Source organism: Phragmites australis, chromosome 6 (assembly GCF_958298935.1).
Source record: "Phragmites australis chromosome 6, lpPhrAust1.1, whole genome shotgun sequence".
Classification (NCBI taxonomy): Eukaryota; Viridiplantae; Streptophyta; class Magnoliopsida; order Poales; family Poaceae; genus Phragmites; species Phragmites australis.
The window spans coordinates 41008337-41080246 of NC_084926.1; the positions used below are offsets into that span (position 1 = coordinate 41008337).

The following is a 71910-nucleotide window of genomic DNA, read 5'->3' on the forward strand; positions in this document are numbered from 1 at the left end:
TTCGCAAGTGTGTATCCAACTATGTCTAGACTCAACTAGATCAAGCTACAACACTTAGTCCTTCTTTATAGAACGGTAAAAAGACAAAAAGGAGACCTATAACTACTCTAAGTGTCCTTCATCACCTTATGACACTTAGAACTAGAAAATCCTTAATCTTGATGCAAAAGTCCTTTGATCTACCAATAGAATTCCATGAGGGACCAAGAAAAACCATTCAATCATTGTGAATTAAAGAATTTGATTTCCTTCAAAACATATGCATTAGTCACAATGATATGGTTGTCATTAATCACCGAAATACTTACCACTTATCTAGGAGCCTAGATACTACATCTATCTAATCCGACTTCTAACTTTATCTCAATCTTTCCTAAACCGAATCCAACTTGCCTATTCAACTTTCCTTTTCTAATATCACACATAACATCTCTCCCCTCCTTTAGAGGCATATCGTCCTCGAGCTGTAGGGTGCGGCCATGGTTGCAGCCCTTGATATCCTCATGTTGACGAATGGTTGTAGCGTAAGCACGACACACTGGAAGGTGTAGGGCAGCACATACATGATATCCGTTTCCTGAACAGACGAGGACATTCACATGGCAGCTGTTGATAGACACTGAAATCTAAGCCTCCTTGACATGCCTGATGCATGCATTTGCCATCCCATGGAAGACAGCATTTGACTGGTGAATTTTTGTGGCGGGCGGTAATGGAGCCGGGCATGGTGTTGTAACATCCCAAGTTTTAGCAATAGAATATAGCAAAATTCACTCCATTTTTAAAAAAATCTAACCAATATAAAATCAAGTAATTATATATTTGAATAAATATATACTTGTATATATATATACATTCAAATATATTAACTGGCTAAAGTATTTCAAAGAGCATCAAATTAAATTTCTAATATTAATCCTTGCATTAAATTGAATCATAGCATTTTTGGTTTATTTTTTAGGGTTCATTGAGTGGATATTTGAATTTGAATGTCTCTCAAATTCAAATATTGTCTTAGATTCCTCTCAGCTCAAATCCAAAATTGAATTCAAAATCTTTTGAATTCAATTCCTCTCCCAAAGTTAGAACTTCAAATCCAAATCATAATTCAAATATTCCTATTTGAATTAATGCCTAGCCCAAAGTCAAATCCAAAATTTAAATACTCCATTGAATTTATCCCAAAACTTTTCCACTTTTTCCTTTTCTTTTTCTCCTCGGGCCTAACCTCTTTCTCTTCTCAGGTTGCCACTCCTCGTTCTCCCCTCTGTGTAGCCCATCAGCCGGCCTAGCACACCCCGGCCCCGCTCTCCCCGCACACACCTAGGCCGTGATGTCTTCCTGGCCCAACATCGCACATGCCAGCCCAACCCACGTGCGCAGCTCATCAGCCCACTAGAGCGTTCACGCCCACGTCCGCTCGCCCTCGCTGACATGTGGCTCCACCATCGCTGCTCTTCTCCCTCCTCCAGCACGATGTTGTCGTGTTGTCCAGCGCAAAGCACCCCTCTCTTGCCTGGGCACCCCTCTCTCACTCTCTCTACTCTCTCACACATTGCCCGAGCCACCCTGACACCGTGTGATTTCCGCGACCGTCGCACACGTTGGTCGGCGTAGAGCCAGCGCTGCCGCGTAGAACCCGGTAGACGCTGCCATCAAGAAGTCGCGCCACACCTTCTCGCTGCCACCACCTCCCATTTTCCCATTTTCCCCATCTCGCCACCGCTACCACCAAAATCCGACAAGCCTGAGCACGAATCGACCAAACCCAAGCTACGTGGAGTGAGGAGAGGAGTCGCAAATGGCTTCCCCAACTGAAGGAGCGCATTTTCCCCACCGGTTTGGAACTCACGCCACCTTCTTCCTCGTCTCCGGCCACCACCCGAACCGGTCGCACGTTGAGCTGCCGTTGCAGCACTCCTTCTAGCCAGACAAACACACGGTGAGCTTCCCCTCGCCCTCCCCTTACTTTCACGTGCACTATTTTTCCTTCGGCCCGACACTGGCGCACCTCTTCGCGGTGATCGAGCAAGACCGGCCAGGCCCTCGGCCCTTGAACCCCCTAGCTGAACTCCCTATGTCACACCACACCTGTAGCATCCCTTAGCCGACCGAATCCCCCTCTATTTCCACTCCTCTGCCAAAGACCAAGCTGCCGCCACCATGAACATTGCCGACCATTGACTGGACCCACCCCGGTGGCCGCTTGCTGTCATCTACCCCCAAAACGGGTTCGTGAGCCTACGTAGATCCATGGCCACGGTTTCCCTTGCTAGCCTATAGCCTCTAAGCTAGTTCCGACGAGCTCTCTGGCGAGGTGCCACCACGAGCCACTCTACCCCATCCCGGCAAGCCCACGCACGCGCTGCACAGGCTTCCCCGGCTGCGTCCGCGCAGCCAGTAGCACATGCCAAGCTTGGCCTGACCATTGGCAGGATGGCCCGCTAGCGTATCCTGCTGGCTAGCCCAGCTACAGAGACCGTGCCCCTATAGACCGACCTAGTTGCCACAGCCGCGACGCCAGTCAGCTCAACCCCAGTAGGGCAGCCACTATGCAAAACCAAGCTCCACACTGTGCAGCTCAATCCAGCCCAGCATTGTGCAGTCCAATCTAGCCTAGAACTTATACTGTGCAGCGGGTCCCATCAGGGTACTATATAGTGGGCCTCACATCACTGTTCTGTGGATCCCACCTATGGGTCCCACCCATGAATAGTACCATTTCACATTTTCTTGATTTAGTTCTAGGTCAAAACTTCCGGGAGTCATAATTTCTTCGTTTTGACTCCGATTCTGACGATTGTTTCGTCTAAATTCATCTAAATTCGATATCTACCTTTCTATCATAGTGTGATATTCATTGAAGCTCATTTGGTTTTCTATTTGATGTTAATTGATTCTTCTCTAGTATAGGCCGTTGTTGATCGTAATCACGCCTTGCAGAACCCGATGATTTTGTGGAGAACTCGGAGGATCCTGATTTCGACCAAGGTTTAGAAGAAGGCTTCAAGTCCTATTTCCTTGATAATTCTATGTCTATGGTTTGCAATAATCTAATTGATTAACTTAAAATTTGACTTATTATCGCATGTGCTATGAGTTGTGGAAATTGAATCTGGAATTGTAGACTAACTACCTAATGGAGATCGCATTTCCTGAACATGACACATCTATATGACAACATTAGTTCAGGGGACTAAGGGTGGAAATTTGCCCCAGAGGAGGGACTAATGTTGTTTAATTTATTCCCATGAAAGTGAGCCACCACAATGCCGAACTGAACTTCACAACAAAAAGAAAGCAAGACTGTTTTGCGAACAGGCTTGTAGTCTGGTGGCAAAGCCTTAGAGAGAAATCGAGCCGATCACGAGTTCATCCTCGCTATCACACGTTCCTGATCTACAATGAAAACCGTACAGATAGGATCGCACTGTTAAAAAAATAAGATTGTTTTCTTTTGTTTTAAATAGAAGTTTTTAAATAGAAGGGAGGAGATAAAAGATAATTCAGCCACCTTTCTGTCCAAGTAACAGTAGGAAACATGAGGCCCCAATCTTTCGCTTTTGCCACCGGCATAAAAAAATCTCCCAGTGGGGGAAATCTTCAGATTACATGCACTTGTTTTGTCTGTATTAGGTGGGATCTATTCTTCTTCACCTTTCTATCGCCTCTTTGCATATCAACGCTCTGTGTGTCTCTCTTTTTGGCGAGGTGCATAATTAACTCCAACACTTAACACCTGATCCTTCACAGTTTCCTAATAACCGTAGGGTGCACTAAAAATGTCTCCAATAGCCTCCTTCCAAGTTTTGTTGGTGTAGTTAGTCTTGTAGTGCTTGATCCTTGCTAGTGTTTACTCATGATTCTTGTCGATGACTTACGTATCGAACAATTTAATTCACCATCAACCTATACCTTTCTGGTCTGAATTATTTGTCATTTTGGTCTCACCCATGCAAAAAGTTTGCTTTGATTTGATATAGATTGTCCACCACTATGAGTGAGCAATGTCTTTTCAAAAATAAAACTATGGATGGACAATCAATAGGGACATTTGATATGAAATTTTTCCCTAGCAGCTCTAGTCCGCATCTATTTGCAAACCAAAATCAACCTCATAAAAGACTAAACACCATCTAGTTTGGACTACATTCTCTGGGTGATCCCATCGTGTCAGTTTATTTTTACTGTTTATTCCAACCATATATACACTTCGAGAAACGATGTGATGATAGATCAACATGTCATATATCTCAAGACAAACAAGTCGGTTAGGTTCTGATAGAACCCGACGGCACCATCCCATTCCTCGAACCCTAAATGGACCTGTCCGTGCATTCCCAAACTAGCGGACATCTGGAGATCATCGCCGTACCAATCCGTACGTAGGCGCCAAAGATCTCCTTCGCATATTGTCGCACGAGCACAGAGCAGCGCCCGTGTTAGTCCTGAAAAAGAAAACTCCCGTGTTAGCTAGCCATGCATACAAAAATCGACTCGAGGTGAAGACTTTGAATGCATACAAAACCTTCAGCATGCTTATCACCTTAACCTGTCTCTGATTAAACCAATCCGGATGGGTAGATGCAATGGTCCTGCAGTTTGTGACTTCAGCAGCTAGCTCAGCTAGTGATGAGCTCCTGTGTGCATGCAGCGTGTGGCTCATCGTCGACCTCCAGATCTGAGGCGATGACTTCAGCTCGATCGGCGGGCATGGATGCATTGACCATCTTGTTTTCACGCCCCAAGGAGAGGATCGAGAGCTGTAGCACAGCGAAGCACAGTCGTCACTAGTGACGTCTTTGACTCTTGCTGGCCTGGCCTAGCACATTCCAAAGTCAACCTTCTCCTCCTACTTGATTTGGAGAAGTAAATAAGTAATCCTCTTTTACGCTTGCCAAATTAGTTTTTTCTTTCTTTCTCTAGTTCAGTCCTGGCTGAATAATTCCTGATAGCGAAATTTGTGAGGAAAATGTATACAGCACATGTCAATTTAGGTTATATATCGTTATTATTTGGCTGTAGCTGAAAGTCATGGCTGACAATACTCTTGCATAACGTAGAATTCTAGTGGCAATTTACAGTTGTTGACAAGTTGCGTTTCTTGGATGGTTTATTTACACTTGATTGCTTAACCAGTGTACGGGCCAAAGTGATCACAATTTGTGTTGAACATGCACTTCTCACCTATATATTTTGTTGCTAGGAGACTCGATCAATGGTATCACCCTTTTATTGCTGGTTCAGTAATAATCAATAGTGATAAGGTATCACTATCGATTCATAAGCTGAAACGACGCATCTAACATTAAGTAGTTAAGAACTAGCAGTGATAGCTACTATCACTGTCGGTTCTAACTACAAACCGCACTGTCGGTTCATTAGCTCAATTGTCAGATCAATGATTGAGCCGTTATGAACCGGTAATGATAATCCTTATTGCCGATTTGTATTCTGAATCGATAGTGATAATCCTTCAATAAATATCTCGGCCCTCCAGAATATCGATCCCAACGGGTAGTAGTGGTCAAAGTGGTATGATGATCATTGTCATCACTTTGACCATCACTACCCCTCTGGCATGTCTTCTCCCATCGTCGACTGCAGTTGCATAGCCCCACTCCACATCTCACTCCCCTCGGGCCCATCGTCGACCTCTTTGCTATCCCCGTCGCCTACCGCGTCCGTGCTGCCTCGCTCCCCATCTCCCCATATCACTCCCCTCGGGCATGTCGCCGACTTCGTTGTTGTCCCCGTCGTCTACCGCAGCCGTGGCACCCCGCTCCCCATCTCACCATCTCACTCCCCTTGGGCTCGTTGCCGACCTCGCCGTCGTCCCTATCTCAAGATTATGGCAATAAGATGATCTAAATGAGTTGCATCAATATGATTGTGTTTTCGCCATTAATTTAGATTTACTATTGTCACTGCGGTTTCAAATTGTGTTTTTGCCATTTATTTAGATTAAAAATATTCTACTACAAATATTTTGACATGAGGTCTCTGTCTCAAGTTTATCTGAATGATTATTTGCCATGAAGATATGAACCGAAAGTGATAATTGAGTTATCACTACCAGTCCATACCTTTACACAAATTGTGATACTTACTGATATGAACCGACAGTGATACTTACTGTTACTTAATATCAGTTTAAAATTGATAGTAATAACCTGTTATGTAGTAGTGACATTTAATTCGAGCACCGTGTGATTTAGCCACTTGTGGTCTTCGAGTTGTGCGTACTTACTCCAACTCCAAATCTAAGTCGTTTTAACTTTTTCAACCCTTTTGCGAATGTGGTGGCAAAACTACACGTGGCGCTAAGACTCTAAGATGATCGACGGTTTAGATGACTTGGTATTCCATACTGGGGCCCGCGGGTCAGCTGCACTAGGATGAATCGATGCAATATGCTCATGTTGGGATCATGTAATCCACACAATTCCACACTTCCACACTTCCATCTTGGTTTGCACAAACCACGTATGGACTCGCGTAAAAACCACAGCAAGTGTTGTGCTCGTTGGAGCAGGTCCTGTGTCCCCTGCCGTGCTCCCTTTTCCTACAACTACAAGACAACACATTTGAACATGTGGTCATGTAATTCAAGCATTAGGGCCCGTTTAAAAATCGAAAATTTGTCTGATAACACTGAGAATCGAACCATTTCTTATGAAATTATTGCAAAATTTCTGAGAAATATACACGTTCCAAACAATCCGTTTGTTTTCCCGTTTGGTTACGCTTATGGCGGATATGGGCATCAAAAAACAAACTAATATGACCCAATTTCCCTGCCAATCCAAATAGAATGAATTTAAAACCTCCTTATTCAAACGTGCCCTCGAGGGGAAGGAAAAATCTTATGCGCAAACAAGTAAATAAGTGCAAAAATGCAAAAAATGAATTCCGTCTGTCTGATTATCATCTGAAGGCTACGATTGATCCCACATGTGGAGAGATTATTTTCACGATATTTTATGGACGCATGAGTTTTTTGCAAATCAACCCTTCCACTAGTGAGATGATATGATCAATTGTAGCATTCAGATTAAGATGGGACAAACGACATTCGTTATCTGCTCGTTTGCATCTATTTAAATCTTGCTAACTAATGACTAGCCATTGCTTGCTTGATCGCGCATGCACCAGCTTCCATCCTATATAAAACCCCGCACTCGCTTCTCCTCCAGAGAGTCAGAGGCCACCACCACCAAAACGGCCTGGAAAGGAGGCCAAGCCAGGCAGCTAGCCGAATAGTAGTGAGCCAAGTTAATTCCTCTAATATAATTGCAGTCACAGCTCAGAAGCAAGGCGAGATCGTTGGGAGCAGGCCACGGCGCGCCGAGTGCGGCGTGCCAGCTACCACGCCGGACATGGGTAACGATGGGCCGGAGCCGGAGCCGGGTACGGCGAAGGCGAAGAAAACGGCGCCGATGCTGGCGTCGATCGCGTCTGTGTTCATGCACGCGGACGCGGCGGACGTGGTGCTGATGGTGCTGGGCCTGGTGGGCGCCATGGGCGACGGCCTGTCCACGCCGGTGATGCTGCTCATCACCAGCCGCATCTTCAACGACCTCGGCAGCGGCCCCAGCTTCATGGAGCAGTTCAGCTCCAAGATCAATGAGGTATATGGACCTGTCCATCTCTCTCACCTCCAATTCTACTTAGTGTTGAAGCCATTACTGACGAGGAACTATACATGCCAGAACACGCGGAACCTCCTCTTCTTGGCCGTCGGCAACTGGGTCATGGCGTTCCTAGGTGAGCGCGCACCGCACACGCATGCATGCCAATGCCGAGGGGTTGCAGGCGCACCGTGCTGATCAATATGTCTTTGACGCGCAGAGGGGTACTGCTGGGCGCGGACGGCGGAGCGGCAGGCATCGCGGATGCGGGAGCGGTACCTGCGGGCGGTGCTCCGGCAGGACGTGGAGTACTTCGACCTCAAGGTGGGCTCGACGTCGGAGGTGGTGACCAGCGTCTCCAACGACAGCCTCGTCGTGCAGGACGTGCTGAGCGAGAAGGTGCCCAACTTTGTGATGAACTGCTCCATGTTCCTCGGCAGCTACGCCGTCGGGTTCGCGCTGCTGTGGCGGCTCACGCTGGTGGCGCTGCCGTCGGTGCTGCTGCTCATCATCCCAGGGTTCATGTACGGCCGCATCCTCATCGGCCTCGCGCGCCGGATCAGGGAGCAGTACACGCGCCCCGGCGCCATCGCCGAGCAGGCCGTCTCCTCCGTGCGCACCGTCTACTCGTTCGTGGCGGAGCGGAGCACCATGGCGCAATTCTCCGCGGCGCTCGAGGAGTCAGCGCGGCTCGGGCTCAAGCAGGGGCTCGCCAAGGGCATCGCCGTCGGCAGCAACGGCATCACCTTCACCATCTGGGCATTCAATGTCTGGTATGGCAGCGGCCTCGTCATGTACCACGGCGCTCTGGGCGGCACCGTTTTCGCCGTCTCTGCTGCCATTGTCGTCGGTGGCCTGTAAGTAACAACACTAGAAGCAACTTCGACCGCGCTTCACCTTAATTGTATTAAGATGCTGTTAGATGACGACGCCATTAACGAACCATGCAGAGCGCTAGGGTCAGCGTTGTCGAACGTCAAGTACTTCTCGGAGGCGAGCTCGGCAGGGGAGAGGATCCTGGAGGTGATCCAGCGGGTGCCCAAGATCGACTCGGAGAGCAACGCCGGCGAGGAGCTGGCCAACGTCGTCGGCGAGGTGGAGTTCAAGAACGTGGAGTTCTGCTACCCTTCACGACCGGAGAGCCCCATCTTTGTCAGCTTCAACCTGCGCATTCCGGCGGGGCGCACGGTGGCGCTGGTCGGCAGCAGCGGGTCGGGAAAGTCTACGGTGATCGCGCTGCTGGAGCGGTTCTACGACCCTTCGGCCGGCGAGGTGACCCTGGACGGCATGGACATCCGGCGGCTGCGGCTCAAGTGGCTGCGAGCGCAGATGGGGCTCGTCAGCCAGGAGCCGGCGCTGTTCGCGACGTCGATCAGGGAGAACATCCTATTCGGCAAGGAGGACGCCACGGCGGAGGAGGTCGTCGCCGCGGCCAAGGCTGCCAACGCCCACAACTTCATCTCCCAGCTGCCGCAGGGCTACGACACGCAGGTAATATCTTCTCCTTCCCTAGCTGGCTTGCTCTACTATTACCACCACTAAACAATTGGCATATGCAATTGCGATGCATGTAGTCGTTCAATTCAGTACGCTTTTGCCCCCTTTTAAGTCACTGTCAAGTTTCATTTTCTTTTAAAAAAAATATTCTTGCACATTAGTAGTAATAATGATATGTGATGCATCGAATTGATGCTCTTGTTTTCATACTTTTTCCGGGCTTCATGGAGTACATATGTGCAAGTCCATTACCTAGTACGGAGACTAACAAAATTTGGCAAAAGGAGTGCTCATGATGTTCTCCCCTTTTCTTGATTTTCTGAATCAATGCGAAGTGTTGGCTAAAGCTACCAAGGGCAACAACTCAAAAGTTAGAAAACAAAATCAAACAAATCAACTACTCCTAGTACTTTTGAAAATTTATAAATTCGAACGAAGGCAACGCTGCTGCATTGCAGCAAGAGGCCAAGAACTGAACCCAAATCAACATGCCCCAAAAAAGATTGAGCCCTAGCTAATTCGACATGGTTAGGTGGCCGCTGCATGTAGCTTCGGGATTCCAACTCACTTGGTCCTCCATTATTTTATTATTTTTTGGTGAATTTTGCCTCTTTTAATTTCCTGCTGATTCGAATGCACTTTAAATTATTGAAAGGAAGAACAGAAAAGAAAAGAAAACAGAAAGACAGGCCACGAGGAAAGTTTTTTTTTGGATGCAACACCTTTTGTTTCTAGTGTAGTGCTCCACTCCTCCCCCTTTATCTGGAAGCAACACTAGTCCTTGCTCCATCTTCTGTTTATTCTAGTGCTGGTTTGCTATCACTGGCTGAGGACATGGGTCCTTGCTCCAATCTGAGATTCAGAGAGCTGTCTGCACTGTGTTCCCAAGAAATCTCTGCCTGCTTAAATTATTCTCTAAGTTAAAGAGTATAACAAAATAATAATGTTTGTCATCACAACAAACAAACACCAATTGAACAAATGTAACTGCTTGACAGTGCTGGAAATGGTTAGGATAGTACTTAGTACATGGTTGTATCAACAGGTATTCAAGGACCCACATCAAAATTGAAGTTCTTCTACAGATGTCTGGCCTTACTGGATGAATAGAAAGGACTTGAAATAGGAGTGCTCACATATAGTAAGTTGAAGTAGATTTGGAGCACTCCAAGTATCCCCAGCGTAGCCCCTTCTAGTAGGAGTATAATACTAGTACTAGCACTCCTGAAATAGAAAAGTTCATTACGAAGAAGTGGATAATCAGCACTCTGTAGGGTGGAGAAACAAATACACTCAATCAGGCACCTGCAGCTATGGGCAAGCTTGACAAGTGACATAAACCAAAACGAACGAACATACATCCACATATTGACTAGAAACATCATAGGATGTTCAAATATTTTAAACTGAAATATTGTTCTGTTATACACCTTCCCATTCCATGGTAAAAAAAGAAGAGCGCATATAAGCATAGATCATGGAACAACAGTTTCTGACCACTAAATGGTACTAGTATCAGCTTACAATTCACGATATGAAACTAGTGTAGGGTTGGAAATAAATCTCTAGGCTTCCGAACCAGCTCGAGCTCGACTCAGCTCGGAGGCTAAACGAATCAAGCCCGAGCCGCCTCCCTAGCTCGGTGGCCTAACGAGCTGAGCCCGAGCTCGCTCGTGAGCTGCTTGTTAGCTCAGCCACCGACCTAGCCCAGGCGACCAAGCTATAGACCAGCAACCCACAGAGCAAGCCACAGCCGAGCCCACAGAGCATCCCAGCCCCCATGCCGCCACCGACTCTCCACCCTCTCGCTGTCGTCGTTGTGCTGTTGCCTCCTCTCCGCTCGCCCGTTGCCACCGCTGACTCGCCGTGCCGCTGCATCTCCCGCTGAGGTGCCAACCGATTGTGCCGCTGCCTCCTCTCCGCCCACTATCGTCGCCTCTCCGCCTGCCCGCTGCCACCGCTTCTACCTGACCCGCTTTCATCGACAGGCAAGTCCAAGCATCCTCCAGCTCAAATAGCGATTTGGCTCGCGAGCCAAACCGAGTTGGCTCGAGCCCGCTATGAACCCGAGATGAGCCTGTTTTTTAGCTCAGTTAAATAGTCGAGCCGGGGCTGGCTCGACTCGCCTAAATACGAGCTTGTTTCCAGCCCTAAACTAGTGGTCGAACCCTTTGGTATATAGTAAATCTACATGTCCAATTTCACTTATGATGTTGTACTTACAGCAGCGGTACTAGTATTTTTAAGGCTGATATACATACCACTTCCGCTCTGATTCTTTTCAAATATGGCGGACCAAAGCACACACTTTTCAAAATTGCTTATGGGACCAAGAAATCATTGAAGAGTGGTGAGCTTAAATGGGAAAGGCAGAACCGTTGGCCCACCACTCAGGGTGTGTGCTTCATGGTAGGTGGACATAAGAGCATCTCCAAAGATTCCCTACGCGGACGAGAATTTTTTCATGAAAGGATTTTTATTCCCTTCAGCGCTCTAACGACTTCACTTCACGATTCCTGTCACGAAAGGTTTTATAAGGTTATTCCTTCTATAACGAGATTCTCTCATTTCTCTTTATGAATTACTTTAAAGAGAAACTGTTGAAGATAAGAAAAAATAAAGAAAATTAGAACGGAGAGAGGAATCAAGAAAGAAACGGAATAAAAGGAATATGGTTGGGATGCTCTATGAGGGCAAGCGCATAGAGTCTTTTTTTGCAAATCTAGTAACCAGAAAAAGGCTTGGCAACCACAGTTTTGGGTGTTACAATTTTCCCAGCAAACAGGATTCCAACCAGGTGTTACAACTTTCACGCACTAATAATTTTGACCGTAATATGTTAGGCAGAGATTGACAAGGGTGCCTGTCCGAGCATGATGCGTGGGTAATGCACAAGTGCTTCTGAAACGAAGCTTTAATCTGTAAAAATTAAAATGATTCAGGAAAACAGCTTTAATCTAGTCCATTGCCGCCATTGCAAACTGCTATCTGACAGATACTGATCGCAAAAAGATAAAAAGATGAACCTTTTTTTGGCCGCCTTGCTGTTCCAACATAGGACTTTATGAAGATGCTGCCCCCAGCTAATAATGGAAGATCCTCTAATGATAAGGACTCAGTGGCAAGCATGTAAACCTGAAAGGTTCATTCATGTCCAGACCCCCACCACTAGCAACTTCTACTGTGGGGCACTCAAAATTAGGCTCACTAGACTTTGATGTGGGCAAACCTGCTAACAAGATGACCTGATAGGCACTCAAAATATGCTCCCCGTTGAAGATATACCACTTCATATCTGTATTATTGTGAGTTTGACAAGGGCCATTTCGTAGCTTAACTTTCATTTCCATTGTCCATGCACTCATAAAAAGATCACCGATAAGTGTCCCAGATAACGAGACAGATCAATTTTGGCACTTACCAAAAATCAGCACTGATAAACTACGGACAATTATTAACTGCACGTGCTTTTCTAGAATATGTATAACTAATGCACAAGTAGTATGTGTAAATCTTGAAATAGAGAAGGGGCAACTAGACTTTTACTGTAACATTTTTGGGGTAATTATAACAACATTTCATATTTCATCCTTAGGAATAGGACAACTAATTTTGTTAATGGCTGCTTTTAGTCCTCAGCTTGACCCTTGGTTCGATTGAGGGGAATAAATGCATGCATGAAAAGATACCATGGTCAACTCAAATAATACAACGGTTAACTACGTAATGCTTGACAGACAAGCAAGATTTTAAATCTGAAAAGACATAGCTATATGGTTGGAAGTGTGATGCTAAAGTAGTTTGCCAGATAACTAAACAACCATTTTTGATTGTCGATATGGGATAAACATCAAAAGAAAACCCAAGAAGAGTAGCGGCCTTCAAATATCTTACCTTATCACGTCAGTTTGCTTCAGAAATGACCATTCTCTGCACTCATCTACAACTATTGACAACCTTGATTATAAGTCCTCATGCATCTAGTTCATTTTATTCTGTTGGTAAGAAAATATAGCCTTGATTATGTTTCGCCACCAGAAAATACAGTTAGTAAGAAGTGTTAACTCCTCATGCATCTAGTTCATTTTAATCTGTCGAAACTGTCCAAATCAACGACCTTGGAAATAGAATTCTTCCTTCTTGCGTGAAATATAAGTTGTAGTTTGCTGATACTAACCATGTTCAAAATAAAAACAGGTTGGTGAGCGTGGTATCCAAATGTCTGGAGGACAGAAGCAAAGGATCGCTATTGCCAGAGCAATCCTTAAGTCACCCAAGATCCTCCTCCTTGATGAAGCCACCAGCGCATTGGACACTGAGTCAGAGCGTGTCGTGCAAGAGGCGCTTGACCTGGCCTCCGTTGGCCGGACTACAATTGTAATTGCACATCGTCTCTCCACTATCCGAAATGCTGACACGATTGCTGTCATGCAGTATGGCGAGGTCAAGGAGCTGGGCTCCCATGATGAGCTCATTGCCAATGAGAATGGCCTCTACTCATCTCTTGTCCGCCTTCAGCAAACCAGAGACTCAAGAGAGGCTGACGAGTTTGGTGGAACTGGAAGTACATCTGCTGTGGGTCAATCCAGCAGCCACAGCATGAGCAGGAGGTTCTCTGTAATTAGCAGGTCAAGCTCAGCACGATCAATCGGTGATGCAAGAGATGATGACAACACCAAAAAGAAGCTTCTTGTGCCCTCCTTCAGAAGGCTGCTTATGCTTAATGCACCAGAGTGGAAGCAGGCGCTGATGGGGAGCTTTAGTGCAATTGTGTTTGGAGGCATCCAGCCTGCTTATGCATATGCCATGGGGAGCATGATCTCAGTCTACTTCTTGACAGATCATGAACAAATCAAGGACAAGACAAGGACCTACGCGCTCATCTTTGTAGCTCTCGCAGTGCTCTCGTTCTTGATCAATATTGGACAGCATTACAACTTTGGTGCCATGGGGGAATACCTCACCAAGAGGATCAGGGAACAAATGCTTGCAAAAATCCTCACTTTCGAGATTGGGTGGTTCGACCGTGACGAGAACTCCAGTGGTGCCATTTGCTCACAGCTTGCCAAGGATGCTAACGTCGTAAGTACACAGACAAATTAAATCTCATGAATATTTAGAAAAGAATCATACCTGACCAGAGATTATATTTTGTGTTGCAGGTGAGGTCACTTGTGGGTGACCGAATGGCTCTGGTAATCCAAACAGTTTCTGCGGTTCTCATCGCCTGCACCATGGGTCTGGTGATTGCTTGGCGTCTGGCCCTTGTCATGATAGCAGTGCAGCCTCTTATCATTATCTGCTTTTATGCTCGTCGAGTCTTACTGAAGAGCATGTCCAAGAAATCAATACAGGCACAATCTGAAAGTAGCAAGCTAGCTGCTGAGGCTGTCTCCAATCTCCGGACCATCACCGCTTTCTCATCGCAGGACCGCATCCTACGCCTCTTTGACCAAGCACAAGACGGGCCACGCAAGGAAAGCATCCGGCAGTCATGGTTTGCAGGCCTTGGCCTTGGCACCTCCATGAGCCTTATGACGTGCACATGGGCCCTCGACTTCTGGTATGGTGGCAGACTCATGGCTGAGCATCACATTACTGCAAAGGCACTGTTCCAAACCTTCATGATTCTAGTAAGCACAGGACGTGTGATTGCAGATGCAGGTAGCATGACAACAGACCTTGCTAAGGGTGCTGATGCGGTCGCTTCAATGTTTGCTGTCCTTGATCGGGAAACAGAAATTGACCCTGACAACCCTGAGGGATACAAGCCAGAGAAGCTCAAAGGAGAGGTGGACATAAAAGGAGTTGACTTTGCATACCCATCAAGGCCGGATGTGATCATCTTCAAAGGATTCTCCTTGAGCATCCATCCAGGCAAGTCAACAGCAATTGTTGGTCAAAGTGGTTCTGGCAAGTCGACCATCATCGGGCTAATAGAGAGGTTCTACGATCCACTCAGGGGGGTGGTGAAAATAGATGGTCGAGACGTCAAAACATACAATCTTCGAGCCTTGCGACGGCACATTGGGCTAGTTAGCCAGGAGCCAACACTATTTGCAGGTACAATCAGAGAGAACATTGTGTATGGGACAGAAACAGCAAGTGAGGCAGAAATTGAGAATGCAGCATGGGATTCAAATGCACATGACTTCATTAGCAACCTCAAGGATGGATATGATACATGGTGTGGTGAGCGGGGTGTTCAGCTGTCAGGAGGGCAGAAACAGCGCATTGCTATCGCCCGTGCAATCCTGAAGAACCCTGCTATCTTGCTACTGGATGAAGCTACAAGTGCACTGGACAGCCAGTCTGAAAAGGTTGTGCAAGAAGCACTGGACCGAGTGATGGTTGGCAGGACAAGTATAGTGGTAGCACACAGGCTCAGCACTATCCAGAACTGTGACCTGATCAGTGTGCTTGAGAAAGGAATTGTCGTGGAGAAGGGCACACATGCATCTCTCATGGCCAAGGGTCCTTCTGGAACATACTTTGGATTGGTTACTTTGCAACAAGGAGGCAACCAGCAATGAGATTTTGCATGACAACGAAGCACTACTTTCAAAATCTGCAGCCCCATTCAAATGATTTGCCATTTTAGATCAACCTGCAAGAAGATTCAGCAGACCATTGAAATTTCTACGACAATGGGTATTTTCCCTCCCCATTGTTTAATCAGTACACGGAAGTGTAGCAAGCTTATAGTTTCTTGATATAGTTGCTGGATATGTGCTGTAGTGTTGCAAAGTTCAGGAAGTCTGAGAGAAGATGTACATTAGGTTGTATTCATCTTCTTCTTTTGTGGTTTATGAATTTATAATTATTGTATCCATTGTCCAAGCAGATTAGTAAATTCCTATTTCTATAACCTTAATATGATAGGCAGCAGAATCTCTATTTTTTTACTACTTAAAAAACACGTAAACGTAGTGGTTCTTGTTCCGTTCGTATGTGTTCCGCTTCTGGTATTTCTGGCGCCTGCGTTCCGCTCCGCTCCCGCGCGTGGGCCCACGTCCTGCGCCGGCACTCCCGCGCGCTGCCGCGCCCGCTCTGACGCCCACTCCCGTGTGGACCCGCCTGTCGCGTGCACTCCCACTCACTGACGCGCTCGCTCCCGCACGGGCCTACTTCCCACGTGCGACCAGCGAAGTATGTGCACGTAACTAGTTACTTTAAAAAATGTAGTGCATGTATCTTCACGTTGTGTTTCACTCCCCCCACCTCACGGGGCAATAGCTTTTTTGGCATCCTACCGGATGGCGCTCGCCCAAATACCACCCTACCAAATTTTCTCGTCCATTTGCCACACAAACACGGTTGAAACCCGGTTTCCGTCGCGCACAATAACTTTTCTGTTGTCAACAGTAACCATGAGCTAAAAAAAGGCGCAAAAAAATGTGTCGACTTTTGTATATGCTCTATAATTCATAAGCAACCAATTTTAACTAGATTCACCTAAAAATATTGTGTATAATTCAAACTAAAACTCTTCAAAAGGTGCTACTTTTACAACTTGTAGCAATTTTTAAATCCTCACAAAAATTCCAAAAAATCTGATAAAATTCACTAATATTCCTCTAATGAGATGTAATAATTTATAAAATTATCGCCTATCCTATGCTATAAAGTGAAAAGGTGACTTACTTTGAAAAGATGATGCGTCCGAGAGCGAATAGCTCATATCAGACGTGAGCATCTCCGTTTCTCGAATCATCAAACTTACGATATTTCTCTCAAGATAAATGTGATGACATTGTTTATTTTCAAAAAGAGTGACGACATTACTCTGGTATGGCCCATTTTTATGTTCTTACATATATGGGGATAAAATTTTGGAAATTTTGGCAGCATAGATCCCGTAACGGACTGTTGGTAGTAATGGAAGCCAGCAGCGGATCCAGGGAACATGGGGGCGGAGGAGGAGAAGAGAAAAAAGAAGAACAAAAAGAGGGAGAGGAGCAGAGGAAGAACAAGGAGCCCTTAGGGTTTGGCTCTGCATCCGCCACTAAAAGAAGCTGTATATTTTCTTAGAAGAAAATTGTGACTAACATGTATCCTATACCCTGCACTGTACAGCTGCAACACATCCATGTCCCTTGAAGATGTCACAACTGTCTTTTAAGCAGCATAAATAAGTTTATCTCTGTGACTTGTCTAATGAAATTACTATACCTATTGGCCAAACAGATTAGTAAATTTATAACACCAATAACTCATTATCACAGGTAGCAGAATGGAAACTAACAAGAAAAAACACATCAAAACAATAAGAGTTGAGAAGAAGTTATTTCCAAGTATCTGTTTATAGTTTTAGTTTGCAGGTGTGAATCTTAACATGCAATGATCCACACGTGTACGATACGAACGGTAATTAAGCAGGTCTCAAATATACTTTCACTTTCACTCATACAATTTCTAAGCTCCACTATTAGTGCTTCTTTGCTGAGAAGCCTGAAGAAATTATTTCCAAAGCAGACCACCAGTCATATAGCATTCCCAAATTCTCATCCACAACTCTACCGTTGAGCAGGTAAGATCAAATTTCTTGGGGATGACCAACAATAAAATCCAAGCCTGGTAACAGCAATTCACAATTGCAAGTTTGCAGAGCAAGAAATCCTTGCGTCTATTCTAGTCTCAAGGAAGTTTCGACCGGTGGCGTTTCTCGTAAGTCGGAACCCTGACCCTGCGACGAACGTTTGATACAGCGGTTTCACCAACTAGAACGGAGCCGAAGTGTGATACTGCGGGTGCTACATGCAAGCGTAGTGGAGTTGTTGGCCGTACCTGCTTATCACCTGGTCGGAGCTGGAGGAGCCGGCGTCCGGGCCGTCAGGCGCGCGGCGGCGCGGCGGCAGAGGCAGACGACTAGACGAGTCGCGTTGGGGGACGGAACTGGGTTGGAAGCTTGTACTGGATCGCAACGCTGTCTAGTACAAGCGCGGAGGTGGATTCGAGGCGGCCGGCCAGCGGAGACGAGGTGGGTGGCGGTTAGCGGCGGCGGCGGCGGCGGCGGCAGGCAGGCAGGCGTGGAGCACGATTTCCGCCTTCGCGGTGACGCCTTCTACTGTCGTTCACGGGCTCTAGTCCTTCGGCGGGGTTCCTTTTTTCTTTCAAGAGGACTTTTTGGGCTTCCGTGAGGCCTAGTTTTGAATTGGGCTGGATAGCGATCGGGTCGTGTAATCCAACAATCAGGGATGGACGCGAAGCGATCGTAGATCCATTTTAGTTAACTAACTAGTTATTTTAACTAAATTAAAACAACTAATTAGTTGATTAAATATTACTAGCATGGATCCACGGATATCTATGAATGCTCGACACATATCCTTACCAACAATAGTAGTAAAAAAAACTTGCAAACTTGCAATACTTCTTTTAGAATCAACAAGTTGTGATCAAGTTCGTCTCAAAAAGAAAAAAGAGAAAAAGAAGAGAAGGAGAAGAAGAGAAAATTTGTGATCAAGTTCATCTAAAAAGAAAAAAGAGAAAAAAAAAAGAGAAGAAGAAGAGAAAATTTGTGATCAAGTTGCGATACAGAAACTGCAAAATGATGCAATGAAAAGTTCGTGTACCAGTTCTCTTACGCACTAATCAAAATCTGCAACGACTAGCGTTCATCACGCATGCCGCAGCTTGCATAGGTAGTGGACCGAGGTGCTCTCTTCAACAAAGACGTACGCGATCTGTTGATCTGGGTACACCATCCACAAAGCCGCTGGTGCCATCTCTGCTGTTTACTCCTACTAGTACAGTGGTCGTTGCCACGGGAAAAAAAAAACAATTGCAAAATATTAAAAATTTCATACGCATTTTTATTACAAGTTGAACTTCTCCACTGCATTATAAAAGCACACAGAAGTTCCAAGTTATTTTGACCTCACCGTCTACTTTTATGTGTAGATACAAAAGCACACATAAGCGCTGCTCGATCGATCCCGCTGAGTTAGTATGAAAAATATAGAAGTATGAAACATCTGATAAACCAGTCAGCACATCAGTAAAACTCATAATCACAAGCTGAAGAAGGAATAGAATGAAATTACCACAGGCACAATTGCTTACATCGTCGCAACATGAAGACATCATTGTTAATTTTCATTCATCCAGTAGCATTTGTCCACAGAGCTGAACCATATAGCAGATCTGAGAATTACTACCACCGCAAATGAAATCAGGTATTAGTATTTTTTTTATTTTTGCAGAATCAGGTAATCTGTGGTATTGTGTGGTTGGGGGAAGGAAATTCTACTAGATTCCGTCTCACAAAAAGACCCCCTCCTATGCATGACATGTGTCCTGCTCTCTTCTCATCTATGCTGCGTCAGGCTATTGAATTGGGAAGAAACAGTATGAGAGATAATTTTTTTCAGGTCTTTCTGTAAATAGTTTTATAGAATTTACTTCTATGGTTAGGGCATGGTAAATGAGATTTGAAGAGCCAAATTAGATGCACATAAGATAATAAATATTGTAGGCACATAAGTCATGCAGTAACAAAAGCAATTTATCTCCATTTTGTCCAATAATAATTTTGCCTATCTCTACAGGGTTTTAATAAGTACTGCACTAACTTTAATCTATGTATCATATCTTTTCAGTTATTTGTCCACCTAGCATGCCATAGAAACATTAACACAACATCTACACTCTTATAACAAAAGCATTTCATCTCCAAAGGTATGGCACATGCACTTGGATATGTGCGCATCTCTTGTGGTAAACACTCAAACAATCATCTTGCTACCTGAGTATTCTTGAAAACAACTGAAATATTTCAAATTAAACGTCGATGAAGCAATTTCGCATACATGACACCTGCATGTGGTAATGAAATATGAGATAAGTATGCAAGTTAGAAGTTAGAGTGTAGCAAGTCGCAAGATAATGTGAAAAGTGCTTTTATATGTAATCGTACTAAATTAAGGTTTCAACAAAAGAATTAACTATGCACTGCAAATATAGAATTGCACAAAAAAAGGGAGAATCAATTAGTCATGCATGCTGGAAAGTCTCGAATCACGTCCGACTACATTGCACTGTAATTTTTAAGCTACATTAGTAAAATTTCTATGTACACACATGACAACAAAAGGGCAAGTATAGCGGAGCCACAAACCGGAAAAACCTTGAGAAAGATTCACCCGATTTGCATGTGAAAGGAGTATTGTGAATAGATTAATCAGTGGATCGGAGTCATCTGGAGGAGAGTCATGCCCTAGTACCTTGAGCTTGGAGGACTTTGAACTCGAGCAAATCCTCATGTGCCCGCCACGGTGATGGAGCAGAAGTGAGAGCGGCAGTGGCGTGGATAGCTCAATGACTTGTGCTAATCCGGTGGAGAGGAAGCTTGATGTTTAGTTGTTGGCAAAAATGTTTGGTACTGGTCTGGGATGGAGTATGATATTTTACAGTGCAAGTTGGTATGTTTTGTTTCATTGTTTGTTTGTGTTGTGGTTTAGTTTTTTCTAACGATAGCGACTATTGTTTGCAGATTTTATTGCCGATATATTCCCTCATGCATTTCATGCTATTTGCATTCGACATGGTAGCTAGAAGTGTATCAATATTGGACTTATTGCCTATACCGGATTGGTTTAAAGGAAATGAACTCATGATGCACTATCGGTTGAAAACTCTTAAAATTTTCAATAACTGAATCAAACTCTAGAAGTAGTAAACTCTCCATGGATTGACGATATATGTGATTGGTGTCGTATAGTACTCCCTGCGGAATGACGATATATTGGATTGTGTTCCACCATTTTTTAAAACAACTCCGTCTCAAATATTTGAAAAATATTCCCAGATTTTGAACCATTCTATCCCACTGCTCTCAATCCAAATAGCTCAAAAACAGAATAAATCCATTCATCTCATCTCACGAACCAAACCCTACCTTTATAATACATTAGACATTCTTGCTAGCAGCCGCCTAAACCTATGCTCCTACTTAGTTGCCAGGGTTTCAAAATGCAAAGGTTACTGCTCTAAAATCACGGTTATCACCCTTATTGCTCCGCTTCGGTTTAAGAATATGAACGATTTTCAAATTTGAATTCAAAAAAATTAAAATAAAATAAAAAATACTAAAGAAATTAGAGACAATTATAAGACCTTTTGTGAAAAAAAAAATCAAAAATAATATCGTTTGCATCATATTCTATAGGGAGGAAGTTTGAAAAAAAAAGCTAAAACGTGCAACTCATTTATTAACTCATGTTAAGAAAAAGCTTAACATAAAAACACATATTTTCTTGTGAATATTTTATCTTAAGAGGATATTTTAAATTGGTTTCACTTCATTTAGAGTTTTATTAATTTCTCCATAATTTTTACAAAGTTCACAAGTATAAAGTGAACATGTTAATAAACAGTATTGTAATTAACTTTTTCATGTCTACCATTATTTTTACTACGTACAACATAGTATAATTAAACAAATAAAAATAGTTTCACTAATTTTGGAGATGTGATAGGTTAATTATGAATTAATCTAATCGCAATACATTTACACAATCCTGCATATTATAATAACTAACTCATGAGTTCATGTATTTTTAAAAGATATAGGATCATGTAAGAAGACTAACAAAATTTGTTTCATAATTTTTGGATTAGCAAAGAGTAAAATATGCATTTAACTTGGTTTAGCAAAAACATTTTCTTATAGAAAATATTCAACTTTTTTTATAAGTTTGAATATTTTTATCATGTAGATCATGTTACAAGGGAAAAAAATTTACTTGATTTGAAGCTCAGATAAATTAGTTATTAATTTTATAAGGTTGAGCCTTTTTTTTTGAACTTCATTGAAATTGGAGAAAATCACACGATAAATCGCTAAAATTGAGTGAGTACTGACAAAATCAAGTTGTTACCGATAATACGAAAAATACGTAAAATGCATTCGATAAATCGGCGAAACCACTTGGTAACCGGTGCAAACCGAGCGGTTACCATTTAGTCGATTTAGTTCGAATTCTCGCCGAATTTTAAATTTGATCGAGTGAATTTTGAGTAAATTCTTGCCGAATTTCAAACGGTTATCGCAATAATCGTAATTTTTCAATTACCACCGGTCACAATTTTTATGTCCCCAAACGATTTTATAAACCCTGCTAGTTACCAAGGATGCCGGAAATTTTGAATGCACCACCGCACCTTTCCCATGATTATGTGGACACTTGCCGATAATTATATATCTTCTTTGATATCTATTCAATGTAGTGTCATTTCATTGTACCATCTGCTCCGCCAATGCTACGATGACTCATTTAGGGCCGTACCTGAGAAGTCGGAGACCTGTGCCAAATTTAAAACTATACCTTATGTATAAAAAAAATTTGATTCCATTTTTTCCATATATTTGGCATTTCATCAATCCAAAAAAAAGTTACAATCGTCACTCTTGTACCTTGTTTTATGTGTGATATTAATGAAAAAAAAGTGATTCAACAAAATTGGTGATAGCCGAAGAAAAAGTGATTGAGTTCAAAATCTAAACGAACTTTTGGACTGTTGGGGGATTATCACCCAACAAAAATAACTTGAGACGATTGCCACGAGCATCCTCTAGAAGGTTGCTGCATCTGTTATATTTTAACATCTATACAACAGGTAGTATTAGGTACAATGGTGTACCAACAGATTGTACGACAGTTGCTAAACTTGTTTTATTGTATTTAAAGAAGACTTGGTTTGTTGGAACACTGATTTTATGGATGTTAGATCTACATAATTGAACTTGCTTAATAGGGTCATGTCATTCGATGTAGTATTTCGTCACTCCTTGATCCGTTGACATAGGTTCCATTGTGGCAAGAGGAGCATAAGATTGGTATGTTCTAACTAATCTGCTCTACTCTAGGTCCATGATCGGAAGTTGCATGTCACGAATAACCCATGCACATCTTGCATGGATGGAAATGAGATGGATGGATCTATAGTTCTCATAATGGGATGGATGGGAATGAGACGGATGGATCTATAGTTCTCACAAAGGCTAAAAAAATATTTTTATAAATTAGTACATCATATAATAAAAATATTATTATTTTTTTATTTTTGATAATTTATTTGAGTATTAAAAATTGCTAGAAGTTATAAAAGTAGATTTTTTTTAGAATTTTAATTAAATATTGACTTAGATTTTTTTAAATCAAATCAATTAAAATAGGTTGCTAGGAAGCTCAAGTTTTTTAAAAAAAAATATAATTTTTAAACAATTTTTATATGTAAATAAAATTAAGAGTTAAATTATAATTTTTAAACACTCACGTACAAGAGTTAAATTATCTCCAACCATATTCCTTTTATTTCGTTCCCTTCCCGATTCCCTTTCCCGTTCTCATTCCCTTTATTTCCTCTCATCTCCAACAGCTTCCCTTCGAGGGGAATCGCGAAGGGAACGGAGAGAGAATCCTGTCCTGAAGGGAATGACCCTGGGAATCCCGTCGTGAAGGGAAACCGTTGGGAGCGCTGAAGGGAACGGGAATCCCTTCACTACGGGAATCTGCCCGTGAAGGAAATCCCTTTGGCTTGGTCTAACTAACATGTTGGCGCTAGCGGCCAGGCAACCAAACGCTATCACGCGCGCGGCTAGGCGTCCTGGCCTGCGGGAGGCGGGCCGAGGGGCAGCGTGGCCCACGCGCGGTGAGTTGTGCAGCTCGGGTGGAGCCAAGGCTCAGATGGGGCCGCGTAAGCTCGAGGAGTGGATCGCTCGGGTGCTGGAGCAGGCCAGATGGCGTGGGCGTCCATGGTTGGAGCTGGTGGGCCCGAGTTGTGCTTTGGTTGGCTCAGCGAGCGCAGCCCACGCAGGTGTTTGACGGGTGGTCCGCGTGTGTGGACAAGAGTTGGATTGTGGGCGGAGATGCGCTTCCTACGGCGTACGTGGGCATGACTGACGACGATGTGAACCGGCGATCTTCGCGCACGAACTGTCCACGACGACAGGCGAGGGTGCATAGTCAGATAGGACCAATGTTTCGACTAGATGTTGAATAGATTAAGTATAAAGATGATAAGATGTGTCATGCGGATATATATAGGAGGTGTGCAAATGGACCAATGTCTCGAGTCTCGACCAGATGTTGAATAGATTAGTATACCGATGATAAGGTGTGTCGTGCGGATGTATACAAGGTGTGCAAATGTTAGAATGCAATATGAGGTTATAGATACGAGGTGCGTAAATGTTGAAGTGTGATAGAAGGTCGTGGATATGAGGTGCATAAGTATTGGAGTGTGATAGGAGGTCGTAGACACGAGGTGTGCAGTGCTGGAGCGCAATAGGATGTTGCAAAGACGTTAATGAATATTGCAACAGACAAAGGAGGAGAGGTAGTTGATTGGTTGGCTAGACCTTAGGCCGGTGTTATGATGCTTAGTGATGAGTATGAGTTATCGATGATGTTTGGTCTATGTTGTGCATGGCGACTGTTCAATAGTGATGATCCGACAATTTACGAGCACATGACAGACATTCCAAGATAGCGCGAATGTGCAGCGGCGTTGAGGAAAGCTGAGCAACTGCTGTGTGTTGTACGCATGTATGTATGCTTGTATGTCGGTGGAGCGTGCCTTGCAGGTGGAGGGAGAGGGCAGAGGAGGAGCTTGGTGATGCTGCTGTGTGTGATATTTGTATGGCGTGAGGGAGAGGAGCAGAGGAGGAAGGCAACCTGGCCTTTGCCTCCGGTGAAAAGATCTCCAGTGAAGGTGTGAATGGGAGAGGAAAAGATCTCCAGTGAATGGTGACGGTGGACTTTTCTTCCGTGGATTGCTCAGGAGATAGAATGAGCTAGAGAGAGACGTGAAGGAGTGGGCTCAGTGGGAGCGAGAGAGATCTTGAGAGAGGGAAAAGATCTCTAGGGGAACGTGAGAGTAATTTGGATGATAAATTAATTGTATGTAATTGAAAATGTAACAATTAAATTTAATGTATTTGGATTAGAAATTGGATGTTCGATAATTCAAATTGAATGTATTTGAATTGTAAAGAGATGTATAATGATTCAAATAATTATTGTATTTGAATTGATTTGGTGACAATTCAAATTGTATTTGAATTGAAATTGGATTGGAGTAATTCAAATTAAATAACTTGAATTTGAATTGGAAATTGGCATTATCTTGGAATGAGGATTTGAAATATGAGACTCGAATTTGAACCAATATTCGAATCGATTGAATTGAGTTCGCAAAGCGATTGAATTGGAAGAATTGACTTATAACTCGAATGATTCAAATATGAATTGAACAAAGATTTGAATGAGTCTGGATTTAAGATATTTGGGATTAAATTCAAATGTGAGTATTTGAATTTGGATTTGGCATCAATTCAAATAAGAGTATTTGAATTTAGAATTTGGATTTGATTTGTGGTTGATTCGTAAAGAACATATGAGTTGGATTGAAATGGATTTTGGTATTAATTCAACAGGGGCATTTGAATTACGAAAAAGATTTGAACCTGAAGTCTCGGGATTTGAGAGGGGTTTGAATTCAAAAGAATTAAATTTAATTTTGATTTCAGCTGAATTGAATCTAAGAAATAGATTCGAAATTGTGAGACATTTAATTCCAAATCTCTACTCGGTCAAATGTGTATATTGGAGAAAAAAATTGATCGAATCGACGTTCGGTAACCGATCGAATTGCACCTCTAACCGAGCTAATTCACCGATTTATCGATCAGTTTTTCATGTTGACCGTATTTCTCAGTAATCGTTCGGTTTTCCTGATTTATTCAGCGATTTTCTTGAATTTAAGTGAAGTTCAATAAAAAAAAATCAAAAAATAGCTCAGTCTTGTAAAATCAATAAATAATTCATCTGAGCTTCAAATCAAATGAAACAATTTTTTTTTGGTTTTCTTGTAACATGATCTACATGATAAAAGTATTTATACTCATAAAAAAGTTGAATATTTTCTATGAGAAAATGTATTTGCTAAACCTAGTTAAATGCATAGTTAACTCTTTGCAAATCCAAAAATTATGAAACTAACTTTCTTAGTCTTCTTACATGATCCTATGTCTCTTAAAAATATATTAACTCATGAAATAGTTATTGTAATATGCAGTATTGTGTAGATGTGTTGCAACTAGATTAATTCATAACTAACCCATCACACCTCCAAAATTAATGAAACCACTTTTATTAGTTTACTTATATTATGCTTTATGTAATAAAAATAATGATAGAAATGATAAAGTTAATTACAACGATGTTTCTTAACATATTTACTTTATACTTGTGAACTTTGTAAAAATTATAAAGAAATTAATAAAATTTTAAATGAAGTGAAACTAATTTTAAAAATCCTCTTAAGATACAACCTACATAAGAAAAAATATCTGTTTGAATGTTAAGCTTTTTCTTAACATGAGTTAATAAATAAGCTGTAAGTTTTAAATTTTAAATTTTTTTAAACTGTCTTCCCGTGGAATAGGATGCAAACGACATTATATTTTTAAAGAAGGTCTTAGAATTGTCTCTATTTTTTAGATTTTTTTTATTTTTTAATTTAAATTCGAAACCGTTTGAATTATAAAATCGATGCAAAATAAGCTCGATAATCACGATAATAGCTCGATAACCAGCGTATTTTGTAACTCACGGCGTCTCCCCCATGTGCACCGGTAGCTGCACCCAATTCTTTGCGCTATTCAGCTGACAACGATGGTGGTGATAGACGTTTGTGGGCTGCACACAACTCGACATTTCAATGGGGCCATCGTGGTTTGCTTGAGATGTTCAGCAGCAGCATCAAGGACCCGCGGTGCTTAACTCGGATCTTTTCGCTTGTGGTTGTGATGAGATTAATGCATCAGCTGTTGAAATGTGAGCCAGCTACTAGGCGTCTGTCTGTACACTGCACTGGAGCAATTTGTTGCGCCACAAAAGGTGCGAGTTGTCGCTTACCATACACTCCCGTGGTACAAATACTATTTCATGATGATGTTGTAATGGATTTTTTTTCTACCACCGAAGGCATTATACATCAACTACTATATACTAGAGTGCTGGGAATCCCTAAATTCTCAGGACTCCTATTACTGTAGCTACTATAGCAGTGGGCTCTTATACGTATATATGTATATATAAGTATATATACATATGTATATACATGTATACACATATATATGTAATTTTTTGGAAATTTTAGAAAAATGTCGGAATGAATATTAGTTATATTAATAAATCAGCTAAAAAAACTAAAATGCAAAGAAAAATATCTAAAACTAAAAAAAACGAAACAAATTTTTTAGTTAGTATTACTTCCACATACATGTTAAAACTATGTGCATGTATAAAAGTACTATTGTTTTCTCTATAATTAATTGAATGTGTTTAATGTTAATAATTTCATAAATAAATATTGAAATGTACAAAATTTGTGAACCTAATTTTTTTAGTTTTTTTTATCGTGCTCTACACAGCAAAATAAAAACGGGTACGCATAGGTGCGCCAATCAAACTAGTTTATACTCAAAGTACAAAGAAACAAAGATTGCAAACTTATCTCAGGAAAGCTGACAGGAGCTGTTGGATGGGGAGCCCCTGTGCCAATACATACTATAGCTTTTTAGTCTAAATTTTGGAATTCAATGGTGAAAGGCAAAATATTTTGCGGCTGATTTTTTTTTCAAGTTTGAGTAGAGATGTAGAAATTTCATGTTGCAATGTGAGCAGGTCAAGAGATGGGGGGAGAAGCGGGAGACTGTTTTGCCAAACCTTGTGCTCCTGGATCTCGACCATTGTCGCTTGGGTCGTGTGCACGTGCGTTTTCCTTGTAATCACAAAGGAAAAAAAATTACAATGTACAGCAGATAACAACTTACTAGCAAGGATTCTAAGCGCATTTTGCTTCTTTAGCAAAGATCTAACACGTATTAATTAAGTTACTCACCTGTTGATGCCCAAGGGAGCAGCAGGTCAAAAGAGGGCAACGCCAGCTGCCAAGAACAAATGAAACCAAGGAAACGACGAGGCCAGCAACCACCACTGTCCTCGCCCTCGGTAGGTAGGTGGCAAGAAGTTAAGGCTTGAGCTGTTCCTTCCTCTCTTCCATCTCCTTCCTTCGCCGCGTCGTCGTCTCTGCACATACACGTCATATATACCTAGCCACCTACACGAAAAAGCACAGCACGCGGCCGAACTGCCACGCTGTTCCGCAATGGCGTTGCGCAGCTGGATCTGGGTGCTCCGGCCCCTTTAATAGGAGGCTGTTCAGCTGTCGTAAGCGTCTGCACCCAATCATATAGCCATTCCCAGGGGGGTTCTGACCTCTGCCCTGCACATCATTCGTTCTCCTTCCTGCTGCTTTCTCTCTCTTTCCTCTCGAGAGAGAGGAGAGGGAGAGGGAGAGAGAGAGGTAGAAGGAGGAGGAAGATACAAGAAAGCAGGGCCCGGCCTCATCGTCAGCCTCTGATCGAACAATTCTCCCCCAGGCACAACACAACATGGCTGTAAGTTTACGTGCACAGCCACAACTAAATTTTTACATTTGATTGTTTCTTGCATTGTTCGGTCTGCGTGCCGTGCTTTGGTGCTTGCTTGTTCTTGCATCTAAATATGACGCGATGCACAAGGCTTGTTGGAGCTCGAAAGGGTTCGTCCATGCCTTCATGATCATGCATGTGATATGTTTTCCCGTTCATTACTACTTACAATGATCCCCATGTTTGCTGCATATTCATGGATGTCTTTTTTAACTTTATGGTGTAAAATTGTGCATGATCACATTCAGATCATGATCATGGCTCCAGGCTCCAGCCCTGCCCCATGTCATGTGCATGCATGAGAGCTACCACCTTTTCCCAACCGTGCCATTATACAATGCAGAAGCAGCAAGTTGGCAACATGCATGCGTTGTCAGGCCGGCAGGGGTAAGGTTCACGGATCTGAACATGGGGGCGCCGCTCCTGACATCTTTCGGCCGGCGGTACGACTTAGATCATCCACACACTTACACCATCAAATATAACTACTTATATAATATTTATTGAAGATCGAAGATCCGAAGTTTGAAGACCCAAGAAATCTGTACATCGCCTTACTGGTAAAAAAAAATTCTATATATAGAGCAAACATAAGATTTGATCTCCGAGGTACAACCCATCCACTAACCGGTCATGTGCCCTTCAACCCTTTCAAATGCTGCCACGTACACTTATCGGAATTTTTCGGAAGAAGCAGAGCTTCGCTTGCCATGCATGTCCATCGTACGCGTGAAAACGACTTGGAACCGCGCATCGTCTGCCATGATTGAACGAGTGCATCTGACCGACTGGAGATTAGCATTCTTCGGTACCTTTGCCTTTAAGTTTCAGCAAAAGTTGTTGGCCAAATTGCACGATGGACTTTCGCCTAGCTTGGAAGAACCGCTGATTAGCTGTTGTTGAGTAGACGTACAGTTCGTCCATCTTAGCTGGGAGCTGAAAACTTGATTTGTTCTGGTCCTGGAGGTATCTGCCTGTCATGTCTTGTCTAATGATATTTAAGAACGTACCCGAAATGTTATTTGATTATGTCACTGTTATGTCACTTACCCTTTTTTTACCAAGTAACCAAATGTCTAGGTAAATTAAGGTGGCTAGGTTAATTAAATTAATTATTAATTACGTACCTCACATGCATGATTTACCCAATCTTCTTTTAACCGTATAGCTAATATTGGCAACGCTCGCTCATCGGGATTCGTGCGCGGACGTGCAGGGACACGCGGTGGCTCCCAAGTTCGGCTCCTGGGACGCCGAGAACATCGGCTACACCGTCTTCTTCGAGAAGGTGCGCGACAACAAGGGCCCGCCGGCGCCGGCGCGGGCGGCCGCTCCCAAGGCGCCAGGAGGCGGCTACGACTTCGACCCCTACGAGCACTACGAGAACCTGAGCCGGAACGTGCCCTCGCGCCCGCCGAGCTCGCACGGCCACGGCCACGCGCCGGCGCCCGCTCCCAGGGCTGCCCGAACTTACGACTTCGACCCCTACGAGCACTACGAGGACCTCAGCAGGAACGTGCCCTCCCGGCCGCCGAGCTCGAACGGCCACGCGCCGGCGCCACAGCACCACCGCGGCAGCGGCAATGGCTACCACCGGAGGACGGGGAGCAACGGCAGCAGCGGCGCGTCGGAGGCCAGCAGCCGCGGCAGCAAGTTCTCGCCGCCCAAGCCGTACCAGCCCCGGTACAGCAGCAACAACAACTACCACCACCCGGCGCAGCAAGGCGGCGGCCACCACTACGTCGCGCCGGCAGCGCCGCGCCACCACCCACCCCCGCCCCCGCGGCTCCCGAAGCCATCGGCCGTGCCAAGGTTCGGCGTGTGGGACGAGCAGAACGCGGCGATGGCGGCGCAGGGCTACACGGTGCAGTTCGAGAAGGTGAAGCGGCACCGAGAAGAGGTCAAGGCCTCCCCCGCGCCGCCCGTGCCGCCGCCGCAGCTGTCGCCGCAGCGCGACGTGACAGCGCCGGCTCATCTCTATCGGAAGCGGAAGACCAAGAGGTCCTTCCTGTCCAAGGTGTACAGGTGCATGTTCCCAGTGGTCAGAGAGTGAGTGATCGAGGCTGCAGCTTGGTTGATTAGTAGTAATCCGACGTTAATTACCACTCGATAGTATACGTGTTCTTCAACAGGGACTGTATTCTACTTGAAAATTTCATCGTTCTTTGTTCATCATATATGTATAAGCTCCTGGCATGAATCAAATCACACGACAAAGCCAAGTTGGGGTACGCCTGTTCTTGCCTTCTTGTATGCGTGTTGTAGAGATGCGTTTTCTTTTCTCCTCCACGGGCTTCCCGCGTTCACCGGTGAAAAATAAATGGTGACGTTTACAAGTCAAAGCTTGAACCTCCAGTGAGGCCCATTGACAAAATTTTGGCCCATCATGAGCAGAGAAAAGGCCCAGTTTCTCCAGTTTTGAATTACCTTATGGGCCTACTATTTACCTAGCTGAGGCCACAATGTCCATCGACAACCACAACCCGTACAAAGTTCCAACAGGCTAGATTGGGCTTTCAGGTTGGGCTTTGGGCCTCTGTAAAATATGTTTTTTTTTCAATACGTCTAGATATGAGTTATAGTCATTGGTTAGCCATGGGTCTTGATCCAACCAACCACTCTCCTCCCTCCTCAGCCTTCACCGCTTCCCTCTCTCCATCTCGAGTCCCCTCAAACCCTCATATATATAACCAACGCAACCTAAACTCTAGATGTCACAACACACCCCTCTACCGCTATCCGCCACCACAAACTATCTGTTGCCTACTAGCCAGCGAGGGGGCCCACCGGTGCCTCCACCGCTACAACCTATCCATTGCCTACTAGATGACAAGGGAGGTCCGCTGATGCCTCTTATTCCTATTGTGTGCACTGCCACCTTCACTGTCAACTTTGGTAAGTGACCTCCTTTTAATTCTAGCATTGTATGGTCACCTCACACCGCCCTCTTTTAACATGTAGCTGGCGACATGATCACGACTTTGCAACACTGCAAACCACAACTGGATCTCTGTCTCTTTAGTTCCCATCTAAGCATGGGGTCACCAGCGAAACCAAGCACAAAGGATCCGGAGTCCAAACATGTGGACCTTCGTCACCACTACCCCCATCGCCAAGGAACACGAAGCATCCCCCGGAGCACCATATAAAAAATGTATAAAATATCGAATATTTAACTATGGGGGTATATATGCATAAGATGTATATCATATATGAATGAGGTATACCGTATGCATACTTAATAACTCTAAATATTATGGAACCAAATCCGCGGTACCTGATACGCCCAGAATCCAGAAGGTGTATACTAGGAACCTCAATTGCTTACCCAACTCGAAAAAATTAGTATTCAGGACAGATCTATCTACTTGGATTATAAGGAAAATGACTATCTATCTACTACGGCTGGATATGAGACAGTGCATCACCCTTATATAAGGAGAGGACCCATACCCCTCTGGGGAGGCTCTCTTTTCTATCGGCTATTCGAGGTAGGCATCAAGACCTTAGAGCAGGAGAAACTCGACGACTTTAGCTCTAGGTTGGACTAGATCCGATCTACTTCTTGTAATAGGTTAGCCACATTGCCTGTACTTGAGTGAATACATACATATAATCATCCACACATGGCGTATGGTATTACTCTAACTGGAGGCCCGGTCCTGTATACATCATGTGTGCTTCGCTTCATGTTCGATTTTTTGATCCACAAAGGTAACCCCGTTATTTTCGAACACATTGTCAAGAACAAATCTTCGACAGTTGACGCGCTAGGTAGAGGTCTTCTGCTTTTCAGGATCGACTATGCCTTGAGTGCACGTCGATGCCAGATTCTTCGACGTCGACTTCTAGACCACTTCGGGTCAACAACGATCACACTCGAATCGCCCTTAGCCGGATTGGAGATCGCATTCGGAACTATGATATTCCATTGGAACCATCAAGGTGAATTGATCCGCATCGTATTGAGTGCATGTAATTGGGAGCATACTGCAAGGTGGGACATCTCGAGTGGGATCCCAAGAAGCCTAAGGTTCTCCAGTGCATGGACACTGACAATGACGAGGGTGGCGATGATGACTCCATCGCTAACCAGAGCAGTTGAACAGATCGATTCGTGTTCATGGTCAGATGAGTCGATATCCCAACTACTAACCCGATGGCGGTAGATCCAAATACCGTGGTAAACAATGACATGGAAATTTTTGAGGATCTAGCAGTGGTAACCGTCGCTCATGGTACTGGTGTTGCCGGTGAAATACTGCTAGAGACATATGCAGCTGGAGCTTTACGTGTCCCTGACACAACTATCCATTGACGGACCACGGGAGGCCAGGTACCTCCTGGTCTTCAACGATGACTTCCGGTGGGCATACCTCCACTGCCAGCGGCTAAAGCATCGAGGAATGAGCTCCCTCAGGATAGCAACCGCGAAGCAGCATCGTCTCGACCATAGCCAAGCCTGGGTAGTGATGTTTTTAGTAATCCGGATGCTAATATCCAGGGAGCCCATCTAATTCTAAGATCCCTTCCAGAGTTGGATCCAACGAATCCCTTAACCTCTATGGTTAATCAGGTCAGGACCCTACTCGATGCGGCCCAGATCCAAGCTTCTCGAGCAAATAATACTAGAAACTCTAGGCACCCCAATCGGCAAGGCACTGCCTCGAGGAGCCATGGACGCAAGCATCCCCAAGTCGAGGGATCCTAGGCGGGTAGCTCAGGTGATCAAGCTCAAGCACCGCTTTGCGGGCCAAACTGTAACTACCCTATCCATAGGCGCAGGAACCAAGAAGACCTGAGGAATCATATTCCTCACTATCGGCATGATCTACGTATAATGATAGACAACTGCCATGAGGAACACTGTGAGGACGATCGCCGTTGTTATGACCGCAAATCTCCAGGATGAGATGATCGGCGTAACTCTTCTGATCAAAGGAATAAGCATGATAGTCCTCCACCTCCTCCTAAAGAATTCGATGGAGGCTGCAAAGCTTTCGTACATGAGCTTCGGTCGATATGATGGCCCAAGATGTTTAAGGCGGACCCGATCTAGAAGTATGATAGGAAGATCAACCCCAACGAGTGGTTACAGATCTATACCATGGTTATTCGAGTAGAAGGTGGCGACAACAAGGTAATATCCAATTATTTGCTGACCGTGCTCGATGGACCTGCCAGGTCCTGGTTGTTGAATCTGTCTCCTAACTCGATCCGATCATGGGCCGAGTTGAAGGCTCAGTTCATAGGCAACTTCTAAGGCACATTGAAGCGCCTAGGAATGGAGAATGATCTCCATCAGCTAAACCAGGGTGAGGACGAGTCACTCTAAGATTTCATTCACCGGTTTAATGACAATACGATCCTGGACATCTTCGATGAGTCAGTCATCATCGCTTTCAAGCGAGGCATCTAGGACACAGATCTGCTCGGGAAGATGGCTACTCGGAAGATCCACACGGTCAAAGAGCTATTCGAGTTGGCCAACAAGTGTGCAAGCGAGCGGAAGCCCAGGTACACGCCAATAACCCTCAAACTGGCAAGGACAAGCTCGAGTCCTTGAAGAACAGGGGGAAGAAGAACAAACCTGATGATAAATGCAAGGGTCCAGATATGACCATAGCAGCGGTCGATAGAAGTAAGTCACGCAACACTGGGGACAACAAAGGCTTGAGTCGGGGTGGAGGGAAGTGGTTCCCCATTCATTGGACTAGCCAATACGACTTCGATGAATGCCATATCATAAAAAAAAGGTTGATGAAAAGCTCAAGGCTGTTGTTGCTGAGCATAACAACAAATAGGCCAAGCTGAATGTTAATGGTGACGAGTCTGAATTCTACGAGGTCGACAAAAGTTTAGCACACATCTTCGGAGGATCCACCGTGTATGAATCTAAGAGGCAATACAAGACGGTCGGGCGAGAGGTCAATTTGGCTCTGACTGGGCCTACTCGATACCTTAAGTGGCCGAAGGTTCCGATCACTTTCAACCAAGTTGATCATCTAACAGCAGTTCCACACCCTGGTCGATACCCGGTCGTGGTCTAGCCGACTATCTCAACATCAAAGTTTCCTGAACCATGGTCGATGGGGGTAGTTCGCTTAACAAAATCTTCGTCAAGACCCTAGACAAGATGGGGGTTCAAAGGTTGGAGCTTAAGGCAGGAGTCGAGCCTTTCCATGGTATAACTCCCAACTCATCGACCATGCCCCTGGGCCAGATCGAGTTGCCGGTTACATTTGGTATGCCCGACAACTTCAGTGCAGAGAAGTTTAACTTCAATGTCATGGACTTCGAGACCGCATGAAACAAGATCCTGGGCCGCCCAATGCTAGATAAGTTTATAGTAGTGGTGCACTATGCGTACCATATGCTCAAGATCCCGGATCCCAAAGGAATCATAACTATCAGGGGAGATCAGTGTGCAACAGTCAAATGCGACAAGCAGAGCCTGGACATAGTCGAACACCTTAGTCGAGCGACAACCACTTCTATGGGCACAGATTCCAAGAGTCAGAAGCATCAAGCCACTATTGAGATCAAGGACTCCAAGCTTGTAAGTCTTGCTAATACTTTCAAGTCCAACGATGCCGCCAAGGGTGAGACCAACGATGGTGCTAACAACAAAAGGGTTGATAGTGGTGTCAAGGCAATACCTCTCGACCTGTCTGAACTAGCCAAGACGGTTAAGGTTGGGGCTAACCTCAACCCTAAATAGGATCTCGAGCTCATCACTTTCCTCCGGGCAAACCAAGACGTGTTTGGCGTGGTAACCGTCTGATATGCCCAAAATCTCAAGGGAGGTGATTGAGCATTGACTAGCTGTTAAGCCAAACTCCAAACCCATGGTGCAGAAGCAGCAAAAATTTGCGGAGTACAGGAAGCAAGCCATCCAAGAGAAGGTCGGTAAAATCCTAAAGGTGGGCTTTATTCAATAGGTTCATCATCCTACATGGCTGGCGAATCCCATCCTCGTCAAGAAAGCCAATGACAGATGAATGATGTGCATCGACTTCACCGACCTCAACAAAAGCTTGCCCTGAGGATCCTTTCCTTCTTCCTCACATCAACCAGATTGTCGACTCCACGATAGGTTGTGCATTACTATGTTTTCTAAATGCTTATTCGGGGTATCACAAAATTAGCATGGGAAAAGAGGATGAGGAGAAAACTGCTTTTACCACTCCTTTTGGTGTATTCTGCTATGTAAAGATGCCTTTCGGTTTAAAAAATGCCGGTGCTACTTATCAACAGTGTATTTAGAACTATTTACAACCCTAAATTAGGTGCATTGTAGAAGCATATGTCGATGATATTGTAGTCAAGTTCAAAACTGAAGATGCATTGATTGTCGATCTCAAGGAGACATTCGATATCCTCGGGAAGTATCGTATGATACTTAATCCAAAAAAATGCACGTTCAACGTTTCGTCTAGTAAGCTTCTTGGATTCCTAGTGTCAAGTTGAGGCATCAAGGCCAATCCTGGTAAAATTGAAGCTCTTGACCAGATATGGTCGCCTTGAATACTAAAAGAAGTTCAAAAATTAACATGATGCATTGCAGCTCTTAGTTGATTCATCTCTAAGATGGGTGAGCGAGGGATGCCGTTCTTCAAGCTGTTGAAGAAACATGACTGGTTCGAGTGGACGGAAGAAGCGGAGCGTGTCTTCTAGGATTTAAAAAGGTATTTGTCGTCTCCCTTAATTCTTACACTGCCTAACGAAAAAGAAGAGCTCTTTTTGTACATTACAGCTACCCCACAAGTTGTAAACACGATCCTAGTGGTCGAACGGGAAAGCCCCAAGAGAAAGACCAAGGTCTAGAAACCTGTTTACTATGTGAGTGAAGTCCTACATGATGCTAAGCTACGATACCCACAAGTGCAAAATTTGCTATATACAGTCTTGATGTCTTCTCGGAAGCTATGACACTATTTTCAAGCACACAAGATTACCATCGTGATGACGTATCCGCTAAAGGATGTCATACGCAATAGACAGGCTACTGGACGAATTGTGCAGTGGGAAGTCAAGCTCAATGAGTTCAACGTCGGATATGTGCCACGCACAAGTGTGAAGTTAGGAGTACTAGCGGAATTCATCACCGAATGGACAAGCATTGAAGAAACAAGGCTAAGTGTGGTCAAAGACCATTGGACGCTCTTCTTCAATGGATCGCCCATGCTTCAAGGCTCGAGGGCTGGTATTATACTTAAATCTCCAACGAGCGACGAACTCAGATACGTTGTTCAATTTGATTTTAAAGCTTCCAACAATGTAGCAGAATATGAGGGACTGGTAAACAAGCTCCGCATAGCTGAGTCACATAGAATCAGGCCACTTCTCATGAAAGGGGACTCACAGCTAGTCGTAAACCAAGTACAAAAGGAGTATTAGAGTTCAGATGATAATATGGCAGCTTACCTAAACGAGGTACGAAAGCTCGGGCAGAAGTTCGAAGGGTTAGAAGTAACACACATTAGGAGGAGTGATAACTCCGGCACATTAGGAGGAGTGATAACTCCGGTGCGAATGAACTTGCTAGACTCGCTTCTTTCTAAGCTTTGGTACCCATAGGCATCTGCATTGAGAAACTCCTCAAACCATTTATGCTGACTATTTGGCGAATGGATGCTGCCCAACTCGACCTGTAGTTTGGTTTATTCAGCGAGGTAGAACCCGCAGACATGGATGCTACACTACTCAAACACGAACTGACTTGGATGACTCCGTACCAAGCCTATCTTGAAGGTCGAGACATCCTTGTTGATGATGTGTCTGCAGAGAAAATTTCTTGTAAGTCCAAGCTCTACTGAAAAGGGAGTAATAGAATCTTGATAAAGTGCATCATGCAGGAAGAGGACAATAAAATATTGCTCAATATCTATGGAGGCATGTGTGGTAATCATGCGCCTTATCGCACCTTGGTCGGAAAAGCTTTTCGCCAAGGATTTTATTGACCAATTGCCCTCCAAGATGCTTCCGAGATGGTCAAAAAGTACGAGAGCTGCCAATTTTTCGGAAGGCAGACCACTCGACTAGCCTAAGCTTTGCAAATAATTCCTCTTTCTAGGCCTTTCTCCGTCTGGGGCTTGGATATCCTAGGACTATTCCCAAAGACCCAAGGTGGTTATATGTTCTTATTTGTGGCTATTGACACGTTCACTAAGTGTATCGAGGCCGAACCCATAGGAAAGATAACCGCATAAGCGACTAAGAAGTTCATGAGGAGTATAATTACTCGATTTGGTATTTTGCATCAGAAAATTATGAATAACGGTAGCCAATTCAAAAGCAGGACCTTCACTGTGTTCCATGAAGAATTTGGCATCAAATCTTGTTTCACCTCAGTAGTTCACCCACAAAGTAACGATCCAGTTGAACATGCTAATGATATAGTCTTACAGGGCATCAAAACTCGGGTCTTTGATAGGCTAAGGCTTACTCGAAATGCTAGGTGAAAGAACTTTTCTCGGTACTATGGGCCATTCGTACTTCAACTAACAAGGCCACCGTTAAAATTCCGTTTTTCTTAGTTTATGGAGCAAAGGTAGTACTCCTGATTGAGTTACAGTTCAGATCACCACAAGTGGAAAGTTACTCAGAGGAAGGGCAAGAGCAGTTACGAGCAGACAACATTAATTTACTCGAGGAGTATCGTGATCGAGCATCTATTCGCGTGGCTAAGTCTCAACAAGCGTTGAGTTGGTATCATAGTAAAAAGATTCAGCCTAGGAAACTCACTGTTAGGGATCTTATTCTATGAAAGGTGCAGAAAAATGCTAAGCATTATAAGTTATCACCTAAGTGGGAAGAAACTTATATGGTGGTCAAAGTTACACAACCTGGATTAGTGTAGCTATCTACTCCAAACGGTGAGGTATTCAAGCACTCATAGAATATCGACCAACTCTGAAAGTTTCATTCATAGAAAAGGTAAATTACAGGTAAGTCAATTACATTTAAACGATTAACTACTCGATTATGTACCTTTTCTTTTCCGTCTAACTTGCATGGCTAGTGCAAAGTTGACAGAAAGTATTCGCCTAGCTCTTGCAAACAATGCAAGTATTACTCCCTTTTGAACGAATCAAGAAGTCTTTTATACTCCTCCCTCGGACGACAACTGATTGGGCTGGGAACCGAACGCCAGCCAGCCTAAGGGTCAGGGAAAGTGGTTGAGGCAAGGACTGTGCCAGTGCTAGAGCTATTGACCGATGTCGACGGTACCGGTGGACCCTCCATGGAACATGGAGCCGATGGAGAAGACGACTGCACTCTCTTCACCACTAGGGGCTTGGGGGCTTCATCGTTGAAGATCTCGTCAGTGTCCTGGTCAATGATCTTGTCAAGATCACCACCATATTCATCCCCTTCATCCCCCTTGCTCTCATTTGATTCCTCATCATCAGGGGAAACAATGATGACACCAGGAGGTACCATGGAGAGGGGCTTGGGGGGAGAGGAACCCTGCTTCTTCACTCTCTAGGCTTAGCTCGCGAGACGACGGTGGAGTGGAGGCTTTGCTTTAGGCTCTACCAGTTCTCTTGAATAACGAGTAGAGGAGAAGGAAGGAGACAGGGTGAGAAATGAACGGCCTTGGGTCCCCTCTATTTATAGCTGCGGAAATGGGTCGCACTGTGTAAGTGGAGCCGTCAAGATCCGAAGAGATTGTGTTTTCAAGATCGCCTTGGTCGCACGGTGTGTCAGGCAGAAGTTGAGACATTGCTAAGATGGTATGACCTATCTAATCTCTACAAAGAGGGGTGCGATGTCATTATGACGTGTCAAGTTAAAAATTGCGGTGAAAATGAGTACAAACAGAAGTGGGTTTTTAATGCCCACTTACCCAACCGTTTGAATTTACTCGATGCTATAACATAATCTCAACCACCCACTAGGGGGCTGGAGTCATCAAGTATGTGGTCGCGAAATGGAAGTTGTTGCTTATGCTCCACTCTCCACTCAATCCGGCTATCAAGTGGAGAGTCGGGGGCTACATCATACATTCTCGGTGTTTCTTTCTTCACTTTCTATTTATGCTCCACTTTCTACTCAAATTTAGTCATGGAGCGAAGGAACATGGGCCACATCAAGTATATTTTGGTGCATATGCTCTACTCTCTGCCTTGATTATCACATACTTTTGATGCTACGTCTTTACTCTTTACTTGATCTAATCATCGAGTAGATAGTTGAGGGCTACAACACCATACACTTTCAATAACACAGGTATGCTCCTTTCTACTCTTAGATCGAGTAATCTTCTCATCAACCATAGAGTCGGGGGCTACATAATAATGCCATACTTTTTGTAAATTTTGTATATGTTTTTTGCAAAAGTTTATCTGCTTTGTTTCGATTGCTTTAGATAAGAGCTAGTAGAGGCACATATTGGGTTATTGACGGACAACTACACCTAATAAAGCATAATGACACAAGAGATTGTCAGGTATGTCACGCCTAATGGCTAAAAAAGGTTATGAAGTTCTAGTCGATCCCATGTGTATTCTCTATCGAGTTCATGTCCGTACACTAGTCAAGCACGCAAGTCAGTGAAAGTTTGCAAAATATCATCATTATTTTCTATTTCTAGTTTTACACTAAGTCTTTTCCTTATTCTTACTGTTGTCTTGAGTGATTACTCGAGAGCCATGCATCTGACAATTTGTCTAGCTGAGTTTTCAGATATCAATGAATATTTGATCAATAAGTCTTGAAGGTGGTCTACATGCCTATGGATCAAGATTGCATCTACTCATGCTAACTCTTTTTCATCGATAAGGAAATAGTAACAATAGCATGTTCGATAGGCAAAATATCAACAATGTTTCATTGCAACCATCAGACAAAAGCATACCAAAAAGCCTTCTACTCGACTAAGGAGAAACCTTCAGTCATATCCATTTACAAGAACGCCACTTGAAATTCCCCTCAAGGGATTTTATGGTCCTAGAAACCTTGCTATGATAGGAAACTTCAAGCATGTCATAATCGTCCCGGTGGTAAGCTAAGTTCACTCGGCGGAAGCTAATAATTCGACCAGGGTTGGTAACTACGGGTACTGATGGTATGGCTTCGTAGGTCATGCCTAGAAGAATTGATATTTCTTTCGCCTAAGGAGCAACCTACCTCCCATTCTAGTGGCTCCCAAATGTCATCACTGAATGCGTGGAGAGAAATTGGTGTCAATCCACCGTGCTGGGTTGGATCATCAATTTGCTCACCAACCTTTAGGAAAAATGTGCGAGACCCAACCAGGAGCAGTCGAAAACCACTCAGACCAGGTTGCCAGATCTTGAACTCGAGCATCAATTGTTCCAATGTCGCCATAGCTCCCGATGGATCTTCCAAAGCCACTCCATCCAGGAAATCCGAAATACGCCGCCAAAACTTGCCATTAGAGATTTGAAACCACTGTGGTGGTCCGTTGATAAGATAAACATGCACTCCCTTCATCATCTGAAGATGAAAGCACGACATCCTCGGAACAATGATGATGAATAATTTCCCATCCTTGCGCACTGCGAACCCCTCCAGTTTCACCCAAAACGCATCATATGAAAGTGATGGGAGATTACAGAAGCATTCGTTCACTGGGTTAATTACCCTACCTTTGATATGACGCTCTCGCTCAATGACGATCAAGAGCCTGTTCGAGGCCCTAATCATCTCCCAGCTATCATTGACTAAACCTCGAAGACGAAGGTCAAAAGCTGCTTCAATTCCCAGGCGATAGACCTCCACCAAGCCATCCTCATGCACGAATAGTCCCTTCAGGATCCAAGGAGAAAATTTAACCGTCCTACGCACTCCACGTCATAAGGTGCAGACACAACAGAAGAAGGTGAAATTTTCTGGATGTTGCAGTTTTTTGGAGATCGTGTCGAGCACCCCCGCAAAGGCAAAGTTGCCCAATCGAGAGTTTCCGCCATAAGATCCAAAGTGAAAGATGAAGTCTTTGAGTAGAAAGCGAACAGTGGTGGATGAACTCGAAGGGCGAGACTACAAATGTGGCAACGAGGCTAAGACAATGACGGTGAAGTTCTCCCCTCAGGTAATTAAATAGGCATTGCCTCAAGATGAGACTCAGAAATTTTTTCAGCTTTGGATAAAAATTATGGCACTTCGATCGGTATGAAAAGCGGGATGATAGCGTCGTGCGAATCTCTACACGCCTATTTGATCGCATTAAATTCTTCTATACCTATCGTTTCAAATTTTGGAAGGTTTTTTAACTCTATTCAGAGACAGATGTCGAGAAGTCGATATTACTAGCCCTTATTGAGTCTCGAGTGCGGATAACAATAGTGCACTCGACCCAAAAGTGTTTCCACTCGATACACTAAACATAACCTCTTCTTATTCGATTCTTGCGACTATGAGTTCGATCTACCTTACTCGACCATACTTGGACTTGGCGGTACTCGAGTAGGTGCTTGTAGAAATCCTCACTGTTGAGTAGTGTTAGGGGGATACTGTCGAATATTTAACTATAGGGTATATATGCATAAGAAGTATATCATATATCTCCTTGCAATAGGTTAGCCATATTGTTTATACTCTAGTGAATACATACATATAATCATCCACACATGACGTAAGGTATTACTCTAACCGGATTTCCGAACTTGTATACATCGTGTATACCTCGCTTCATGTTCGATCTTTGATCCATGAAGGTAACCTGTTATTTTCGAGCACATCGTCAGGAACAAATACTCGACATAAAATTTATGGACTGCAAATTTTTAGGCTGTTGAAATTGCAAATTTCTAGGTGAAGGAAGACTGCCAATAGTATTTTTTATGGGAGCATGCCTGTAGTTGTTTTCATTGATTCTGTTATTATTACAATTTACTCGACGAATATAATCTTTCCTGATTATTGAACTTCATCTCCGCCTCCACGTTCTCCAGCCCTGCCTTGGATGCACTCACATGAACAATTGTACTTATGAGCACAAATGATGACCAGTCCTGATCTGTCGGCCGTCGTCACCACTGTCCACCATTTCCAGAAAGGAACACAAAGCCGTCCACTAGAGGTGCACATGAAAAAGGTGATAATATTGACGGATAGCAAATTTTCAAGCTATTGAAGAATACATAGTTTGCCTGTAGGTTTTTATCCTCCCTTTAGATTTGCTAGATTTAAGGTGACTTAGATCTTGTAAAACTTGGAGATGTATACGGATAATTAAAGGTGTGAGTGAGGACTGATATTGGAGTAAAAAGGCGTGTTTGGTTCTCGACCCTAATGTGCCATATCAAATTTTGGCCTTGCTCAGCTATTTTGGCATATGTTTGGTTGATGGCCAAATATTAGCCTTGCCTAGGAAAATTTGAGCTGTCCATGCATTCACTTGCAGCTCAATTGCTGGACCAAATTCCGGCGGGCAAATCGACCGCCCGAGTTTTGGCTGGGTTGGTGCCCATGCATTAGCTGAGGTGGCCACAATTTTGGCACTATAATAACTTTGGTTTGGCCACAAACCAAACACAATATTTTAAGCCAAATTTTAGTACTACCTAACTTTAATCATGGACAAAATTTGGTCAGGCTTTACGGCGTATGCAACCAAACACGCCCAAAGTTCCAACCAGCAAGATTGGATTTTCAGGTTCGGCTTTGGGCCCGTGAGATATTTTTGTTTTGGTTGGCTGAAATCTTGAATTCGCAATAGAATTATTGCATATTCAATTCTCTTTCTTGTGTTCTTGATTCGTATGCAGGTATAAATCTTCTTGGCAAGGTTAATCGTGCTCAGCACGGTTGATAACCACATAGTAGTGTAGTGGTTATGAGAGATTTAATCTATTCTGGTCGAAATCTTTTGATTATTAATGTCGAAGCTCCACAAATCGATATATTATATCATCTTTCGAAAGATCAGATAATACTACCATCACAAGCTGTGGCTGTTTATATGTGAACCTAATGGTAATAATGTATGATTCACTACTTGCATGATTTCTAGTATGATTTCTAGTTGAACGCAGTAGAAACTTTTATTTTGTGCTAGCGTAACCTATCCATTCTCCACCATATCCCTCTATTAGTGCTAGTGAAACAAAAAGATTAAGAAACTTCATTTGCTCCCATTCATTGCACATATTCTACATTTAACTGTTTAAGTAGTTTTTTTTTTTTTTTTGGCAATAACCGCCTACACTATGACAAGCGCATCCCTCTTCCTCCCTATGAAAATGATAGAATGTAGTACTCCAAGAAAAAGTGATAAGATAATCCTATGCACTTGCAGGTCTTTAGTGGTCAGTGTTTGACTAGATGAAAGCATTGGACTATTATAAGTATTAGGACCAGATATTGAGAAGCATGGTTCCCTGATACAATGTTATGGTTCCAAACTCAATTAAAAAAAAATTATCAATGTTGGTTCAAAAATAATATCATTGTAAATTTTTAGACCAGACAGTGATACTCGGTAGTATTATTGTCGGTTTTAGAACCGATAATAGAGTTATTACTGCCCGACAATGATATTCGGTCCTAAGTTCGATGTTTTTAGGACCGAAAAAAATCACTCTACAAGCGAATCCCCGCTTCCTCCTATGGTTTTTCTGACTTGCGACGAATCCCTTGCGGCTTATGTGGGAGTCAATTCATTGAATATAGCAAAGTATGAGCCTGAGCAGTTCATGGGAGTCAAACCCGGGAGCTCACCTCTAGCGTGAAGTTTCCTTAACATCTCACATCACAATTTTACCTGATAACTATGGGGTAATTTATTCTTTTAACTTTTTCTACTTAAATATTTGAACGATTATTTGGGTATATAGATTGTTTCAAATGAAAACATTGTCAACTACAAAATTCTACATCTCGTTGAGAGCAAGTATTTTCATACAAAGTTTATCTCCATCCGACTCCGTATGAAAAAGTTATAAATTTTCGAAGGCAAATCCATGTATTGTTTGGTAAAACCACCATAATTTTTGCATACAAAGTCTGATTTCGACATTCGACCTCTACTTTCAAAGCTAACAAGGAGGCACATCTGAAAAAAAATACCGATATTTACACTAGTACCTTTCTTGATCCTAAAAAAATACCTAGAAAACTGTCGACATGACCTTTGAAGTTTTTGGTTAAAAATTGACTGTCGGGGGATAATCCCTAACAATGAATTTGAAGTATACCGGTTGATGGGCGCGTTGATCTACATTTCTTGCAGGGATGTATTTAACGAACTCAAGGACACAAGGATTTTATCCAGGTTCAGACCTCTCGTGGGATAATAGTCTTACATCATGTGTATTTTCTTGTAGATTGGGTGAACTTGTTACATAATGTCTTCCGTCCCTCTTCACGGACTCCCCTCCTCCCTTTATATAGCAGGGAAAAAAGAATATATACAAATAAACCGTGCCAAACGCCGTGGCAGACCTACCCCTGATGAAGCCAACTACTCCTAGGCCATCATGATGTCGGATAGGTATGCTGCTTTGCTCTAGTTGTAATGCTGGTTCTGTCCCATCATCGAACACCATCAAGCTCACCGGCTAGACCATTCCATAACATTTAATGCTATAGGATGGGTCACTACTATGGGATGATGGGTCACTGCTCCACCACGCCTGCCCATGACTTCGCTAGCCAAAAGGGAATGCCTAGGGAAGGGAAAACATTTGAGTGGATGTCATTAAATACGTCCTGACTGGTTAGGTGAATACCTGCATTGCGATCAACACAAGGTTTCCATCTGTGATCAGGGGGTTAGTCGTACGAGCCCCGTCCTAATCGCGCGATGAATCATATGGTCTTGAAAATATCTACTACTGGCTTATATTTGACGATGTGGGGCCGTCTTGTGGGGCACCCCCTTATCTATTACACCAACATTGACCTTCTCTAATTTGTCTGGCTTTTTTAATACATAGTGTTCTATCTGAAAGTTAGTGCCGTGCAGACGTTTTATCAATTCGAGTGATCCTATATGTAGCCTTTTCAATCCTGACAACTAGTGTTGCACCATATTCGATAGTTTATTTTGTGGTCCAATACGTGCTTTTTCCTTCCACAATTTTGTAGAGTTAGTTTATGAGGTTAAAAAAACATTTTTTTTACTATGGAACTGCCACCTCACCTCTCGCGTAAAGATCTCTTACTATCTCACCTCACAGTTTTAGTTGATAGATATAAGGTATTTTATTCTTTTGACTTTTTCTATATAAATATTTGGACGATTATTTAGGTATATAGATGGCTTCAAATAAAAAAGTTATCAACTGCAAAGTTGTAGATCTCGTCGAGTGCTATGATTTTCATATAAAGTTTGTTTTCATCCGACTCCGTATGAAAAAGTTATGAATTTCTGAATATAATTTGCATTTTATTGTCACTTTCGGTTAATATGGCAGTGATAATGCCTCCATTATGACTATTGGTTCATAGCTAGAATATGTAGTGATATTTGATTATTATTGTTTGTTTTTTCAGTTAGATATTACTATCGCTTTTGATAAGAACCGGCAATGATACTTTATCAATAGCAATTATTTCTGAATCGACAGTGGAAAAAGGACAAAGATGATTATTTGTATAAGTAGTGAATGTGTAAGGACAAGTATAAGTGGTGTAAATATGTGAAGAAGACCCTATTTACATTAGACCAATAATACTACCCTCAAGTATATCCTCAAGTATGTGCATCTAACAGAAAATGGGATAATATATGTGAAGTCTCCATCAGAGCATAAGCTAGATCAGGATAGTAGGCAAGTAGGCGTGGTTTAGCCTGAAGCCATATCCACGGAAAGAGGTTACTTGTTGGAATACAAACACCACCCCAAGTATTGGATAGCTGTCCCAAACACGATCGATCAATCCGACCTCACCTAGCGCCAAGTAATCAATTACCAAATCTCTCTCAACATCGCCGTGACTAGCAAGTGCTCATATTTTTCACTACGGCATGAATCTGTCAGTGAAGAATGGTTGGTAGGCAACAACAACACTTCTGCAACCGCAATTTTTGTGCCTAAAGGACAACTTGGTGGTTGTTTTCCATCTAGAAGGACGTGAGTGCTGAGACATGGAAGTCCTCTCGGTAAATCCAAAAGATAAGAAGTACATTCCTGACATGAAAGTTGACTTGGACATCAAATTGTAATTTGTAATAGGCAGGTGTCACTATAATTCCTGTTGAAGATTAGGTACCCATTTCACTATGTAAACCACATGGTGTTAGCTCTTATAGATTTATAGTTCACATGCATTTCTATGGAGAATAGGTGCTAGATAATAATTTTATAATATAGTTATTATACTGTGGATGTTGTCGTCATGTAGAATAAAGCAAACTGTAGATCTAGAGGCGCCATCCTAATGGCATGAAAGTTGAGTTTCAATGAATTCTGGACCCTAGCTTGCACTCTACCCTGAACCAAAGTTCAGTCAAGAATTTTTCTATATTCACCAGTTTTCGCTTCTCAGTTTGTAAATAAAAGAAGAGATACAGGATTATAAACTTGTTTCTAGAAAATTTAACAGACGAAGAGCTTATCCAAAAGGTTGCTTCAGTTGTATGTATACTTGCATGGACATTAACATCATTTGCTTATTCCTCGCAAACAAAAAACATCATTCGCTTACAGTTCCTCCCAACTGCAATAGACGAATTTCACATAACTAAGAGATCAATAGACAAGTAATAAAAAAATTCGATACCACAGAATGTCAAACTACACATATCCTCCATTTCAATCATAGTTGTTCTCCACATTACATAGATAATAAGTGAGTAGCTTTGTCTGACTTAACCCAATAAAGCAAAGCATGATGTTTCTTCTGACCAACACGACTACTGGTCAACAGGAATTTTATTCCAATATAATCCAGCATACACACAGACACATAACATTTGCAGCATAACAATATAATCCATGCCTCTAAAAGAGGGCCTTCATCTCATCCTTGAAGTCCATGAGATGCTTCTCCTCCACACACTGGGTCATAATTCGAGTCCCCTTCTTTGGCACAGGTGGAGCTCCAAGAACAGCCACCGCCATATAGTCAGCATAAGTGAATGGTATGATATGGCTTGGTGCGCCCCAGCCATAGTCGGCCTCAAGGAAACCTAGCCTTGTCCAATCAGACACAAACAGCACATTATGCTCAAATGTCAATTCGTATGGGTCCACCTTCACATCCCCGGAAGTCCACTTGGCGAACTCTAGGGGAAGCCTTGCCTTCCCATCCCGAATCATCCTAATCACATCAAGCAACCCTGCGACGGCAAGATCCCCGGCAGTAGCCGTCACAGTGACCGGGTAGAAGCAGTTACCATAGAAGCCCCCATCCTTGGGTAGCACCTGTGTGAGGAGGTGGCGTGTGTTGGCGAAGAAGCAAACATGGACCTCGACCTCAGGATTGTACCTGACAGCTCGAGTCCTAGCCTGCCAGACCTTGGCAATGGCGACATCAAAGGCTGAGCAGTACTGGCCAGTGGCCTGGAAGTACTCAGCCTTGACATGGGCGATACGGTCGGAGGTCACATCCATGGCGAAGTGCCCAAACCCAAAGGACTGGAAGGACGGCGGTGGCCCAAGAGGAAGCTTAGGCGGGTTCGGTATTAAGCCTCGAGCCCATACGGGTGTTACAGTAGGTTTGTCCATCCCACGGGCTAACTCTGAAATCGCGTTGATGAATTGTGCTGCACCCAGTCCATCAGCAAGTGTGTGGACTGCTATCAGCCCGACAACAAATCCTCCACACGCGAATTCTGTCACCTGGTACAGAACCAACATTCAGTATCAATTTGGATGATGAGAGTGTAGGAAAAAAACTATTTTAGATTCTTTTCATGCATCACTTAATGGATGTATTAAGTCAGATATATGCAAGGTTAAAACTGAATGAATGGAAAAATTGGGAAATGTGTGACATAATGACTTGATGAACCGAAGATGTGGACATTCGAATGCATCATTGTTTAGATTTAGTGGTTGTGCAGATTTTGTCTATAGGGAGAGAAGTACACTACCTAAAGCAATGACTTGTTAGTACTTCAGTTGTAGGAAATATGGGGTGCTGGCTCGTACTTTCTATCTACCACTATCAGGCGTGCGCCATGATACAGTTTTCTAATCTGAATAATTGTCTGGTACTTCCTGCGCGTTTAGGCCTTTAGCCGTGTAAAGTTTAGAGCATCAGATTTAGGTCAATGGTGTACTGGTTATATATAAAATAAAGGAATAAAGTCCAGAAGGAAACAGGTGTACCTAGTTTAGTTCAACCACCTCCATCTGCTTTAAGTCACTGGTGTCTACATTTGCAAGGTTTGAATGTATTACATAATGTGAATCGTTCTATATGGAATTACTGGAGGTCAGATCGAAAAATATTTTTCGTATGTATTTGATGAGGTTTTTACTGAAAAGTTGTTCTCATGACTTTCTCATGGCATTATGAGAAAAAAGACACATGGAGGGTAAAGTTTGACAAAGGTTGGACTAGCCACACAATGTTGACCTTTCATTTGATGTGTACATGTGGAGGCAGAAAGACGTCCTCAATTTAATTCTAATCACCGGACTTCGAATATAATAGGCGTATTAGACTTCTAGGGCACCAGTGGTCAGTTTTCTCTTGCACGCAACGGAACAACAGTTACCGGAGGAAAAGACAGCAAAGTCACTACTGCAAGTGCATCACTCTCATAATTAGTTTAGGATCAGGCTGATTAGATCTAGATGCTACTACCACACAAGACTATGGATCCGGAATTGCTGAGGTCTTCTCGCAACTTCCATGACTCCAGAGTAGACTTTGAAAAAAATTCACTTACAGTTGTCACGAATATTCCTATTGAGGTTCATCGAGTAATGACAGTATGTTTGTATCCCTCATACGAAGAACTAGGAATAGTGTCTTTTCCACAACAACAACCGATAGCAACCTATAGCGATTCGAGTCCACTTATTATGATTGTGAATGGGCAGCAGTTATCTACCTGATTATATTTTTTTCCTTAGTTATTTGTGAGATCGATGTGTGATGTGTAGAGATGGTCAAATGTGCTGTGTCTATTGAGCCAACTCGAGGTCTGGTACTGTAGGCACGATCTAAGTACTGCTCGAGCCGAGCTGGGTCGGGCCGGCACGACACGAGACCATAGGCTGTGCCTGGGACGAGCGTGCGGCACGGTAGGCCGATATGGCACGACCTGGCTAAGTCGGACCGGCACTGGCACAACCAAGCGCGGGTCGGCACGGACGGACACAACCCGGTCCGGTACATCTGGATCCGACTATTTTGTATTTTCTCTATATATTTTTGATTTTTCAGCTTTTTTTATCTATTTTCTATATTTTTATCTATTTTCTATATGTTTTTTTAAATTTTATAGATATTTTTTATTTTTATTGTTTCGAGCCGTTCGTGTCAACGTACCGGCCGTGTCGTTAAACTGCAATCATACTCGAATCGATCCGACACGACAATATATATAATAGATCTGTTGTGAACCAAAAACACAACACACGGACTGATACATCACGATCTGTTACACTAGCCAGCCTATCTACCCGACTATATTTTTTCCTTAGTTATTTGTGAGATCGATGTGTGATGTGCACTCTGGAGGCGGTATTCAGCTACCTACCTATATTTCTATAATAGATGCTAGCTAGCTATGACAAGGCCCCGTCAACTAAACATGCTAATAGACGTATTCGCCTACCTATATTTCCATGGAAAATAGACGCTAGCTATGACAAGGCCCTCTCAACTAACAGCACGCATGTCGTGTCATAACCTTAGAAACATACACGGAGCAGAGATTAAAATAAACATGCTAATACATCAAATGCAGTGGTGATCATGTGCACTATTAAGGCATGAGGTTGGTACATAAATGGTTATAGCTTATAAGTGTAAATTAATCCCTGATCACATCAAATTTGATGATAAATACATATGCAATACATATGTAAAACATAACAACTGCACGAATACGGCAACTATACATGCTGATCATCACATGGCTTGTGATTGCCTTTTTGTTGCTGAATTATTGCATGGTGATGATTTGATGTAATCTGCAGCATGTTAGATTTCATTATGATGTAATCTCTACCATAAAAGAAACAAGATCTTTGTATTCTTAGGAGGACCGAGTACGTACACAGACATGCACGGGGGTCGTTGCTGCTTGGACCACAACAACTCTACCTAAAATACTAGTAGTATATATCTGTTGCTACTCGGCTGTTGGTGACTGGCTGAGTGTTGACATTACAAATTTGGTTTTGCTTACTGTCAATAATTGCATACGCAGATGTTAACCAAAGATGTCTATTGTCATGGCTAACTATTTTATGCAGTAAATTATAATCCATGATCGAGCTCTTATTCTACATAGAAGTATGATGGCTCATTATCCAAAAAAAAGAGGGTATGATTGCTCGCATCAGGGATATCAGATAAGATAGTTTAGCTGTAGATGTTGAACAATTAGGGTCTAATTGCACTCGGACCTCAAAGTATAACAGCAGTTAGCAGGGAACTTCACAGAGCGCTTAAATTATTACTATAACACATTAAGGAAGCCAAAGTTCGTGCCATGTATGGTCTTGAATCAAATATTTGCATTTAAATTTAAAACCGTTAAGTATGCAAGATTTGAGAAAATGAAATTGTTGGGAGCCACAGTTCTATATATTTGCAGTATTCAGTTGGGGCACCTCATTCATTGTTCCTTGATAACAAATTTCCGTCCAAATTCAACAGAAAGTTTATTGATGTGTTTACCTTTCTTTCCCTGAAATAGCTAGCAGATCGTGTATATTTGCTGGGTTTCCTACTTCACATTCAATCTTTTCATTGTAAAAAGATCTGCTGGATTCAATTCATAAATAAGTATATACATTTAATCCTTGTTAAACCAGAATTTGTATATTTTCAAACCCTATAATGCATACAAAAATTACCTATGTGTTGGGCACTGCTTCCCTCCATCTAAATTCAAGAAATTTGGAGGGTACACACGGGACACACAAAAGAGGGGGTTGCATGTGTAGGAGATGACCTCACTTTTCAGTTCGACGGAGTTAGTACCATCAGTAATGATGTTTGGTACGTCAAGTTTGCTAACAACCGTTGAAAGTTCAACATTAGCTAATCGGCAAGAAAAATCCTATCTATTTTTAGTGTGTAGATGTGGAGCACAAGATGGCTTACTCAGGAAAGTGTTACACTTTGAACATCTGCAGGGTCTTTAAAATATACTTCATCATTAAACAAATAGTATAACGTATCTATAACCTATAATAAAATGATAATATTATTAAACTACTTCTCGAGGTATATCTACACATATTATCTTCATGTGCCAAACCTTTTTAGAGAAAAAACTCATTAATAGTTTAATTTTACCAAGTTTGACTACACACACCTTAAAACATTACTCTTTATAAATGATAGGAATATGTGTAATGTGTATTACTCCATCATGTTTGTACTTGATGTTATAAGCTTTTGCACACTAATAAGAAAAAACTATAAGATTGCACATGCCCTTATAGTTATGTCTCTTACTATTTCATTAGAGCTATTTCTCTCCTAAAACAACCATTGTAACCGATGAATGATGAGACTAATTAAGCCTCACGAATTCTGCAAAACGATATAAGATCACTTTTAAAAATAGGTGTGATATTCTCGTATACAGTATATCTCTTCATGAAATCCTTTAACATATAAAATGAAAAGGGAAAAAAATGCACCTCTAAAATGATCAATTAGAGGGTATATATCTAGTTATTATTCCTCTAACATTAGTTTCACTGGACAACTCCTAATAATGTATTTATAAATTTAGTGATCAAAATATTATTAAAGGGTTTGATTACATGTATAAGGTTTGCCAAGTCCACCAATTCTCTGATAGATGACTTTGACTAGCACTTTATTGCCTTACGAGGATTAGTCTTTCTAGTTATATGTTATAGGGACGAAATTGATGAAAATATGATATGAAATTACTTTTTATGGTGAAACAACTAATGTCATGTACACATACCTGTTGAATAATGTAAATACCTTTTGTATATGTTAGTGCCAAAGCTTGAAAAATGGTTAGTCGCTCTTTGGAGCGAATGTCTGAGAACGGACAAATTATTTACTAACAGTCGACTAGTCGAGTATACTCTTTACAATCAGACAGATTATTTAGTAACAGCCGACTAGTCTAGTATATTGTTTACCAGTTACAGGAATTTTTACGCGAACCAACAAAGTTATTCAACAATTTTAATATATATGGAAAAGTGAAATTGAAGTTCTACCGGCATGAAAATCATCATGCATAGTATCCTTCAAAAAAATCATCAAGCATATGCAAGCATGGACCCCACTATATGTACACTGCAGTGCGACGAGAAAAACAAAAGCTTAAAAGTTAAAAGTAATCTGATAAGATAGCTAGGAATGCATGCAGATGTGAGATACCTGCATCATAACCGGAATACTGGTAGGGTCGACTCCTTCCTCTGGAGCAGGCAGCAGCTCTTCCTCGGAGACCATGAGTGGGTAGTCGAGGCCGTTCATGTCGTCGAGGCTGCAGTCCGCGACGGCCTCGACGAACCACGCGCCGTCGTTGGTGCACTCGACGCAGGTCTCCCCGGCCACCACCGAGCCGACGAAGCGGCCAGCGAACGGGCGGTAGTCCACGAGCGCGCGGGACAACGCCGCGCGGATCACCTCCGCCGGCCTGGAGGCGACACGGTCGGCGGCGTCCTTGTGGCGGAACACGTGCAGCGACCGCACGGTGTGGCGTAAGCCCGGTACGCGGTCGATGGCCGACAGCTCAAGCATCTCGGACGGCGTCAGCTCGGAGGGCGCGACGAAGGACTGGGACTTCCTTGTCACGGTGATGGTCACCATGGCGGCTACAGACGTGCGTGCTAGCTTTGTCAAGTGCGATTACTGCGCCCGCACAGACACCACTGTGTGTGTATGTGCTCTGTGAGTGATGCGCGTGAGGCTATGAGGCTGTACAAGACATGTATTTATAGGCGGGAAGAAGAGACTTGTCTCTCTGACGTTTGGACTCAACAGAAACATCCGGTAATCAGGAAAAATTAATGTTACCGCTTTGAAAGATTTATCGGATCTGGCCGGTTACCTGCCTTTACCGGTCTGGTTACCGCCCGAAATTTTCAAATGAAGTTTTGAATTTAAATTATGGAACCAAACTTACACCGCCACACAGAGCATCTTCTCATACGGCTAAAAACTAACCCTAACTCAGACGCTTTCTAAGCTGGAACTGTTAGAGATAAAGTTTTTTCAACCGTCATACTTGGTTCTAGAGGATTCTCTGATTTCAGTGTCATCGTGAACATCCATCTGTCCCTGATAAGATATCATTACTGGTTGGTAGCAAAACCAGACATCTATTCGTCCATTCAGACAAAAATCGGCACTGATAACTAAGTATCAGTGCCGGTTGGTATAACGAATCAGCACTAATAGTATTAGCGCCGGTTTGTTATACCAACTAGCACTAATACTAGTTATCGGACCTGAAATTTGTACTGAATCGATTTTAGTCTCGCAACCTCGCGTATGTGGCTCGATTTTTTCCGTCAGCTAAACTATGGACGATCTTATCCTCTCGTTTGGTCTCTCTTCTCTCTCTCGTCTGGTCTCTCTCCTCTCTCAGTCTCCTCTGTCTCTCGCTTTCCTGCCTCCAGTCCTCCACTGGCCTCCCCCATCCGCCCTCCTCTCCGGCCTCCCCTCCGATCTCTCTCCTCTCGCAGTGTCCTCTCTCTCTTGGTCTCCTGCCTCCTCTAGCCTCCCCTACGACTCGAATCCGGCCGTATCTGCCCTGGGACGTCACAGATTCGGTGGTTGAGGCGGTCTGGCGTGGCGGTTTCGGCCCTGGGATGACGCAGATCCGACGGTTGAGGACTTGGGACAGCGCATATCCGATGGTTTTGTTTTGATTTTCGGGGTTTTGTTTTGATTTTTTGGCTGCAATGTCTTGTGCTTGTGTATGTGGAGCTCGGTGTGGTGGGTTTGAGATCGACTGATAGGGAAGAAGGGGGCACGGGGAGGCGTGGAGGAGGGTGGTGAGGAAGAAGGGGAGCGGCGGCGGCAGTGGCGGCGACGGAGTGGCATCCGAGCCGGTTCGGACACCGTAGACCGTTTTGCGCCGGTTAAGCACCGATCGTCGGTGTTGTTGGCTTTAACACTTACCTTACTCATCACATGCCAATCTAATGGTAAGACGAGCCGAATACCTTTGCAGTTGTGGCTTTTTGTGTGTGGACATCGACGGTGTGAGCGGGCGGGCTTGTAGCGGTACTAGTTTGCTCTGGGAGTAGTTCTAGTACCGCCGCACCGAGCGATACATGATTCAAACGGTTAGGGCTGGTTGGGAAAGGTTGTCACGAGTACCCTCTTATGTGCACTTTGGCTGGTGGCACAAGCCGAATGGTCCTCGTATCGTGTGGGTCCAGGAGTATCCCCTGCATAGTGTATAAATAGTTCGAACTGTCGTGCTCTCGGTCATGAGCATACTTTTGTCCATCTGTATCGGTCGTAGAGTTTCGAGTATGGTTTGTGGTTCGGTATGTGGGAGATGGTGATGTTGGTTCTTGTTACTTATTGATACACATGTTGGTTACAGTTACACTTGTTCAGTTGTTAGTTGTAGGGTAGTTTTCATATGTTTTGGTTAAATTTCAGTTGCTCACACATATGTCTAGGATGCTTAGTGCATATATTTTACCTAACCTGTGGCTCATCCTTGCTAATGATCAATGCATACTCCTTGGAGTCGAGCTATGTATATGTGCTCTATATGGTTTAAGTCTTACGAGTACCTTCATACTCATACCTGCGCTTTCAGGTACTCCTGCTGCTGGGGGAGAGGCTGTCTTTGGCTACTTCGTGCCTGCCGATCGGGGTGGTGGGCAAGAGTAGTTCATCCTACTCTGAAAGTGGCGTTTTTGAGACGGTGCCTAAGGGCATGCGGCGCCGTTCTCTTTTGTTGCTTTTAAGTTTAACTTTCCGCTGCGTAGTTCTTTTGTGGTTAGGAGTTGAGGGGTTTTGTCTTCTCCTAGCTCGCTTTTGTTGTAAATTGTTGAAATCAGTTGCATGCCTAATACTTGTAATATAAATATTTATTACTCGCTCTTTATTAATCTATGTTATGATGTACATATTGGAAGACATGTGTTCCGATCCTTGGGCACAAAACACGTGCTGGGACTACCAGAGCGGTATTCTGTTTAATCGCTGAAGTTATGATCGTGTCAGTGATCGACTTAGTGATTAATTAGAATACTGTTTGGACGGTTTCTCACAACGTGGTATCAAAGCTTGGTTTAATGAAGTAGCCTAAACATAATTAGAACATTGTTTAGTAAGTAGTTAACTTCACTAAGCAACTCACTAAAATTTCCTTCGTGCATTTGCATGATCAATATGTATGAAACTGCTATATTACGCCCCTAAGAATAACATTTGTAGTTGTGAGGCTTGTTGGGGTGAGATGCATTTGAGAAAGATACGTGCAGTCCAGACGCGAGCATGCCTTCATGTTTCATTTCTCATTTTGCATCATGCCTTTGAACATGCATTTTCATCAGTTTATAGTGTACGGATCCAAATAAGCAAGGTCCGACATAGTAAAGAGGCATTAGTTGGAGTTTGATTTTTCACCGATGTCGGAGTTTAACCTTTCATGTCTCTTTCTTCTCATCGTCAAAACAGCATGAGAACCTGTGGCAGTTTGGGAGATCTTCCCGATGGTTCTAATGAGAACAACCTTCCGCCACCTTCACCGCTGAGCATGGCGGATGTCCTAATGCAAATCGAGCAAAACGGCCAAGCTCAGATGGCGCTCCTCGAGTCTCTCGTGCGCAACACGGCTCCTCATGGAGGAGGTGGACCGGGCGCCGAGATAATTTCTCGGATTTCTTGCACTTAGCCGCCTACCTTCACGCGGGCTGAGGATCCTCTGGACGCTGACTACTGGCTCTGGATGGTCAAGCAGAAGCTTGCTCTCCTCTAAGGACCACGAGAAGGCGCTTTTCACCGCCCATCAGCTTCAAGGCCCGGCGGGCACGTGGTGGTCCAATTACTTGGCCATGCACCCCGCCAATCATCGGGTGTCTTGGGCGGAGTTCCGCCAGGCATTCTGAGATTTTCATATTCCTAAGGGTCTTATGGAGATCAAAAGAAGGGAGTTTATGGACCTCAAGCAAGGAGGTAGAACCATCATGGAGTACGTGCAGGTGTTCAACTACCTTGCACAGTATGCTCAAGATGAAGTCAACACCGATGAGCGGAAGCAATACCGCTTTGTCAACGACCTGAACACCAAAATGCAAGACCGACTGTTGGCGCATGAGTTCACTGACTTCAACAAGTTGGTGAGCACATCTCTCACGATGGAGTTCAAGCTCAAGAACCACCAGGAGGAGAAGAAGCGAAAAGGGGTCCGTCGCCTTCCATGGGCGGGAGCTCTCAACGCGCCCGCACGAAGAGTCAGCCTCCACCATCTCACGTGTCTGCGTCGACTGCTCCATGTCCAATGTGGATTGTGCAGCATCCAGCTTTCTCTGCTCCACAAGGGCAGACGGCAAAACCTGTCGGCTCTCAAGTGAGCGTGACCGGTGGCCCCGGCGGCCCGTGCTACAGCTGCGGCCATGTCGGGCACTATGCTCAGGATTACGTATATCCAAAGCTGGGAGCCGTGGTGACCGCTCCAAGGCCACCACCAACTTAGTCTGCACCTCAGTCCTCTTAGGCAACCCACGTCCCCAAGCGTGGCCGAGCACACCACACCACCACTGAGGACGTTCACGAGAGTGACACCATCCTGATGGGTACGTTGTTTGTGCATTCACATTCTGCCATAGCTCCAGTAGTTGTTCTTTTCGATTCTGGAGCTTTTCACTGCTTCATAGCAGCAAGTTATACTCGGCATCATGGGTTGACAGTCAGCACCACCCCTACGCCCTATCTTATAGATGCACTTGGAGCCAAGGTCCTTATTAAGCAATACGTGCCCAACGCCTCAGTAATCATCAATGGGATGTCTTTTGGTGTGAATTTGTTAGTGATGGACTCGAAGGGGATAGACATCATATTGGGGATGAACTGGCTTACCAAGAATAAGGCGGTCTTAGATTATGCTCAGCGGACAGTTACTCTAAATGGTCCGTCCGGCACCCGTATTCAATTGAAGCTTGAGGGTGTTGAGTCTTGTCTCTTTGCTTTGAAGGTTGTCCCCACCATAGAACTGTTAAGTATTCCCGTGGTGTGAGAATTTTCGGATGAATTGCTAGGAATACCACCCGACAGAGCAGTGGAGTTCTCTATTGATCTCATGCTCGGAGCGGCCCCAATATCAAAAAGGTCTTATAGGATGCCGCCAAACGAATTGGTGGAACTGAAAAAACAGTTGAAGGAGTTACTAGAGAAGGGATTCATTCGCCCAAGCTTCTCACCTTGGGGATGCTCGGCACTCTTTGTGAAGAAGAATGATGACACTCTGAGGATGTGTGTTGATTACCGTCCGTTGAATGAGATCACTATCAAGAACAAATATCCTCTCCCTAGGATTGATATTCTGCTTGATCAACTAATCGGAGCCCGAGTCTTCTCAAAGATCGACTTGAGACTGGGCTATCATTAGATTAAGGTCCGACCAGAGGATATTCCAAAGACGGCTTTCTCGACCCGCTACGGACTATATGAATTCACCGTCATGTCCTTCAGGTTGACGAATGCACCGGCATTCTTCGTGTATCTGATGAACACAGTGTTCATGGAGGAATTGGATAAGTTTGTTGTGGTTTTCATCGATGACATTCTCATATACTCTAAGACTAATGCAGAGCATGTAGAGCACCTCCGTATTGTTCTTGGTCGACTCAGAGATCATCAGCTTTATGCTAAGTTCAGCAAGTGTGAGTTCTAGCTTAGAGAGGTAGCCTTTTTGGGTCATGTTCTGTCAGAAAACGGTGTTGCAATTAACCCAAGCAAGGTGCAAGATGTGCTTAAATGGGTACAACCCAAGAATGTCATGGACATCTGGAGTTTTCTCGGACTTACGGGCTATTACCGCCGGTTCATCGAGAATTTCTCCAAGGTTGCCAAGCCAATGACCGAGTTACTGAAGCAAGGCAACAAGTTCGAGTGGTCAAGTTAGTGTGAGTCCGCTTTCCAGACTTTGAAGAAGTTGCTCACGACTGCTCCAGTTCTCACTCAGCCAGATATGACCAAGGGTTTCGATGTCTATTGCGCTGCTTCTCGCATGGGCCCCGGATGTGTCCTTATGCAAGGAGGCAGGGTTGTCGCTTATGCCTCACGACAGTTGAAGCGCCACGAGGAGAATTATCCGACACATGACTTAGAGCTGGCTGCAGTCGTGCACGCTCTGAAGATCTGGCGTCATTATCTGATGGGGAACTTGTGTTGTATCTATACGGATCATAAGAGTTTGAAGTAAATTTTCACTCAAGCCGATATAAACATGAGGTAGAGAAGATGGTTCGAGTTGATCAAAGATTACGAACTGGAAGTTCATTATCGTCTAGGCAAAGTGAATGTGGTCGCCGATGCACTAAGCCAAAAGGCTCATTGTCATTGCCTTAGAGTCGAGCCTGGGAATGACACACTTTGTGATGATTTTCGCCGGCTTGGGCTCAAAATGGTTCCGGATGGCTTCTTTGCCAATTTGGAGATCAAACCCACTCTCTTGGATGATATCAAAGCAGCTCAAAAGGATGATAAGGGCATGGCCCGAATCCGGGAGAAGATGAAGATCGGCAAGGCCGTATGCTTTTCTGAAGATGATCCGGGCGTTCTGTGGTTTGGGAACTGACTAGTGGTTCCAAGGGTCGAAGGACTGAGGAAGAAGATTCTTGATGAGGCTCATGAATCTTTGCTATCCATTCATCCAGGGAGCACGAAAAGGTATCAAGACCTCAAGCCACGGTTTTGGTGGACTCGCATGAAGCGAGAGATCACTCGATATGTAGCTGAGTGTGATGTCTGCCGAAGAGTGAAGGCCGAGCACCTCAAGCCAGCCGGTACACTTTAGCCTTTGCCCATTCCTTCCTGAAAGTGGGAGGAAATTGGAATGGATTTCATTACTGGCTTGCCGAAGACCTCGAATGGGTACAACTCCATATGGGTCATTGTGGACCGACTCACGAAGTCAGCACATTTTCTTCCCATGAAGACCCAATACAATGCAAAGCAGTATGCAGAGTTGTATCTCACCTGGATTGTGTGCCTACATGGGGTTCCAAAGAAGATCATTTCTGATCAAGGCACACAATTCACTTCTCACTTCTGGAGGAGCTTTCAAGAGGCTATGCAAACTGAGCTCTTTCATAACACGACATACCATCCTCAGACCGACAGCCAAACCGAGAGGGTAAATCAGATCTTGGAAGATATGCTTCGAGCTTGTGTTCTCACTTATGGGAAGAGGTGGGACATATGCTTGCCCTTCGCAGAGTTCTCGTACAACAATAGCTTCCAGGTGAGTATGGAGATGTTGCCGTTTGAAGCTCTATATGGCCGAAGGTGCCGAACGTCGCTGAATTGGTCCGAATCCAGCGAACGGGCTTTTCTAGGCCTGGATTTGGTCAAGGAGGCGGAAGATCATGTTCTGAATATCTGTAAGAGTCTTTTCACGGCTCAATCCCGACACAAGAGCTATGCGGATCATCGCCGTCAAGACCTCGAGTTCGCAATTGGAGATCATGTGTACCTCAAGGTTTCGTCGCTCAAGGGTGTTCACCGATTCCAAGTCCGAGGCACATTAATGCCTCGATATGTGGGACCATTCCAGATTGTTGCTCGACGTGGAGAGGTGGCATATCAACTGAACTTGCCTCCATCTCTCTCTGCTGTGCATAATGTCTTCCACGTGTCGCAACTGAAGAAATGCCTCCGAGTTCCAACCGGGGTCATTGATGTTGCACCTCAAGAGTTGCAACCGGATCCTACATATTGTGAGCGACCTATCCGGATATTGGATGTAGCGGAACGCAAAACTCGGCGTCATTCCATAAAATTCATCAAAGTCCAATGGAGCAACCACACCGAGGATGAGGCAACTTGGGAGCGTGAGGATAAAATCCGCTCCGAGTATCCCGAGCTTTTGGAGAGCTTGTAAACATCGTGTAAATTTTGCATAATTGGGACCTCTTGCATGTCTATGCTCATCACTGTGTTGAATTAAAGTATTACATTAGGTTCCGTACTTCACCGCTTGATGTCTCTCACAGCGTGGTTCCTAGACTCATCATCCTCTCCCCGACTCATACCGAATCTCGGGGCGAGATTTTTTTTAAGGAGGGGGGGGGGGAGTTTGTCACGTCCTAAATTCTTAATCACACAATTAATCATAATCATGCTCCTTAAGCATTATATTTAATTTTGCGTAATGGTAATTCGGAACGCTAATGCACTTCAAAAGTCAATTGGATGAGAGAAGGAAATTTGGGAGAGAAAAGAGTTGAATTCGTAGTCAAAACAGACTCCTTTCTCTAACACATGGGCCCCACACCTTACCCACTCCCTCTCTTAAGTGGGTAGCACCCCACCTGCTCCCTCTCTCTCCTTCCTCACTCCCCACACCCTCACCCGAGCTGCAGCAGCAGCAGGTCCCCCTCTCACTCTCTCTCACTTAAGCTCACTATCTCTTTTCTTCCAAAATCCGAGCTCAAGTAGAGGATTCAAGGTATGCATGTGGTACCATTGCATTCTCTAGCTCATGAGCTACTCATCTATCTAATCCATTTTCATTTTCGTGGAAGAATTGAGAAGTTCTTGAAGTTCTTGGCGTTCTTGAGCTTTTTGGAGCAAAAATGGAGTTTTGGTTAAAAAAAATAAGCTCTAGAGTCGTGTTGCTAGATGATGAGTGAGTTCCAGGACTCTTGGACTATCCCTAACATGTTCTCTTTAGGCTTGGAAAGGATCACAACTCGAATCAACAAAAATCCACTCGAGAATAGCTTTTCTGGGCTGACCCGGATATTCCAGACTCACCTGGAGACTCCAGGTTCAGCAGAAATGGTCCGTTGAATTATGTTCAAAATTGATTAGGGTTTAGGGTGCGGGTTTGGTCTAGAATCCTTTGCATGGGACATATGCACATTTGTGTAGCACAGATTTGTAATGTGAGTCAAATCACCCGAGGGAAAAATCATGAAGAACCCAAGCCTGTATCACTCGGATTATCCGGTCAAACCCAGAGACTCCGGGTAGTTATGTTATCGTGTAGCCGAGAGCTTCGTTCGGAGCCTCACTCGGAGTGTCCGGCACGTCCCGGACAGTACGGACCAACCCGGAGGTTCCGGGTTAAGTTAGAATAGTGGCTGACCGAGAGCCTTCACCGGAGGATGGCCCGGATACTCCGAAACCCGGATATTTCGGATTCACCTGGATACTCCAGGCCAGTCAAGTAAAAAGGCATTAACCGAGCGCCTCTTCTAGAGGTTCATCCGGAGGGTCCGAACCCGGATACTCTGAACCAACTCGGATACTCCGGATGGCTGTTATTTTTCAGATTTCATTTAGGTCATTTAGTATTACGTTGATTCGCATATCTTATACTTCTAGCATGTTGTTAAGCTTTGTGGCATACCTTTTTGCACTTCATTCATACTTATTGCATTGCACGCGTTGATCCTTTTTAGAGAACGCCGATCCGTCGATCTCGGATGCCGAGGGCGACCCCGAGGTGTCCCACCTATTTGAGCCAGTGCATCCAGGCAAGCAACTAAGCATATTGATAACTCTTGTGTAATTGAATAAATCTAAAATTGATGAAATATGCTTATGTATGTATGTTTATTGAGTCACTGTCGGGTACCAATGGGTAGAACATATGCCGATTGCATTCTTCTACTTTGAATACTTGTGTATTTACATTCCCTGTAGTCTTGAGATGTTGTCAATGTCTAGGTATGATTTTGACTTATATGCTTAGCCATGCTTAGGTCATTTGGTAGAAGTCGAACGATGGTGCATCCCGTTGTTCGCGAGCATAGGATTTTCTTATGATTACATACACTTGTTGAGGTTAAGATGGTTGTATGAGTGGTGAGTATGAGACGAGGTGTGGGCAGTGCTAGGAGGTGTATAGGATCCTATGGCCGTTGCTAACTTGAACAGCTTCCCAAGCGCGGGCTGCCTGATCCGAAGGTCGAGAACATATGGGCCCCGGCTGTAGACTCAGATGATGTTGTCATCATGGGCAGTGTGGGCCCAAGCGGGATCAGAGGAGATGGCGCATCATTGCAAGCCCCATCCTTTTTCGGCGGATTAGAGCTGGAGGGGGATGATGATATCGTGGCCGACTCACCGGCGGGCAATTCTAGGCCACCGATGTCAACAGCTCTAACCCCCTCGGTTCTCGCCAACCTTGCCAGTTGAGGATCCAAACCTGGCAATGACTTCCGGGGATCCGGATGTGACCCGAGTACTTGAAGTGGCGGCCTTGACTCTAGTAAGTTGAGCTTTTACCCAGAGCCTTTGCAACTGGTTTATTCTTGACTTTGGGCTTGTTTAGCCTTCAGCCCAAGACCGCGGGAAGGCCATCGTCCCCATGGGTCAGTCGAGTGGTGCTCCCCCAGCCCTAACGGGATCAGGGACTAAGGGAAGCGCCCCTGTGAAGACCCTCAAGAGATCGGCATCCTTCTTGATCCCGGTGAAGTCCTCCCTAGCCAAGAAGTAGCCTAGGTACACGTAAGTACCGCATACCTCTTTCCTATGTCGATAGGAGCACATTATTCAAATCTACAGGCCACTCAGAGCACCACATGTAGCCCCCAAGCCTCATCTTTCCCACACCCTAGTCGCGACCTCCTTCGAGGGAGATGTGGGAAGGCTCAGCAAGCACTTGGCAATGATTGCCGACAGCCAGGAAGACAATTGTTCAGCTTCCCAAGCTTTTCCCTTGAACTGGGTGCACGGGCTGCTCAAGGATCTGACTTGGAAATAGATCATTAAAGGTCCTCATGCTCGCAATCTGGATAGCATCTTCTCATCCTTCTACATGGTAAGAGCTTCCCTGCAAAACAATTACTTAGTTGATGTAATAATAGGTATTGACCTGAGGTTTCACAGGTGCACGTGGTGCAACTGAAGAGAGTCTGCGAGGAGGCCGATGAGCGACCACCCGGGTGGCTACACTTGAAGAACACATCGTTGTGCTATGCCAGCAACTCTCTCAGGCGACTATCGAGAAGGAAAGGGCGATCGCTAAATTGGAGGGCTGGACCAATGGTACGTCTCTGGTATTCCTGACTTGCAATCTCTTCACCTTGCAGTTCTAACATGTTGCCCTGCAGAACTCTGAGGCCTGAGAAGCCATAGCCCACAAGCAGGCCAAGATGATAGCCACCCACCAGGATGCGCTTGTCGGAGTCGGGATCCAGGCGGATGCTACCGATGATAATGATGTCGTTGGGTTGGCTACCTGGGTGCCCAAGCTCGTTGAGACATTCGGAGGACTCCGAGGGAAGGTGGCCGAGCACTCTTGAGCCAATCCCAGCAGAGCGTGGAGCAAGTGGTTGCCTTCGTGCTGGTCATCCTGAAGGCCCACTACCCGAAGATCAACGTTGATGTTCTCCAGGAGGGCTTTGCAGGAGAGTTGGATGAGTTGTCAACTCAGAAGGTCGAGGAGTCGACTGGGGTAGCCAAGGCCTTTGTGGATGAGATGGAATTCAGGGTCACGTCCTCATCGTAGCTCTTTCCTTTTCTTTACCCTATGGTCTGTAATAAACATTTGTTAGCTTTTATTAGTTTGGTAGGAATTTAAACACTTTTCATGTTTGACGAGAGTACTTTGTGTTGGACTCTCTTGACAGCATATCGTGGACTTCTTATTCACTTTTTCCTTCGATTAGTTCTGGACACGTTGATCACTAGTTGAAGCTCTTATTATGACCAGCCATAGGTCCGCTTCAGTGGGAGGCATCCTAGCCCCAGTCACTCGTGGAACACGATAAGGAGCATTTTTGCAACACCGAGTTCGCAACACAACGATCCTTCTCTTCTCGTTAGAATATGCTTTCAGAAGTTACACAATATGTTATTTTTGGTTTCCAGCGTCTAGTACTTATTAAGCCCCTAACTGTCTACTTGGAAAGAAGGATTCTAGGTAGGTAGTTTAAATAGTAAAAATGTAATAACACAAAGAGAGCTCATATTGCCTTTGAGTTGAGAAAATCTTTTCATCGCCCCGGGTGCGCGTTTGGGATGAAGGACCCGAAAAGTGACTTACCCTGCTTGTCAGGAATGAGGATGTGCAGAAAGACGAGTAAGGCGGGAAAAGAATTTGATCAACTTCCTAGGCAATATGATCTTTGTTATTATGAAAATGTACTTTTAGTACTTACACTTGGGACTTATAGAGTTTATTGAAGACCAACAAGCTATGTAGACATATTATCTTAAACATAAATGACACCGACTAGATTCAACCGATAAGCAATGACCCTTATTACTTCGGGGGTAGCGTAGACAATGTTATATGGGCTCCGAATTAGTTGTGGAACCAAGCCCCCGGATTTCAGCTTTTGCGTCTCGAGGCGTTGTGATCGTGGTCACGACTGAAACTTCTTATCCACCTTGATCCTTGAGCTCTTGGGTTCCTCGCTTGGTTGATGTTGAACTGCCATGTCGATACTTCTCTTGTCGAAACAGAAACCTGTCTTGGGACAACCTCAGACGGTGATGACTCCCTCAGGTCCCAGGATCTTCATGCACTGATAAGCGTAATGTGTGGCTGCCATGAATTTGGTAAGAGTAGATCTTCCCAAGGTGACATTGTATGCTATCTCGAAGTTGACCACGTTGAACATAATTTTTTTTTTCCGGAAGTTGTCATGCTTCCCAAAGGTAACGCAGAGCGATGTCTGGCCTATGGAGGTGGCCGAAGATCTAAGTACTATACTATGGAAGGTTTGGGTAACCGGCTTGATAGTAGACCAGGAGATCTACATACTTTCAAGTGTGTTAGCGAAGAGGATGTTCAGGGAACTCCTCCATCGGTAAGAACTTGGGTAACCCTACAATTATTTATCGTAGGCTCGACCACTATCGGGAAGTGACCTCACCGTACAAAGTTATCAGAGCAATCTTCTTGGCCAAAGGAGATCTCAATGTTTGACCACTTAATGGCCTGACAACCCTTGGGAATGACGGCTAAGACTTCTCAAGTCACCATCTTGTACTGCCTTTTGGACTCATAGGATGCAGAACCACTATACATGTGGTCAATCGTTCTCTTGTTCAGCTGAAAAGACATCGGATTTGTGTCGTCCTCACTACCGCTGTAGTTAGAATCCCTACTCTGGGCTGTGACCTGGGTCTTCTTTTCTTTGGCCCTTTCTCGGCCTTCGCTTTGACCATCTTCTTCTAGAGGTGACACTCGCGGAGGCTATGGTTGTCGATCTGGTGGAGGTCACACCAAGGCTTACCATCACATTCGCTAGAGCCTGGTGTAGAGCTCTTGCATCGAGAAGAATTTGGACGCTTGTCGGGACAAGTGTCAGGCATATCTATAAAAAATTCATCAAAATTATTTTCTTTCCCTTACCTCCTTTGATGTTCTTCTTGCGCTTGGACTTGACCCTGTCACTCTCAATCCCAGGTTGAGGGTGTTTGATGCCCTAGGTCTTCTCCTTGACAAGAGAAGCACGTCTTTAGCCTTGATGAACTGATTGATGATTTTCATGAACTCCTTGACTGTCTTAGGCTCCTGGATGATGATGTCTTCAACGCATCTCCACATCTTGTATGATGTCGTAGTCGCTGACCTTGGAAATGTTGTTCGGGATATTGCTAAAGTAGTGTACAACTCGCGCAAGGATTCATTCCCCATCTGCTCACAACAGTAGAGATCATTTTTTGTACCAGGGCGAACGTATGTACCCTGGAGGTTGGCTCGAAATACATCGTAAAGCTGCTCTCACAAGTAGATTATTCCCAGCGATAGGTTGGTTAACTATGCCCGGGTTGCCCCTTCAAGGGTGGTAGGGAGGTAATTTGCCATTACCTTCTCGTCCCCACTAGCTGCTTGGATGGTTGTGGTATAGATCTAGAGAAACTTAATAGGGTTCATGCTTTCGTTGTATTTCTCAATCGTCCTGGGATGGAACCTTGCCAGCTAGGTTACGTTTCATAGATCTGGAGAGGAAGCCAGCTATCCATTGATGGCACAACAACCTTAGGAGTTTTTCCCATGGGGATCGGAGACCAGTCTCGATTTGATCGATGTCAGAACGTCTGTCGATTAGGTTGCTGAGGAGTAGACGAAGCCCCTTCAGAGGCCCTCGGTCGCCTTTCACCGGTCGTTGATGACCTTGTGCGTGTCACTAATCGGATGACCTTTGATTGGCGAGGCTCACGGTTATTCGCCTGATTGTCATCATGGAAAGTTATGTTCCGAGGGTTACGCCTCTTCGAGTTCTATACGTCTCGCAACAGGGGATTACGTGGCTTGCCCCGATTAACATTGTTTTTGGCCAATGCCAGATGAGAGTTCTCGGCCTGGATGATGACCTCTTTTGTTAAGTTGATCAACGAGTTCATCCAATCCTTACCGGTGGGGGTCGCTAGATCTATGCTCGAAGGACGCATGCGAGCCTCTTGTAGAAGAAGGATACTCTTAGCGGTTGCAGATCTTAAAACGTTTAGCCCCCTGCTGATAGTCAGGAGACAGTAAGACTGATGCTTCGTTAAGGATCTAGAGAGGTGTGCTCATCTGGTGGTGATCGTCATCCGCACTCAGAGCTGAAGGGCCCTATCCGTTTGTTGGGTCGTCATCATGATTAGCCAGACCGTCACCCCCGTATCCAATAGTGAAAACTTCTTGGGGTAACCTACGCTGGAGGAAGTGTCCAGATCCATCATGGAGTTTTCATCGGATTGCTTCGGGTTTGTGTCTGAACAATCCATGTTGTCAGAAGTTCTAAGGATTGATCCCGACTAACTGTGAATCGGAGATTGACAGTTGGCTTAGCAGCCGTATGGTTCAAACTCGATGACGTAATCTTCAGCGCATTGATCCATAATTCAACTTACCTCGTCACTTAAATCGTTGCTAGAAAGTTCGTCGTCGAAATTCATCCGATCGACCACCGACTTGCCAGGAAGAGGGGTAAAGTTATCGTAGAACCCCTCATTCGAAAACCGATCCTCGGTGAAGGCTTGGGTGACTCCAACGGCATGTTCTGTGTAGACTCTTTAATGCCTATTGTCATGATCCTCACGGACAGCGCCAACTATCGATGATTTATGAACCACTGACGGCATGTTCTGTATAGACTCTTCAACGCCTATTGTCATGATCCTCACGGGTGCTTTGAGTAGATAAATCACAGGAGAACACACGAGGGGGGGGGGGTATACAGGTTCAGACCTTCTTGATGATAATAACCATATGTCATGTTTATTATTGATCTAAGCCTATTATAAGGGGGTATTTGTCTAGTCTAGATGGATCTAAATCTATTCGACGACTTTCTTGCTCGGCTTCGGGTGTCTTCTGGCTTGTCGAAAGGTTTAAGCGACTTCTTCTACTTTTAATGACTCTTTCTTCCGTAGGGGCCCTAGGCTCCGTATATATATATATATATATATGGGGGTATCGTATATCCTCTATAATGTTCCTTCCTATTTTTGGAGATAATCCTTCTTATTTATGGGATACCCTAGGTACCTATGAGCAATTTTTTTTCATTCAGAGATCATCTTCCTAAAGATAGATATATGTCTCGAGAATTATGAAAAACTCTAGGGTGCCAAGACGCTTTTCTGGACATTCTAGAAAAAAAGGGTCGAAACAAAGCTACAGTTAACAAGTTACGACTTTCTAAAGATTAAAATAAGATAAAAAATTAACTACAGAAGAAATTATATAATTAGAATTTTTTCTAAATTTGTTGGACCACTGGCGCTACCGCCACCCCACCCACCATCCGTGCACCACTGGCGAGGGAGGCCTTACCTCTTCTTCCAACCATATGCACAAGCTACCTCCCCTATCAACTAGATCCCTCCTTCCTCATTTTATCATCATCGTCCACCGCTCTCTTCCAATCTGCAAGTCTGCAACTAGCGACATCATCGTGACTTTGTTGCACCGCTGCCCACAACTGGATCTCGGTCTCCTTTCTTTTCCTATAAGCCAGGGGGCACCGATTAAACTGAGCACGAATGATCTCCAGTCCCAATGTATCGACCGTCGCCACCACTGTCCGCCATCTCTAGAAAGGAACACGTGCAAAGCCGTCCACCAGAGCAGCATATGGAAAAGATGATAATATTGATGAGTTGCAATTTTTCAGGCGATTGAAGAACAGTTTGCCTGTAGTTTTTTTTTCGCTTCAGATTTGCTAGATCTAAGTCGACCTAGAGCTTGCAGAACTTGGAGATTTGTTGAGTTAATGAGAGAGGTGGGAGTGAGGATTGATATTGATTCCAAGATTTGCGATCCAAAAGTTCATAATAGGTGACTTATGGATTTGAAAATTCTATTTCAGACTAGACACACTCTTTTTCTTAAATGGTGGAATGCACATAGTTTTTGCTTTTGTTCTGTGGTTCTGACAATGTACTTAGTAACGAATATAATCTTTTCTGATTACTAATCTTCCTCTCCTCCGGGAATTCCAAGGTATCGATGCGTCACTTTACAGGAGGCCCTGTTGGTAGCAGACTTCGAGCGTGTGGTTGGCCATGAGCCGGTTCACCTTCTCCGTGGGATGGAACGCGTCCCAGAAGAGGAACTTGTCCGCGTCGTCGCACGTCAGCGCCGCGCCGCCGCCGCACATGTATCCCATCTCGAACTTGCCCGTCGCGCAGCACCCCTCCTCCACGTTCTCCAGCCCTGTATGCCATGCACGGTGCTCAGGTCTAGTCGTTATATTCGTTAGCAATTACTCCTAGTCTGGTGCAGTGGCTAGCTCACCGAATTTTGCCGGGTTGGCGATGAGGTTGGCAAAGTTGTCGTAGACGGAGATGTAGGCGAGCTTGAGTCGCGGGAACTCGTCCCGGAGGCCGCGCACCATGGCCTCCACCTTGGCGTTGTAGCTCCTGGCCACCTCGTTGTACTCCTCGACGCACCCGCCGCCGCGGAGCACGTTGGTGGTGCGCTCCAGCGGCAGGCAGCCGATGGCGGCGAGCCCGGCGAAGGTGACCCTGCGCGCGCCGAGGCGGTGGATCCGCGCGAGGAACCGGCGCGCGCCGGCGACGAGGAAGTCCTCGAACTCGGGCACCGTGAACTGCGCGAACCGGCCCGTGGCGAGCAGGAAGTAGTTCTCGAGGAAGTCGTTGGTGCCGATGCTCACGACGTGGAGCGCGCCCCGGACGATGGCACGCGCGCGCGCGGCGCCGGCGTGCGCGCGGAGCCGGCGCTGGTACTCCCTGTAGTACTCCACCTCCTTCCACAGCGGGATCACTGACTAGTGGGACGGCGTTTGTCAATGCAACATCAGTTCAGCTCTGAAGCGAAATGCGAGAGAATATGATTGCACCTTGGAAGCAAATTTGCGTGTTGAAACAAATGCGTGAGGTCGATCGTATCATGTATGGGGATCAATAATTCAAGATCCATGAACAGTGACCGGCGGCGCTTTTAAGTAGATGAGAAGCCAATGTGCCATATGCCCACGGCCATGCATGGGTGTGTCAATTTTTTAGACCCGAATGAAGTATAAATTTTGGACTCTATATATAATTATTTTATAATTATGAGTACCGTGTCGCGTACGCAACTCGAATCCAAATAGCCAAGTTTTACCATAATAACTATAACCAACTGAGCTATGCAAAATATGGTTGGGCACAGAAGGATAAAGGCAGCTGTCCAGAATAATTGTCATGTCAAACTTGTGTTCTACAACCTGCTTCAAGAACACCATCCTAGTATATTCCTATGTCGATGCCATATACAGACTATCTAGTACTCCACTACCGTATGTCTCTATCTATACACTTCCCTTCAACGGATCGTCGGTCTTTCACGGATGAACACTGGACTGTCGGCTCCATCCATCCATAAACAGCTACAACCCTTGAACCGCTACCTAGTACCGGCCTCCAATCTCATGAACCAACACAGGGTGTTACTAGATAGAATTGGGCTGCATTATTACAGAAAGAATCATTTGTTCCCTATCATTATTGTCGATTCATAAGCTCAATCAATACATAAAAAATCGAGCTATCAAAAATCTACAGTGATAGTACTACCGGTTCTTGTTACAAGTTGGTACTGATACATTACTACCGGTTTTAGCTATAAACCAGCTATGATAAGTTGATTATCACTACTGCCGGTATTTTTTCTGAACTGGTTGTATCAGTGCTGGTTTGTAATAAGAAACAACAGTGATAAGAAAGTATCATTACCGATTCATAAGCTCAACCAGCATATAAAAAGTCATGCCATCAAGAACTGACAGTGATAGTGTTTATCATTGTCGGTACAACTTTCACGCACTGTCGGTACAGCTTCTCCCGAAACTTTATAAATTAACCTCCCCTCCGGTTGCTCCCACTCCCCCTCTCTCTCTATCTCTCTCTCACGCGTTCGAGATCGGCCTCCGCCCCCCCCTCTCTCTCCCCACCGCTGTCGCCACTGCCGTCGTGACATTATCTGCCATGGAAACTCCCTCGCCACCACCATCTCTGGCCACTCCATCCGCCCCCGTGCCTTCGTCCGACAATGAAGAGGTAGCTCCAGCATCAAAGAATTCACATGAGGCGCAATCCGACTCCGAATCGACGGGGTCCTTATCCACCGACGAAGTATGGGTATACTTCATTGACGAGCCGGCACCAAAGAGTCACTAGTGCATGGAGAAGGAGGAAAAGGACGGTGAGGAGTCAAGTGACGATGATGACGACAGCCCCAATGACTACTTTGTTGTTGACGATTTCAACTGGTGGTAGATGTAGGTGCACGACGGGTGGTTCTTTTGTGACGGCGATCTGAACTGAAGTTTTAGGGTTACATTTGTGTGTGCGGTCAGACGTTTCTTTTGGTTAGACAGTGACTACTAGCTAGGGTTTAGTAATTAATATGGTGAAGAACTGTGATGTTGGTTTAGTAATGTAAAGCTTAATTAATTATGGTATGTTGTTTCAATTTTGATTTTTTTTTCAGGATTGTGTATCAGTACCAGTTGGAGCCACGAACCGACAATGATAAGGGATATCAATCGGTAGTTTGAAGCTAAGAAACGACAATAATACTAACTA

The 71910-nt window shown here is 44.2% G+C and overlaps 4 protein-coding genes and 1 long non-coding RNA gene across 8 annotated transcripts in view; 2 read left to right on the top strand and 3 right to left on the bottom strand.

The window, feature by feature from the left end:
- The first annotated feature begins 7114 nt into the window (after positions 1–7114).
- Positions 7115–15956, top strand: LOC133922503 (putative multidrug resistance protein). The gene is made up of 6 exons (XM_062367864.1): positions 7115–7631; positions 7713–7767; positions 7852–8488; positions 8582–9122; positions 13326–14210; positions 14291–15956. The coding sequence occupies exons 1-6, from the start codon at positions 7380–7382 to the stop codon at positions 15659–15661; spliced, it is 3741 nt and encodes a 1246-aa protein (XP_062223848.1). The 5' UTR covers positions 7115–7379; the 3' UTR covers positions 15662–15956.
- LOC133922504 (uncharacterized) lies at positions 9070–13422 on the bottom strand. Of its 3 annotated transcripts, XR_009910485.1 has the most exons (5): positions 13306–13422; positions 13023–13123; positions 10265–10352; positions 9851–10027; positions 9070–9749 (listed from the first exon to the last, which is right to left on the bottom strand). It is a non-coding gene; the product is annotated as an uncharacterized LOC133922504 (long non-coding RNA). The 3 variants fall into 3 exon arrangements; XR_009910484.1 differs by having other exon boundaries at positions 9851–10352; XR_009910483.1 differs by lacking the exons at positions 9070–9749; positions 9851–10027; positions 10265–10352 and adding an exon at positions 11747–12047 and having other exon boundaries at positions 12155–13123.
- A 12306-nt stretch (positions 15957–28262) lies between the features above and the next one.
- LOC133922505 (uncharacterized) lies at positions 28263–30863 on the top strand. Of its 2 annotated transcripts, none has more exons than XM_062367865.1 (2): positions 28263–28599; positions 29801–30863. In XM_062367865.1, the coding sequence occupies exons 1-2, from the start codon at positions 28594–28596 to the stop codon at positions 30683–30685; spliced, it is 891 nt and encodes a 296-aa protein (XP_062223849.1). In that variant the 5' UTR covers positions 28263–28593; the 3' UTR covers positions 30686–30863. The 2 variants fall into 2 exon arrangements, with proteins under 2 accessions (XP_062223849.1, XP_062223850.1); XM_062367866.1 differs by having other exon boundaries at positions 28264–28599; positions 29849–30863.
- A 16469-nt stretch (positions 30864–47332) lies between these two features.
- On the bottom strand, positions 47333–53656 carry LOC133922506 (acyl transferase 5-like). Its single transcript, XM_062367868.1, has 2 exons — positions 53110–53656; positions 47333–48389 (listed from the first exon to the last, which is right to left on the bottom strand). Exons 1-2 carry the CDS (start codon positions 53542–53544, stop codon positions 47550–47552), a joined length of 1275 nt encoding a protein of 424 aa, XP_062223852.1. The 5' UTR covers positions 53545–53656; the 3' UTR covers positions 47333–47549.
- A 15409-nt stretch (positions 53657–69065) lies between these two features.
- The window catches only part of LOC133920674 (GDSL esterase/lipase At4g26790-like), a 4271-nt gene continuing 1426 nt past the window's right edge, over positions 69066–71910 (bottom strand). Inside the window, exons 2-3 of the mRNA XM_062365270.1 lie at positions 69617–70109; positions 69066–69535 (exon numbers count right to left, since the gene is read on the bottom strand). Of these exons, the coding sequence (XP_062221254.1) occupies positions 69339–69535; positions 69617–70109 (690 nt within the window). The 3' untranslated portion in view covers positions 69066–69338. The remainder of the gene's footprint in view (positions 69536–69616; positions 70110–71910) is intronic.

What these genes read in the sequence shown, in the direction of transcription:
- LOC133922503 (XM_062367864.1), top strand. Translation starts at nt 7,380, where the DNA reads ATGGGTAACGATGGGCCGGAGCCGGAGCCGGGTACGGCGAAGGCGAAG. An exon ending in CTGGGTCATGGCGTTCCTAG is followed by an intron (nt 7,768 to 7,851) that starts GTGAGCGCGCAC and finishes TTTGACGCGCAG; the next exon opens with AGGGGTACTGCTGGGCGCGG. An exon ending in CGCAGGGCTACGACACGCAG is followed by an intron (nt 9,123 to 13,325) that starts GTAATATCTTCT and finishes AAATAAAAACAG; the next exon opens with GTTGGTGAGCGTGGTATCCA.
- LOC133922506 (XM_062367868.1), bottom strand. Translation starts at nt 53,544, where the DNA reads ATGGTGACCATCACCGTGACAAGGAAGTCCCAGTCCTTCGTCGCGCCC. An exon ending in GTATTCCGGTTATGATGCAG is followed by an intron (nt 48,390 to 53,109) that starts GTATCTCACATC and finishes GTTCTGTACCAG; the next exon opens with GTGACAGAATTCGCGTGTGG.